A 72,089-nucleotide genomic window follows, 5' to 3' on the forward strand; every position below is an offset into this window, starting at 1 on the left:
AGAAGCAAACTACAACCCAATACAAAGAAGTAGAGAGAGGAGAGTGCTTATCCTTGAAGCGTGGCGTCCTTAGAGGCATTCCCTTGCTTCGGAGGTGGACGGATTGGTGAAGATGTGGTTTATAGGGTTCTCCCAAGAGGGAGAAGCCTTCTCTAAGGAATGGGGGTGAGCCCCAAGCCATGAGTGAAAAGGGGAGAAAATTCCTTTTATAGAGCAGGGCACGGGCACCACATGGTCGTGTGCCCTCCACACAACCTCACCCGACTTCCTCTCGAGTTGAGTCACACGGTCGTGTGGCTCACACGGGCGTGACCTTCTTCTTCTCTACCAAAGTCACACGGTTGGGTGGATTCACACGACCGTGGCCTTCTTCGCTTCTGGATTGTTGGCACGATCATGTGTTGCTTAGTCATGGAGATTAACACGGTCGTGTGGGTCACACGGCCGGAACAGGATTTACTTCAGGATGGTCACACGACCGTGTGGCCAACACGACCCAAGCTTGATTTCTTCCAAAGTTGCTCCCATGTGCATTTTTACTCTATTTTCACTCCAATATGCATCCTGTCAATCAAATATGCAAAGAGTAGATCTCCGAACAGAATATAATTGAAGTATGACATTATAATGAAATAGGGTGCAATAAACATAGATTATGTTAATGAAATATAAGTAGATGTGCGTTAAAGTATGCATAAAAGTATATATAATCTACGCACATCACACCCCAGACTTAAAGATTTACTTGTCCTCAAGCAAAAAAACTACATCTAAACTCATGTGGTTAAATAGTGCATCATAATCTCTAATAAGTCAATTTAATCCTATCAAATAATTACATTGGTGAGCAAGATACAAAAGTTGTTTGAGTACGGCCTAAGTAGTAGTTCTCTGTGCTCAGTTCAATAGTGGTCTAAATTTGTCAAGTATCAATCCCTAAGCCTAGTAAAGTCGTCATAAAACTGTGTTCTTTATTGTTGGTGCAACCTTAGGTCAAGGTTGACCTGGTTGACCCGACTCAAGGTGACGTGACTCGAGTTGTATTTTGATGTTTGACTTGGGAAGATTGTCGGTGCAACCTTAGGTCAAGGTTGACCTAGTTGAGTTGCATGTTGATGTTTGACACTCGTGAGAGAGTTCTATTCTTGATATGAGACAAGAATAGATGTTTGGGAGATTATTGGTGCAACCGTAGGTCAAGGTTGACCTGGTTGACCTGATTCGGGAAAAAGTCCAAGTATGGAGACTTGGCACGGAGAAGTCCAAGCAGGGATCTTGGCACGCGAAAAATCCAAGTGTGGAGACTTGGCACGGGAAAAGTCCAAGTATGGAGACTTGGCACTGGAAAAGTCCAAGTATGGAGACTTGGCACGGAGAAGTCCAAGCAGGGAGCTTGGCACGTGGGAAAGTCCTAACTGGGATGTTAGGCAGTTGGAAAGTCCTGGTGAGTGAAGTCAGGCAGTGAGAAAGTCCTAACTGGGATGTTAGGCAGTGTGGAAATCCTGGTGAGTGAAGCCAGGTAAAAGTCCGGGTGAGTGAAGCCAGGCAAGGGAAAATCCAGATGGATCAAGGATGATCGGACATCTGATGTTGGGAAGACCAAGTGGGTCAAAGGGATTGACCGGACACTTGGTAGGGAGTCTTAGCAGGTCAAGGGAGTGACCAGATGCTAAACATGAGATATCAATAGGTCAAGGTTGACCGGATATTGGTGTGGAAGGCGTGGGAATTGGTTTGGACAAAAACCAAGAGCTGGATCGATCAGTGGATCGATCCAGGTCATCTGATCGGTCTGGAGACCGATCAGAAAGCGATCAGTGTGCCTCTGTGAGCTTACTGATCGGTCTGGGGACCGATCAGCATGAATCCTGATCGGTCTCCACGACCGATCAGAGACGCAGCCACCTCTCTGTAAGAGAGGTGGGATCGGTCCGGGGACCGATCAGACTGGGGCCTGATCGGTCTCTCGGACCGATCAGGATAGCTCCAGACCGATCAGGGCGATGCCTGATCGGTCTGGTCCTAGCCGTTGAGAGACAACGGCTAGGCTATTTTTGGCTCCTGTGTTTCTGGCCTTTTGGCTTGCAGGTTCGCAGGTTATATAAGGGTTCGAGCGACTCTACAGACCATTTCCTCTCCGAACCCTCTTCTTCTTTCTGCTGCTGAGCTCTGCTGAGTTCTTGAAGCGTTGAAGCTTCGCGTGAGCTTCCCTTTGGCTGGGTCACCTGCTGTTGTAGGCGCTTGGAGCTGCTGCTTCTTCCAGTCGAAGAGAAGGCAAGCAAGAGTTTTCTTACTGTTGTATTTCTTGCTGTCTTTCCTTGTATTTATGTACTCTCCTTACTTGTTGTTTGCAAGAGTGTGTTGTGGCGAGGTTTCTCCACCCAGAAGGAGCTTGTATTAGCCGGTTCTCCGGGGACTCATCCACCGACGGATTGACTGGACTCGTCCACCTTACGGACACGCCGAGGAGTAGGAGCCCTAATCTCCGAACCTCGTTACATTCTTGTGTTAAGGTTTGGTTTTCTTCTCTTTCGTTTCTTTGTATTTTCCGCTGCGCTAACACGTTTTGTAGAAAGAAACGAGAATTTGGGGCGGCTATTCACACCCCCCCTCTCTAGCCGAGTACGAACGATCCTAACAAGTGGTATCAGAGCGAGGCCGCTCTTCGACGGATCAACACCCGGGGGAGCACAAGCTAGAGATGGATCAATTCGGAGAAGACATCACCATTCCACCCTTCTACAACGACAACTTCGCATATTGGAAGGTAAGGATGATGTATTTTCTTAGGACTAATATGTGGAACTGGTTTTGTGTACAAGAAGGGTTTACTCCTCCAATTGATAAAGAAGGAGAGCCTCTAGAGAAGAACAAGTGGACGAAGGAACAAGTCCACCAATCCACGATCAACAATGAGGTAACTAAAACAATTGAATTTTCATTACCTACTAATGTTTTGTGTAAGATAGGTAAATACAACAATGCCAAGGAGTTGTGGGATAACTTGGCCAAGTACCATGAGGAGAGCTCCACTTCAAGCCATGAAGAGGAGCCTAGTGAGCCAAGTAGCTCACATCATGGAGGAAGCGAATTGAGAGTTGAGGGCTACTCAACATCCAAGGAAGAAGAGGAGGAGAGCTCTTGTTCAAGATCGGAGCAAGAAGAGGCATCTACCTCAGGAAGGGATGAAGAAGAAAGCTCATCTACATCCACAACCCTAGGTAACTCAAACACTGTGATTTCAAGCAAATTACACATAATGTGTTTTGAGTGTAGGAAGTTTGGGCACTACAAGAGTAAGTGTCCAAAGAGGGTTAGAAAGACTCCACCGGCACCAAAGGTCAAGGAAGCCGGAGTCTCGACATGCAAGAGCAAGAAACACGTGGTGTGCTTCCAATGCAAGCAACGGGGACACTATAGGAGTCAATGTCTAAGGGGGAGGCAACCTCACAAGGACAAGAGGCCAAACACATGTAAAGGGGGAGCTAAGGCAAACCCTAAGGTAACATTTAAAGCTCATTCTTGCAATTCTAGTAGGATGCATGCTAGTAGTCTTATTGCCATTGTCAATAATGATAAGCATGTTAACACTAGAAATCGATACATGTGCTTAGGAGCCAAGCATGTTAGCCTAGATAAGAACAATTCTAGAAATGCTAACCCTAGAATTAACTCATCTAAGGCTAAGGAAAATCTAGATAGAAATCCCAAATCATCTAGACGCATGCTTAGGAATACCTCAAAGAAAAATGATAAATCAAAACTTGAGGTATTAGAGAAAGAAAATCAAGTCTTGAGGTCAAGACTTGACTCTCTAGAAAAGGCTCTTAAGGATTTGACTCTAGGGTCTAGGGGTCAAAAACCCAAGTCCAAGGACAAGAAAGGTTTGGGTCACAAACCTAAGTCCCAATTGGTCAAGCCCACTTATCATAATGTTTCATTCGATTATGGAACAAAACCTAGGGCTAGGAAGACCATTACCAAGGTCACAAGGGAAGTCACCCCTATAGTTGACCTTGATGAGACCCAAATGACCAAGGCTTTAAAGCCTAAGAGGGTCATTAGGAGGGTTGCTAGGGAAGTTATCCCTAGTGAATATTTAGTGAATCCAATGAGCTCTAATAGGTATTGGGTTCCTAGGAGCATCTTCTCTACCCCATAGATGGGTTAGAGAGTGTCAAGTCCGATTAGAAGGGTAGTTAACCCAACTTTGAGGAAATTGACACTCAAGGAGCATTTTCAAGGCTTTGAGAACTTTTGAAAATGAAATGGAATTATCATTTACTCCTTTGAAGAGTTAAATGTGCCTAAAGATTGGAAATTTTATTTTTAATCTCAATTGGCACAATTTGGGAAAATCTAGAGAACTCTCGAGGAAAAATGAAACATGCCAAGTTTTGAGGATAAATTTGATCTTTAAGTGGCATGAATTAATCTAGAGTTCAAGAAGTGTCAAAATTAGGATTTTGGCATTTTGGGGCAATCTAGGATTAAATTTGAAGTTAGCCAAGTGGTTAAGGATACTTAGATAGGTAATCTAGGTATATTTATGTATGCTAAATCTTGCCATGATTGTTTGCCCTCACATGTCATGACATCATGTTTAGTTTTATTATCATTTGAAATGTCATGATAATGCTTAGGCTAGTTTTTATGTCATGTTTATTTAAGTTTCAAACTTTATGTCATGACATCATGACATTGGCACATGTTTTCATTTATGATACCATTTTATGCCATGTCATCATCTCTTGCATTAATAATCAATTGAATTGATTTAAGGATGAAAAACACATTTTGATATTGAGATCAAATTTGTGTTTAGAAAATGCATGAGACCTTAGTCTAAGATACCTAAACACATATCTCACATCAAAATTGCCATGGATGTGTTTGATACACTTTAGATGTGTGTGAGATATTAGGATCATGAATTAAGATCAAGGTGCATAATTCTTGTACCTAGATGAGCCTAATTCAAGAAATGGAGGATCATAGGGAAAGCTTGTGTACAAGTCATGTACATTTAGCCCTAAGATTATGGTCCTAAATTAAAAGGTTTAAAATCATTTTGAAATTGATTTGGAAAACCTTGATGAAGCCATCTTAGTGATTGCATTCATCATTGAACATTGTGATACAAAGTTGAGTTAAACTTGAACTATTTCAAAGTTTTTGAACTTTGTATCAAGATTGAAAAATGGAAGTTATTTTCATAGAAAACTATTTTTCCATGATAGTATATGCTATGAGGAATGTATCCTCAAAATTTCACAATTTTTCGAATTTTCTGGAATTTGTTGTGAGTTTCTGAATTTCGGATCAGAACTCGAGTCTGTCCAAGGCTGGGTCGGTTACTGGACCGATCCAGGGAAGGCTGGATCGGTCTGGGGACCGATCCAGAGGGGTTCTGATCGGTCCGGTGACCGATCAGGCGTGCTGAATTTGCTGAATTTCGATTGTGGTCTGAAATTTCAGCTGTGGGAGTTGAGTTTCGGGTTTCTAAAGGTTTGAAACTCTCCAAGACATTGTTGGTGCAATGGTCAAGGGGGAGTTGACCTTTAGGGGGAGTTTTTAACTAATTGTCAAGGGGGAGTTGATTTTGAGAGGGAGTTTTTTACTCCTTAAAGACTTTTGAGGATTAGTGACATAGGATTGTCACTAAGTTGATTGTTGAGTTTAGTATCAAGGGGGAAATTAAGAGTTTCAATGAAAGGTATGGGACTTTCATTAGGAGGAAAATCTTGACCTTGATTCTCTCTTTTTGATGTGTGTCAAAAAGGGGAGAGTGTTCATTGGAGAATTATTGGAGAACCCAAGTTAGGTTATCGGGTTAACCTAAGCTAGGGGAAGAATGTCAAGGAATGTTCGAGGAAGAACATTGGAATTCTTTTTGATGTGTGTCAAAAAGGGGGAGAATTATTGGAGAACCCAAGTTAGGTTATCGGGTTAACCTAAGGGGAGAATGTCCAGAGAATGTTCAAGGAAAGAACATTGGACATTGGAAGATGCCTAACTTGATTATGGGTTTTGTCAAACATCAAAAAGGGGGAGATTGTTGGTACAACCTTAGGTCAAGGTTGACCTGGTTGACCCGACTCGAGGTGACGTGACTCGAATTGTATTTTGATGTTTGACTTGGGAAGATTGTCGGTGCAACCTTAGGTCAAGGTTGACCTAGTTGAGTTGCATGTTGATGTTTGACACTCGTGAGAGAGTTCTATTCTTGATATGAGACAAGAATAGATGTTTGGGAGATTATTGGTGCAACTGTAGGTCAAGGTTGACCTGATTCGGGAAAAAGTCCAAGTATAGAGACTTGGCACGGAGAAGTCCAAGCAGGGAGCTTGGCACGCGAAAAGTCCAAGTGTGGAGACTTGGCACGGGAAAAGTCCAAGTATGAAGACTTGGCACTGGAAAAGTCCAAGTATGGAGACTTGGCACGGAGAAGTCCAAGCAGGGAGCTTGGCACGTGGGAAAGTCCTAACTGGGATGTTAGGCAGTTGGAAAGTCCTGGTGAGTGAAGCCAGGCAGTGAGAAAGTCCTAACTGGGATGTTAGGCAGTGTGGAAATCCTGGTGAGTGAAGCCAGGTGAAAGTCCGGGTGAGTGAAGTCAGGCAAGGGAAAATCCAGATGGATCAAGGATGATCGGACATCTGATGTTGGGAAGACCAAGTGGGTCAAAGGGATTGACCGGACACTTGGTAGGGAGTCTTAGCAGGTCAAGGGAGTGACCAGATGCTAAGCATGAGATACCAATAGGTCAAGGTTGACCGGATATTGGTGTGGAAGGCGTGGGAATTGGTTTGGACAAAAACCAAGAGCTGGATCGATCGGTGGATCGATCCAGTCATCGATCGATCCGGAGACCGATCGAAAGCGATCGGTGTGTTGGTCGATCGGTCTGGGGACCGATCAATGAATCTGATCGGTCTCCACGACCGATCGAGACGCAGCCACCTCTCAGAAGAGGGGGATCGTCCGGACCGATCGAGGGCCTGATCGGTCTCTGACCGATCCGATAGCTCGATCAGGCGATGCTCGATCGGTCGGTCCCAGCTGAGAGACAACGGCTAGGCTATTTTTGGCTCCTGTGTTTCTGGCCTTTTGGCTTGCAGGTTCGCAGGTTATATAAGGGTTCGAGCGACTCTACAGACCATTTCCTCTCCGAACCCTCTTCTTCTTTCTGCTGCTGAGCTCTGCTGAGTTCTTGAAGCGTTGAAGCTTCGCGTGAGCTTCCCTTTGGCTGGGTCACCTGCTGTTGTAGGCGCTTGGAGCTGCTGCTTCTTCCAGTCGAAGAGAAGGCAAGCAAGAGTTTTCTTACTGTTGTATTTCTTGCTGTCTTTCCTTGTATTTATGTACTCTCCTTACTTGTTGTTTGCAAGAGTGTGTTGTGGCGAGGTTTCTCCACCCAGAAGGAGCTTGTATTAGCCGGTTCTCCGGGGACTCATCCACCGACGGATTGACTGGACTCGTCCACCTTACGGACACGCCGAGGAGTAGGAGCCCTAATCTCCGAACCTCGTTACATTCTTGTGTTAAGGTTTGGTTTTCTTCTCTTTCGTTTTTTTGTATTTTCCGCTGCGCTAACACGTTTTGTAGAAAGAAACGAGAATTTGTGGCGGCTATTCACACCCCCCCTCTCTAGCCGAGTACGAACGATCCTAACACTTATGTTGGGCCGCGTTGGGGGGGGTGGGGGGGGGTTGAATAGCCCTAAAAAAACATAAGCATAAACATAAAATACCCTTCTCGAACTTATAACTTAAACACTTGCATAAAATTGAAAGCACTAAACTAAAAGAAGATGCTCATTGACTTGACTTGGTTACAACCGGGGAGGTTATTAATTCAAAGAATGAATCACACACTAAAAAGATCTCCTTCAAGCGGAGAAGCCTCCTAAAGCAGTAAAAGCACAAAAAGAGAAGCTAAACTAGAAATGGAAGCTCACAAGTGTTGTATTGCTAATTCTTGTTCTGTTGAAAAGCTTTTGGACCAAGGCTGTATTTATAGCCTTGGTCGGGGCGCCTGTAGGGTTCCAGGCGCTTGGAAGGGGGATAAAATTTTATCCCCTTCGCAACGGATCGCGGTCAAACGTGATCCGGTCAAAATCAGGTTCCGGGCGCCCGGAATCGCTCCGGGCGCCCGGACCACTAAAGTCAACTTAGTTGACTTTTGGTACGGGCCCTCTGCTCCGATGCTACTCGCCTCTGACCGGGTCTTCCACTCCGACTCCGCTCACTTGGGTAATTTCGGCCAACCGAAATAAGGCTCACCCGAACCCAATTTCGACCTTCTCAAGCAACCTTCCGTTCCGGCTTTTCGTCCCTCGGAAACGCCGCGTGCTTTCTTCTCGTCCGCCCGCGTACTCTTCCGCAACACATCGTCCCTCGGACGCACCGAGCCCGTCGACTCTCTCCCGTACCGTCCTTCTCGCTAGCCGCGTTTTTTGCTCGACTCCCTGTCCTTCTAAGCTTCTGCACACTTAGACACAAGGTTAAAACACCACATGACCTAACTTAACTTTGTTGATCACATCAAAACAACCTTGGGGTTCCAACAATCTTCCCCTTTTTAATGTGAGCAACCTAAGTTAAGTTAGGGTAAATAGACATAAAAGTAAAATAAATAATATTGTAATAAAGTGCAAAACTAAAATAAAAAATTATAATCTACCTCCCCCTAGACTTAACATTTTCTTTCTCCCCCTTTGATCACATAAAAAATGGGGTACCAAGAGAAAATCTAAGGGTAATAATTTTGAAAACTTTAAAAATTTTGAAACTTATTTCAATACTTTTTAGATAAATTTTTTTTTCTAAGTACAAGAAAATTTCAAGCAGAGAAAATATTTTCTAAGTAAAAATTTTAAGCAAGAAAATTTTCTAAAAAAAATTCTACGGATAGAATATTTCTTTTAAATGTTTAAAAAACTTTTTAAAACATTATCTAATTCCAATTTTAATGTTTTATCAGTAAGTTAATTAAATATTTTATTTCAATATTTTGACTTCTAGGCCGTGGCGAGGCACTAGACCTTTTTGGTTATTGGAGCAACAACCACTGTTTAGACAAAGTCTCATAAAGAAATTAACCGTTTAATTTTCTTGCTGAAAGCGCTAAGTCTAATTAAAATTTAGTTTAAACAAGACTTTGGAACCCAATTAATTGTCACCTTACAAAAGGCCAAGCAGACCTTAGCCGTGTGGATGCCACACTGCCATGACACTGGTCGTGCCAGGCCTGTGCCAAGCTCTATTTAAGGAAGGGGGGTTTCCTCTTTTCACCATCTTTGGCTTGGGGCTCGCCCCCATTCCTTGGGGAAGGGTTCTCCTCCTTAGGGGAACCCGAGATCGTCCATCTTCATCGGTCTGTCCACCTTCGGAGTAAGGATTACAAGCAAGAAGATCGGTGACACATAGATAAGTATTCCTCTCTTCTCTATCTCTTGTTTTGGATTGTGGAATGCTTAATTTCTTATCTCTTATTTGTAAATCCTTTCCAATGTAGTAGATCTCCAAATCTAGGATATAAGAAATAGTTATGATGTGTTATGGATGTATGAACTATGTATTTGGATAGTTTCTTATTCAATGAAGTGTTGCGAAATAAAGAAGAAAACAAACACAATGCTAACAAATCTAAGATTTACTTGGTTCAGAGCCTGTGATGACTCCTACTCCAAAGTTCACACGTGAAAGTACTTTCAATGGACAATCACTAATCAATCGTAAAGAGTACAAGTACAGTTTTGAATGATTACAAGTAATTTGAACAATAAAAATACTAATGACTTTGGAGAATTTAAATCTTCAACGTAGTCGTCATCGGAGCAGCTTTTGGGTGTCATGGAAGCTTTTTCTGAGCAGTGCGCAAGAGAAGAACTTCTTTGGATTGATGTTATTTTTTATAGCCCATTCCGAGCGCTTGGAAGCCCTCCGGGCACCTGGATCATTGACGTGGGTTCCGCTAGTCATCGCGCTCCAACTCAGCTTCATGATAACTTTTCAAGTCTGGGCGCCCAAATCAGCTCCAGGCGCCCGAACCGCCTCGGTGCCTGTGCCACCCGCGCCGAGCGACACTGGTCCTGGCGCCCGGACCAGCTCCGAGCGCCCAGACTCCCCTTTTCACACTTCTCTTTCCTACAAAAATGAGTTAATTCAGGTAAATAATATGTAAAGAATGACAAGATTTGACAACGTTCGGGTTGTTCGGTCATGACTTTGAGTTTTCCTGAAACTCTAGGTCGAACTGATGCTTACTATTTCCTCTTCAGGAAATGCGTCCTCACCTCCTCTTCTCAGGAGAAATTACCTTTTGCCAGAATGGTCCTCCAAACCATATAGACTTGCTCAGTGTCCGAGACTTCAGGACTTCATGTTAGACGTCAGCTCTATGACCCATTCAGTCTTCCACTTATTGTCTATGATCCCTAGGATTTTCACCTAGAGTCCTCGACTCTAGGATTTCACCCAAAGTCCTCGACCCGCCAAGACTTCGCTCAGCCCCCCCGGACCAGGACTTCATTTCCTAACCACAACTAGGATTGTCCACCTACCTAACCGCAGCTAGGACTTTCCTTTACTTAAGATCACTTAGAACTTTCCTGCACGCTTAGTTCAACTTATTAGATCATAAGATAATTTAACTTTGAATCCTTTTGCAATTATCAAAACATAAGTTCGATCATCTGCTGCTTCTTGCACCAACACCTAGTGGCAAGAGTATCCAGTTTCTAGACATCTATGACATTTCCTTGAAAGAGAGGATAATTCTCCATAAGGAAGTAGGAAATTGGACATAATTATTATTTCTAGCTATCTCTATATTATTGAGTGTTAGTGTGTTCTTGTGATTTATGACCGATAGGCCCTAGTGACAGGGGTATCCCATTACCAGACTTCATAGGAATCATTTACATTTAGTAGCATAGGATATGGATCAAGATATCATTCTGGCTTGACCTCCGCGGGGAAGAGCAGGTAATGAATTTAACTTCCTACGTGTGCATAAGGATGGAGGCAAGGAGATAAATAATGCATAAGGACATTAACTAGCATCATAGTGAAACCGAAATCATAGAATTACCTCCCAAACCATTTCTCACATCCTCTTAAGCTCAACCCTCTCAAGATCAATTCTTCTCTCTCTTTCTCTCAACCTTCTCTCCCTCTCTTCAATCTCTCTTCTAGCGTTTGTGAACTACCTTTCGATTGTCTAAATAATTCGTTGTGTGAAGTTAATTAGTGCTTAATAATAATCCTTGTGAGATAAATATTTTATTACTTGAGAACACCTATATACTTACCGACTCACATCAATTAGGTTTAATTTTAGTTAAGTTTGATTAGGTTTAATTTTGGGTTAACTAATTTTTATTTTAAACTTAAATCCATCTCACCCTTTTCTAGATTATTAAGCAGAGAACCTTATAAGTTTTGTGAGATGGTTTAATTTTATCTTCAATTTAAATTAAAATGTAAGGATTAATTTACATTTAAGTTAGACTAAGGTTTAACAGTTAGTCAATTTAACATCCATTTTGATAATTGCCTTTTAGGTTATGGTGAGGCACTAGGTCTTCTTGGGTATTGGAGCAACAACCACTTCTAAACAAAGCCTTTTAAAGAAATTGAATATTTAATTTTCTTTCTGAAAATTCTTGGTCTAACTAATCAAGGGTCGATCAAGCCTAAATCCTTATCTATACATCATAGTCTAAGTATGAATAAATAAAGTAGTAAATCAAGCATCACATAATTTTATCTAATAAAAATGGTATTTCAATTAGCTCCCTTTGGATCATAGCCTCAATAAGGTCTATCAAGGTAGTGAATTTGATCCATAGAGATCCAATATTGATCAAGTCCAACTTGATTAATCAATTTAGACTTGGGGACTCATGCTTGGACTACTTTTCTATTGATTAAATTAACTAGAGACAAGTAAGATTTAAATTTTTGTTTAGCCTTATACCCGAGTCCGGATGGATTCTATACGATTCTTTGTTTTTCAAGAATCAGATCAAGGCTCTTGGAACCCAAGGTGAACTATTCAAATTTTTTCCTTTAGTTCCTTGACTTGACTTTTTAGGTTGGAATTTTCTTTCTCAAGTTGTTGGACTTGAGTTAAAGTTTCAACTTGAATAGGCTCAGTCAAGGGACTTAGGTTAGACACTTCCTTAAGGGTTGTTACCTCCTTTTTAAGTGACTTGACCGGGATGTTGGATTTGGCTAGTTTATACATAAGATAATTTATCATATTGTGTAACTTATCTACTTGAGGAGAACTTACAGTATTGTTTGGCCCTTTAAAAATGGATATGGATCAGTGGCTTCTCTCGGACTCGGCTTCTGATTCACTCTCGGTTTCAGACTCGACGACTTGTTCTCGGGCCGGAAGTGCGAGGAAGCTTGTTTGTTTGAGATCTTCGTCAAATTCTTTTGATAATGATTCATCCCACTTTGTTGTAGCACCTTCTTCTTTCGTTGCTTCTTAGTTTTCTTCTAGTTTGGACAATTCTTCTTGATATGTCCTTTCTTGTTGTAGGAATAATTGCTCGAAAGAAAAATGTCATGGTTAGACTCTCTAATAATAAATCATATATTTAAAGTTTGAAACTCAGTTACAATGTGTTATGAAGGATTTTCTCTCTAATGGATAGCAGACCCGAGAACTTTGGCATATTATAGAGGTTTTTCTCTCTAATAGAAAGCGGATCTGAGAACGCTGGTTGTCATAATTTGCCTCCATGTGCATTTTCCTAATTTACTCAGATGGTCAATAAAAAAACTTTCGTAAGGTCAGACCGATCATTGTAAATTCAATGTTACCTGATTTTTTTTACTAGGAATAATTATTCTATTCTTTCTCTATTTTATTCAATTTCCCATAGATAATTGGTTAGCGATCCACAATTATTATTTTTAATTTTATTTTATTAGTGAAATTGAATGACTCTATTTTCAGAAATAATAGGATTTAGGTAAATTATACCTTATTTTGGACTTTCTATACTAAAGAGTGAGAATAATTAGATAAATTAGAGTTACTATTAGAGAGTTGAAGTAAAAAAAAAATTATATACAGGGAGTGAGAATAATTTTTTTCTAACATAGGGATCAAGGAGGAAGTTGAGTTTAGTTAGGGTAATATAGGTAGAGACATTTTAGCATTATATGCTTACTTTTGATCGACTCCTTATCATATTCCTACAAGTAAACATTAGATAAGATATTTGATCCTGTCTGAAATCTTTGAAGATGAGCACTGGTTTTGATGAATGATGATGACCTCTGATGAAGACGAACTCCGAAGATCTTAAGAAACTCCTCAATGCTCCTGCCCACAGTGAGACGAGCCAACAAAGCGTTAGTGACCTAAGACTGAGGTGGGGACCCCTGGCTAGGCCCTCCGACGCTCAAGTCAGTTCCTCTCACAGATGGAAGAAGAAGAAGAAGAAGAAGAAGAAAAAGAACAGTAACTGAAGTGAAAATAGAATTTAGATGCTAGAACTTGCGTACCTTGCCAACGGAGAAGATCCTCTTTTTTATACCACCTCACGTGACCTCCGTAGTCATGAGGTGGTCCTCGATTTGTTAGAGGTTGTTAGGAGATGAAATCATCTCCTATACTTCGTGCAATAATCCTTTAAGGAATTTTTTATGTACCCCAGATGTACTCGTTTTGTCATTTATAACACGCCATCATAATTGAAGAAGCTTCTAGAAGATATTTCCTACCAAATATTATATTAAGCATGTTTCGACCGGTCATTCAAGCCAGCCACATATACTGTGGAGAATGCTTTATGTTAAATATGTCTCGGACGGTCATTCAAGTCGACCGTATATATTGTTCAAACCATCTCCTGTTGAATATGTTTCGACCGGTCGCTCAAGATGGTTATATATACTGTTAAGAATGTTTCCTGTTGAATATATCTCGGCCGATCGTTCAAGTCGGCCGTATATGCTGTTAAGAATACCTTCTGTTGAATATGTCTCGGGCGGGCTTTTCCCATATGAACATGTTAGGACCAAAAGTAGCTAGAGGGGGGGGTGAATAGCTCGTCGCGTGTCTGGTGTTCGGCGTTGCTTGTTTCTTCGAAGATGTGCAGCGGAAAATACAGAAACAAATCACACAACGCTAACACAGTTGGTTTACTTGGTATCCACCTCACAAGAGGTGACTAGTCCAAGGATCCACACCAACACACACACCCTCCACTAATGAAACTCTCCTTTATGGTAACTACCAAGGGCGGAGAAGCCCTACAAGACTCAATACAAGAAGAAGAAAGGGTAGTAAAGAATACAAGCTTACAAGCTTACAATGAGTGCACAAACCCTAACCCTAGTTTCTTCTTCTTGCTTTGATCCGCCTCTTGACTTGGAAGAGCCTCCAAGAACCTTCAAGAACTGGCGATCTCGAGCTTGAGAAGAGCTGTGGAGGAGCTGGTGAAGATCTGAAATGAATCGGTGAAGAAGTGCCGAAGACAACGCTCGCCTGCGGCTCAAATACGATGCAACGGTCGGATCCCAATCGATTCGATTATTCCCAATCGATCGGGGAGGCTTTGGATCGATCCACGGATCGATCCAGAGCGCCTCTGTGCTCTGGAAAAACGCCTGGATCGATCCACGGATCGATCCAGCGCTTATCGCGCGAAGCAGCAGCGTCCCAATCGATCCACTGATCGATTGAGACCTCTGGATCGATCCACTGATCGATCCAGAGGCTTTCTGTTCGCTGGGAAAGGTCTGGATCGATCCATTGATCGATCCAGAGCCTGGATCGATCCACTGATCGATCCAGTACTTGGTTTTTGCCCAAAACCAAGTCCCAAACCTCCCAAACCAACATCCGGTCAACCTTAACCTGTTGGTATGTCATGCCTAGCATCTAGTCACTCCCTTGACCTGCTAGGACTCCCTCACCAAGTGTCCGGTCAATCCCTTTGACCCACTTGGACTTTTCTTTCATGCCAAGTATCCGGTCACTCTCTTGACCTACTTGGACTTTTACCTAGCTTCACTCACTAGGTCTTTCACCTGGCTTCACTCACCAAGATTTTCCTTATGCCTGGCTTCACTCACCAGGACTTCCATACTGCCTAGCTTCACTCACTAGGACTTTCACCTGGCTTCACTCACCAGGACTTCCATACTGCCTAGCTTCACTCACTAGGACTTTCACCTGGCTTCACTCACCAGGATTTCCATCTGCCTAGCTTCACTCACTAGGACTTTCATCTGCCTAGCTTCACTCACTAGGACTTTCACCTGGCTTCACTCACCAGGGTTTCCTTCCAGTCAGGTATTCCTACTTGACTCTTCTTCATTCACACTGATCAGTCCCTGATCAGAATCTCCCCATATGAACAACTGCACCTGCATTGTCCATGTGTCTACATGTATTGTCAAACATCGAAACTATGATCAAGACTCAAGCTTGGTCAAACTACCCAGTCAACCTTGACCTAAGGGATATTGCACCAACAGAACATATATGAGCACGTAGGTGCTCGCTCGGACTGTGGTCAACCGGCAAGATGCTAAGAATATTGTATAGGGCTAAATACCTTTATCCTCGGGCGGGCTTTGTCCGACCGAGCATATATGAGCACGTGGGTGCCCACTCGGCCTGCGGTCGGCCGGTGATATGCTGAAAGTTATATATAAAGCTAGATGCCTTTATGCTCGGGCGGGCTTTACCCGGTTGAGCATATATGAGCGCGGAGGCACTCTCTCGGCCTACGATCGACCGGTTATATGCTGAGAATCTTATATAAGGCTAAATACCTTTATACTCAGACAGGCTTTGCCCGGTCGAGCATATATCAGCGTGGAGGCACTCTCTCGGCCTGCGATTGACTAGTTATATGCTGAGAATCTTATATAAGGCTAGATGCATTTATGCTCGGGCGGGCTTTGCCCGGCCGAGCATATCTGAGCGCAGAGGCACTCTCTCGGCCTGCGATCGGCCGGCTATATGCTGAGAATCTTATATAAGGCTAGATGCCTTTATGCTCGGGCGGGCTTTGCCCGGCCGAGCATATATGAGCACGGAGGCACTCTCTCAGCCTGTGATCGGCTGGTTATATGCTGAGAATCTTATATAAGGCTAGATGCATTTATGCTCGGGCGGCCTTTGCCCGGCCAAGCATATATGAGCACGGAGGCACTCTCTCAGCCTATGATCGGCCAGTTATATGCTGAGAATCTTATATAAGACTAAATACCTTTATTCTCGAGCGGGTTTTGCCCAGTCGAGCATATATGAGCATGGAGGCACTCTCTCAGCCTGCGGTCGGTCGGTATCATGCGGAGGCGATCGCTCGGCCTTTTATTCGACCGACGATATACCTTTTCTATCTTTTTGGACTTAAATCCTTCCTTTTCTTGCTCGACTCATCTAACATAACTCGTATCAATATTTAATTTAATTTAGTTCATTATTATTATTTATCCACTATCTTATCTTAAACCTGGGGTTATGGTATGATGGTAGGACATCTAGATTATCATATAGGCACCCATGGTTTGATCCTTAGTTATGACATATTTGCAGGAATTTTTTTCTCTAAATGGAGGGCTTCTCGCCGCGCACATTTCCCGATTTATCCTGATAACTGGTGGAAAAATTCTATGAGACAGGGTCGGTCACTCCATGCTAGTCAATGAAACTAACTAAATTTATCATGTTTTTACTAAGGATATATAATTGCCCCGGGAGGCAAAATATCATGGTTAACCCTCTAATATTATTATGGAGGATTTTCTCTCTAATGGATAGCGGACCCGAGAATACTGGTTGTCACGATGGGCCGGATCGATCGATCTAGGTTCGATGTTACTTGTTTTTTTAAAAAAAATTATGAATAATTATTCTATTCTTTCTCTATTTTATTCAATTTCCCATAGATAATTGGTTAGCCATCCACAATTCTTAGTTTTAATTTTATTTTATTAGTGAAATTGAATGACTCTCCATTTTCAGAAATAATGGGATTTAGAAGAACGATTGTAATCTTTATTGTTCAAATTTTATATTAATACTTCACTCTTATTTTTGTCGAGCAAGTGATGATGCGATAGCTGATAAGTTTGTGAGTCTAGAATGCGAATCAAAGACGAGATTTATTCCAAAGCGATGTTATTTAATAGACAAATGTAGTAGCTACGATAAGGGAACACTCCATGTTTCTATTTCTCTCAAGTGGGTACTGCAAAAGATTGATACACAATTAAATATTGATCAATGATTTAATAGCTTCAAGCGTATGGGCTATCTTACCCTTAGCTAAGTCCCTTCGGATGGATATAGTGACTAGCACATGAGGTATTGCCATAATAAAATTTAGGGTTTGAATCTCGGTAAAACTGAAATAAATATCTCTTTTATGTGCTAGTCACTATTCCAAAGATTAGTAGCCGTCCATAATTTACCTTCTTCGCGTTGACCCTGAGACGAATTAACGAAGATACTGATAACGAATGTATTCACCTTTTACTAGAATCTTACCCTTAGCCAACTCCATTTATTATGCATTAAGTTTTCATAAAGTCACTGTCTAGTGGCGGATTTGATTCCGCCAAATTGTAATTCTATATGTTCTTTATGAGGTCCCATCAAATAAATATTGTTAATCTTTGATTTAGAATACTAATTATGTGGAAGAATTATTACTTGTTTTTATATATAAATTGCTTATTTTAATTTTATATTATAAAAGATTTCTAAATGCCCCCTCAATAACATAAAAATATGTTTCATCTAAATAGATTTTCTAGATAATTATATAGGCAGAGAGTTGAATTGTGATTTCAGAATAACTTACTATTATTTGATTAAAAGAGATATTTTCTTATACTCTAACAATTGCTAATTATTCAATTTAAAAGAATTTTAATTTATTTTTATTCTATTCCATATTCTCCATGGATATTTATTAATTATCACTTTATTTTATTCTTTAAAAACTATATGATTTATCGAGAAAGATTGATCAAATTGAAGATAAGCCAACTAACTTGCTAATGTCTACCAAGTGGCTCAAATGAATTAAAAGGAATGAAACGGCCTTGTCATCCAAACTAGTAAGAAAGATCAATCAGGCCAAGAGGGCTGGATGATGCGCTAGTTGGATCTATGTTGATCCATAGATCAGGACAAGTGGGCTAAGCAACATAATGGATCGAGCAAGACAAGTAAATCAAACCAATTAATCATGTATTGTAGGCTTAGCATTTCTACAATAAATTTGGGACTTACTAATGCATTTCTCTTGGTTTGCCAACTCTCTTATGAGTCAACAATTAGAATTAGTGGCACTTTTATACGATAGCAAAAATATTATAGCAAGGTTATTCATTGTATTTAACTATAAGAACATTAGTTAAATAAAAACATCATTGTAGCAAAAAAAGATTATTATGTTCACATTAGGCGTCTCTCACAGTCCGTCCATAAGTTAAGTGAAAGAAGATAAATTATGGGATCAGCTTATAGCCGACTACCAAATAATCAAAGTGTGTGAGGAGTTTTTTTTCAAGGGCATACGTCCACCAAGAAGTTAAATAAAAGCATCAAAACATCCAAGAACAAGTTTATTAGATATTTTGATAACACTTTTGTATCATTATAATTTAGAACATCCAAGAACATGGTTATTCATCTTATTTAGCCATTAGAGCAAAATATTATAGGAAATGTTTGATATTGGAAATTGATGTTCATTCATTAGAAAAATTTGTATCAAAAAATACAACCAAAGTACAAAACAAAAATATAATGATCTAGAAGGTGCCTCTTCACACCTTTTGTTACAACTTTCTCTAAAATCAATTTAAACCTCATCAAGATTTCATGACTATCTCAAACCATCCTAACATCTAAATCTTCGAACCAAGTTAGGACAGATTCAAAATTGAATTTTGTCTATGTTTTAATATTTTAATATCAAGAAAATTTAAGGTTGAATTTTGGTAACCACATGTGGATTTTACCTTATCTAAGTGGTTTTATAGGTGCTCTTATAATTGGTATCCTAAGTATATTTATAAGTGGTACCCTACCTTGTCCATTTACATTAGGTATCAAGGAAATTCAAGTTTTGAATTTCGATATCTATATGATTTTTGCAAATGGTATTTGTCTTGTTTATTTTATAAGAAACTTTACAAGTTGTTTGTTGGTTCTTGATGCACGTTAAAGAGGGAGAAAATATAGTGTTTTAGTTAGAAAAGTTCATTTTACCCAAATTGACTTAGAAAATATATTTAAATCTCTCTAACTTAAACAAATTGTTAAATATTAAAAATGAAAAAATTATTGGTGCAATAACATCCCAAGTGGTTGAGTTCTACCAAATGATTGATATCTAGGAGATTAAGTTATTGAGGATATTATTGGTACAATCACATCCTTACCAAGTGGTTTTGAAAATCGGTCTAAGTATTAAAGTTAGATTAATGTGGTTTATCAAATAAATCAAAGGTTGATCAGATAGTTGGCAATGAGAGAAGTTCAAAAAACATTGAGAGAAGAAGTCAAGGTAAGTCAAGGTCGATTAAATGTTAATGGTTGAAAATTCAAGTAGGACAAGGTTGATTGAATGTTTGATAAATAAAAATCTAGGTAAGTCAAGATTGATCATATACATTACAGAGAAAGTACTAAAGGTGATGTCTCTTAGCAAATGGAAGTTCTTCTATGTCAAGGTTAACTAGATATTACACAATTAATAGACTTAGAGTTAAGGCCTCTTGACAAAGGAAGTCTAGGAAGCGAGATCTAATAATGAGATCAAGGAGTTCAAGAGGGTTGTTCTCTTGGTAAGATGAGAAAGTCATGGAGGTATGTGTTGGGACCGATTATGTAGCTAGAGGGGGGTGAATAGCTAGGCGCGCTCGTTATGCTTTTCGTTGCTTGTTTCTTCAAGATATGCAGCGGAAAATACAAAGAAACAAAATACACAACGCTAACAAGAAGATTTACTTGGTATCCACCTCACAAGAAGTAACTAATCCAAGGATCCACACACTCACGCACCCTCCACTATGAAAACACTCCTTTATGGTAACTACCAAAGACGGAGAAACCCTACAAGTTCACACTACAAGAAGAAAGGGAAAGGGAACAAAATACAAGCTAAAAGCTTACAAGTTAGCACAAGAAAACCCTAACCCTAGATTTCTTCTTCTTGCTGTAGATCCGCCTCTTGACTTGGAAGAACTTCAAGAACTGGCGGTGAGAACTCTGTGGAGAAGCTCTGTGAAGATCTGTGCTCGCTGGAGAAGAAGTCGTGGACATTTTGCCGAGAGAACAGCTCGCCAGCAGCTAAATACGACGCCAACGGTCAGAACCCAATCGATCGGATTGCTCCCAATCGATTAGGGAGGCTTTGGATCGATCGACTGATCGATCCAGAGCACCTCTGTGCTCCTGGAGTTGCCTGGATTGATCGACCAATCGATCCAGGTCCCATCGCACGAAATAACACCTCCCAATCAATCGCCCGATCAATTGGGGGCTCTGGATCGATCGGTCGATCAATCCAGAGCTCTTCTGTTCGCGCGACACTTCTCCCCAATCGATCCATTGATCGATTGGGAGAAAGCTTGTCGTGGGGACTAACCCAATCGATCGGCAGATCGATTGGGCATGTGCCAATCGATTGGCTAATCGATCCAGCTTCTTGTTTTTGCCCAAAAGCAAGTTCAAAGTCCCTTAACCAACATCTGGTCAACCATGACCTGTTGGTTCATCATGCCTAGCATCCGGTCACCCTTGACCTGCTAAGACTCGCTCACCAAGTGTCTGGTCAATCCCTTTGACCCACTTGGACTTTCCTCCTCGTGCCAAGTATCCGGTCAATCCCTTTGACCTACTTGGACTTTCCACCTCATGCCAAGTATCCGGTCAATCCCTTTGACCTACTTGGTCATTCCAACACCAGATGTCCGATCAGCCTTGATCCATCTGGATTTTCTCGTGCCTGGCTTCACTCACCATGACTTCCAACTGCCTAGCTTCACTCACTAAGTCTTTCACCTGGCTTCACTCACCAGGATTTTCAACTGCCTAGCTTCACTCACTATGTCTTTCACCCGGCTTCACTCACCAGGATTTTCCATCTGCCTGGCTTCACTCACCAGGACTTTCACCTAGCTTCACTCACTAGGATTTCCAGTCAAGTATCCAGTCAACCTTGACCTACTTGACTCTCCTTCACAATCTCACCACATGAACAATTGCACCTGCAATCTGTAGGACCGTTGGGCCGACTAGAAGGGTTGGTAAATAACTTGTCAATTAAAAACAAACAACCCTTCCTCGAACGATTAAGCTACACTTGTAAAATGAATTAAGCAGATAAATAAAAGCATAAAAGAAAAGATGAGGCGCCAGATGTTTACTTGGTTACAACCGATACGGTTGTTAATCCAAGGAAGATTAAGCTCAAAAACTCCTTCAGGCGGAGAAGCCTCTTACAGCGTTTAGGCACATAAAACAGAAGCTTAACTACAACTAAAGCATACAAGTGTTTGGAAATAGAATGATCGTGATTGTTGAGAAGCTTCTGGACCAAGGCTATATTTATAGCCTTGGCCGGGGCGCCTGGAAGGGTTCCGGGAGCCCTGGGGGGGATAAGATTTATCCCCCAACGGTTGGATCGAGTCAAAGCTCGATCCTGTGAAAAAGTCACTTCCGGGCGCCCGGAAGGGTTCCGGGCGCCCCGGACAGCTCCGGGCGCCCCGGAGCCAAAAGTCAACCCAATTGACTTTTGGTCCGTGCTCTCTTCTCCGGTTCAGCTCGCCTCTGGTCCGGTTCTTTCTGCTCCGGCTCCGCTTGCTTGGGTGATCTCTGACATCCGGAATAGGGCTCACCCGAACCCATCTTCCGGTCTTCTCGAGCGTGCTTCCCTTCGGCTTCTCGTCCCTCGGAATTGCCGCGTGTCCCTTCTCGTCCACCAGCATACTCATCCGCAAACTTCGTCCCTCGGTCGCACCCCGTGCCGACCTTCGCACTAGCTGCGTCTCTTGCTCCCCGAGCAATCTTCCGCGCGCACTTCTTTCTCGTCCGCCGGTGTACTCTTCCGCAGCACCTCGTCCCTCGGATGCACAGCGTGCCGTCCTTCTCGCTAGCTGCGTCTTCCGCTCGAGTACCTGTGTTCCTAAGCTCCTACACACTTAGACACAAGGTTAAATACACACAGGACCTAACTTAACTTGTTGATCACACCAAAACAACCTTGGGGTTCCAACAATCTCCCCCTTTTTGGTGTGATCAACCCAAGTTAAGCTAGGAAAAAAATAGACATAAAACATAAACTAACTTATATTGCAACTAAGTGCAATAAGATAGAAAAAAAAAATTAAATTCCAACAGAAAATTTTAATTTTCAATTTTCTCTACCTCCCCCTAGACTTATACTTCTTCTTCTCCCCCTTTGATCACAATAAAAATGGGGTTTAAAATTCTAAGTTTTTTAAAACATAGAAAATTTTGAAAAGTTATCTGTTAAAATATTTCTAAGTCAACAATAGCTTTTTGAAAAGTTTCTAAGTTAAAAAAAACTTTCTAAGCCCAAAAGACTTTTATGCAAGAAAATTTAAACATTTTTAAAAAAAAATTCTATGCATTTATTTATTTATTTAGTTCTTAATTCTATTTATCAGAAAGTTTTAAATATCCATTTTAGCTTATCATAATTTCTTAAATCAATCTTTTTTAGATTTAATGACACAAAGATTATACATGCAGAAATTTGTATAATGTTAATTTCTATTTGAATTTCAATTTCACAGAAATATTCAGATGACATAGATTTTAACTTGATAGAATTTTTCGACAATATAAACAATTCTTTCGGCAATGTGCAAAATTCGTTTGAAGGAATATTTTGTAATTTGCAAGAATTTTTTAACAATAAGAGTTTGCAGGAATCTATTAATAATAGATTTCTTAATCCGAAACACCTTTTCGGTGACTCAATTTCTAACTCGCAAAATTCTTTCGAGAGAGTGATTTGTAATTCGAAAAATTCTTCTAATTTGCATAATTCTTTTGTCAAAATATTTTTAAATTTGCAAATTTCTTTTGACAATATTTCTAATTTGCAAGACAAATTTGACAATTGATTTTCTAATTCAAAAAACTTTTTCGGTAATTCAATTTTTAAATCGCAAAAATCTTCAGGCAATTTTTCTATTGAATTAACCGGTTGTTCAGAAGGTAGAGACCATACCTTACTTACCTTGTTGGTCGTTGGTTCTCCCCCTGTTGAATTAATTTCTACCGAAGATTCTCCCCCTTCATTGATCTCGGGATGTACTTCGGCTGTTGGGGCTGTCTTGGTAATTTCTTCCATCTCGGATTCTTCTGATGACGGCTCGATGTCTATTGAGGAGACGACTTTAACCGGTTCTTCGTAGAGCATTAAGAACTTTTCCCAAAGTTCTTTCGCGCTTTTGTACTCTCCGACTCTGTCGAAATCTTTAGTTGGTATTGCGCTTAGAATGTGAAACTCTGCCCGAGCATTCGCCATGGACTCTTCACGTTGCTTCTCATTCCAGAGGCGTATGCCGATTTTCTCTCCGTTCGTGTCTTTCGGTGCTTCATAACCTGTTTTCATTATTAGAGAAATACCAATATCAGAGTTAAGAAATACCTTCATTTGTTGCTTCCATGAAGAAAGTGTTGGAACCCCAAGGTTGTTTTGGTGTGATCAACAAGTTAAGGTAGGTCCTGTTTGTTTTAACCTTGTGTCTAAGTGTGCAGGAGCTTAGGAACACAGGAAATCGAGCGGAAGACGCAGCTAGCGAGAAGGACGGCAGTCCGAGGGACGAGGTGCTGTAGAAGAGTACACCGGCGGACGAGAAGGAAGCGTGCGGTGGTTCCGAGGGACGAAAGCTGGAGCGGAAGATTGCTCGGGGGGAGCAAGAGACGCAGCTAGCGAGAAGGACGGCACGCGGTGCGTCCGAGGGACGAAGACTGCGGATGAGTACGCCGGCGGACGAGAAGGAAACACGCAGCGATTCCGAGGGACGAGAAGCCGGAGGGAAGCTCGCTCGAGAAGACCGGAAGTTGGGTTCGGGTGAGCCCTTTTCCGGATGGCAGAGATCACCCAAGCGAGCGGATCCGGAGGAGAAGAACCGGACCGAGGAGGGACTGAACCAGAGAAGAGGTCCCGGACAAAAAAAGTCAACGCTGTTGACTTTGGGCTCCGGGGCGCCCGGAACAGTCCGGGGCGCCCGGAGCCATCCGGGGCGCCTGGAACAGTCCGGGGCGCCCGGACCCTGATTTTGACCAGGATTACGATTTACGCGATCTGAACGTTGGGGGATAAAGTTTTATCCCCCCAGGGCGCCCGGAACCCTTCCAGGCGCCCCGACCAAGGCTATAAATATAGCCTTGGTCCAGAAGCTTTTCATCAACTTAGAAATTTACATTCCAAACACTTGTGCGCTTCTGTTCTAGTTTAACTTCTGTCTTTTGTGCTTTCACTGCTGTAAGAGGCTTCTCCGCCTGAAGGAGATATTTTAGTGCACGTTCATTCCTTGGATTAACAACCTCCTTGGTTGTAACCAAGTCAAATTGTGAGCCTTTTCTTTCTTCTTTTTATTTACTGCTAATTTACTTTATGCAAGTGTTCTGTTGAAAGTTCGAGAAAGGGTCTTTTCTATTTATTTTTTTAGGCTATTCAGCCCCCCTTCTAGCCGGCCCAACGGTCCTACAAGTGGTATCAGAGCGAGACGCTTCAGGAGGACTAACCGCCGAACGAAGCAACGAGATGGCCGGATCTAACATCCACCCACCAAAATTCGAGGGGGACTTTGCAAGCTAGAAGAAGCACATGGAGGTATTTTTCAGTACCGATTTTGATTTATTACTAACAATGGAACATGGTTTTGAAGCTCCCGAGGGCAAAGCGAAAAATCAATGGATAAAGAAAGAGCAGGCCGAGTACGTGGCAAACAAGAAAGCAGAATTCCATCTGCTAACCGTACTTCCGCCACAAGAAGTCAACTGTGTCGGTACCTACAACTCGGCAAAGGAGTTTTGGGTGAAGTTCCTTGAATTACACGAAGGAACATCCGAAGCCAAGCTTGCGAGACGAGACTTACTTCCCAACCAGCTCACCAACCTTCGTCTTGAAGAAGGTGAAACAATTGCACATCTACACTCGAGGATACAGGAGTTCATCACCGGACTTTCGAATCTCAGAGAAGAGGTAAGTAACTGAGATTCGCTCAGGTATGCTTTAAATTCCTTCCCTAGAAATTCAAAATGGACATCACTAGTAGATGCTTTTTACATTTCGAAGGACTTAGAAAAAATTTCATTAGAAGAATTTTTTTCAACATTTGAAGTGCATGAGTCAAGATGTGCAGGAATGAGGGAGCCAAAGAACAACGTCCCCCTCAAAGCTTCGAGAGATGAACCTGAATCGGAATCTTCTCTCGACGACGAGGAAATGGTAATGATGGTAAGACGATTTAAGAAGTTATACAATTCTAGAAAAACTAACCATCCACAGGGTAGAAAGAAAAGAACTATCCGCTGCTACCATTGCGACAAAGAAGGGCATGTCAAGGACAACTGCCCCAAGCTGAAGAACAGAGACAAGGAAAAGGGTAAGAAGCCTATTCAAAAACGAAAGGCCCTGAAGGCGACGTGGGACGATACCTCGTCCGAATCGGAAGTCGAAGCATTTTCCGGACTCGCACTGATGGCGAGTCATCATGATGACGACTGTGATTCAAGCTCTTCCGAAATGAGCATCGAGAGCATCGATGAAGGGGGATACACGTCGGAAGAAAGCAGCAGCTCAGGGGGAGAAACGGATAACGAGATCGACAAGGTAAGTCAGGTACGATCTCTTCCTCCCGATAAAATGTTCAAGTTCGTTAAACTTTTAACAAAAGAGTGCTGCAAATTAGAAAGTGAAAATAAAAATTTAAAAGTAATTCTAGCTAAATCTTGTCCCTTAGAAGAATTGGATAAATTAAAAATAGCAAATGAAAAATTGAAATTTGAAAATGATGATTTGAAAATTCAAATAGATAACTTAAATAATTATGCATGTTCATCTAAAACCAATGTTAGAAGATTTAATAATTTAAATTGGTACTTTAAATATCACCCGGGACAAATTAGGAATATTTCAAGAAAATATGTCCCTAAAAACTTTTTAGTTAATCCAGTAGGGTGGAACCTATATTGGGTTCCTAAATCATGCTTAAATTAATTTTAAAAGTAAAATTTGCGTTTTAAGTGAGAAAATTAAACAAAAAATTTCTTTATGAGGCTTTGTCTAAGGAAGTGGTTGTTGCTCCAATAACCAAGAAGGCCTAGTGCCTCGCCACGACCTGGAAACCAAAATATTGAAATAAATGTTTAATTAACTTACTAATGAAGCATTAAGACAAGAATTAATTAGTGCTTGAAAAAGGTTATTCAAAACATTTTATTTCAAATTAGAAATTTACCTACTTAGAATTTTTTTTTCCTAAGTCATTTAAAAAAAAAAATACTTAAAAATGTAAGTTAGGATTTTTTTTTGGATTTTATTTATATACTTAGAAATATTCTCAAAAATTATTTTTTTTCCTAAGTTAAGAATTTTTTTCTTGAAACTAGAAATCTCAGCTTTAATTACTTAGAAAAATTTTCTAAATTTTTTTTTTAAAAAAAAACTTAGATTTTTTTTAGAAATACTTTTTCTAAGTCTTTAACCCTTAGATTATTTTTCTTGGAACCCCATTTTTTGTGATCAAAGGGGGAGAAGGGAAAGTATAAGTCTAGGGGGAGGTAGATAGATTTAATTTTTTCTATCTTTTTGCACTTAAATTACAATTTAAGTTAATTTACTTAATTCAATTTTATGTCTATTTTAACCCTAGCTTAACTTGGGTTGATCACACCAAAAAGGGGGAGATTGTTGGAACCCCAAGGTTGTTTTGGTGTGATCAACAAGTTAAGGTAGGTCCTGTTTATTTTAACCTTGTGTCTAAGTGTGCAGGAGCTTAGGAACACAGGTAGTCGAGCAGAAGACGCAGCTAGCGAGAAGGACGGCAGTTCGAGGGACGAGGTGCTGCGGAAAAGTACACCGGCGGACGAGAAGGAAGCGTGCGGTGGTTTCGAGGGACGAAATCTGGAGTGGAAGATTGCTCGGGGAGCAAGAGACGCAGCTAGCAAGAAGGACGGCACGCGGTGCGTCCGAGGGACGAAGACTGCAGATGAGTACGCCGGCGGACGAGAAGGAAACACGCAGCGATTCCGAGGGACGAGAAGCCGGAGGGAAGCTCGCTCGAAAAGACTGGAAGTTGGGTTCGGGTGAGCCCTTTTCCGGATGGCAGAGATCACCCAAGCGAGCGGATCCGGAGGAGAAGAACCGGACCGAGGAGGGAGTGAACCAGAGAAGAGGTCCCGGACAAAAAAGTCAAAGTTGTTGACTTTGGGCTCCGGGGCGCCCGGAACAGTCCGGGGCGCCCGGAGCAGTCCGGGGCGCCCGGAGCCATCCGGGGCGCCCGGACCCTGATTTTGACCAGGATCGCGATTTACGCGATCTGAACGTTGGGGGATAAAGTTTTATCCCCCCAGGGTGCCCGGAACCCTTCCAGGCGCCCTGACCAAGGCTATAAATATAGCCTTGGTCCAGAAGCTTTTCATCAACTTAGAAATTTACATTCCAAACACTTGTGCGCTTCTGTTCTAGTTTAGCTTCTGTCTTTTGTGCTTTCACTGTTGTAAGAGGCTTCTCCGCCTGAAGGAGATATTTTAGTGCACGTTCATTCCTTGGATTAACAACCTCCTTGGTTGTAACCAAGTCAAATTGTGAGCCTTTTCTTTCTGCTTTTTATTTACTACTAATTTACTTTATGCAAGTGTTCTGTTGAAAGTTCGAGAAAGGGTCTTTTCTGTTTATTTTTTTTAGGCTATTCAGCCCCCCTTCTAGTCGGCCCAACGGTCCTACAGAAAGCTCCCCCTCGAATGCTGGTGGGTAGTCGCTAGCTCTGGCCATTATTGCTTCAGACGGCGGTTAGTCCTTCTGAGGCGTCTCAGCTCTGATACCACTTGTAGGACCGTTGGGCCGGCTAGAAGGGTTGGTAAATAACCTGTCAATTAAAAACAAACAACCCTTCCTCGAACGATTAAGCTAACACTTGTAAAATGAATTAAGCAAATAAATAAAAGCATAAAAGAAAAGACGAGGCGCCAGATGTTTACTTGGTTACAACCGATGTGGTTGTTAATCCAAGGAAGATTAAGCTCAAAAACCCCTTCAGGCGGAGAAGCATCTTACAACGTTTAGGCACAGAAAACAGAAGCTTAACTACAACTAAAGCATACAAGTGTTTGGAAATAGAATGATCGTGATTGTTGAGAATCTTCTGGACCAAGTCTATATTTATAGCCTTGGTCGGGGCGCCTGGAAGGGTTCCGGGCGCCCTGGGGGGATAAGATTTATCCCCCAACGGTTGTATCGAGTCAAAGCTCGATCCTGTGAAAAAGTCACTCCCGGACAGCTCCGAGCGCCCCGGAGCCAAAAGTCAACCCAATTGACTTTTGGTCCGTGCTCTCTTCTCCGGTTCAGCTTGCCTCTGGTCCGGGTCTTTCTGCTCCGGCTTCGCTTGCTTGGGTGATCTCTGACATCCGGAATAAGGCTCACCCGAACCCATCTTCTGGTCTTCTCGAGCGTGCTTCCCTCCGGCTTCTCGTCCCTCGGAATTGTCGCGTGTCCCTTCTCGTCCACCAGCGTACTCATCCGCAGACTTCGTCCCTCGGTCGCACCCCGTGTCGACCTTCGCGCTAGCTGCGTCTCTTGCTCCCCGAGCAATCTTCCGCTCCGGCTTTCGTACCTCGGAACCACCGCGCGCACTTCCTTCTAGTCCGCCGGTGTACTCTTCCGCAGCACCTCGTCCCTCGGACGCACAGCGTGTCGTCCTTCTCGCTAGTTGCGTCTTCCGCTCGAGTACCTGTGTTCCTAAGCTCCTGCACACTTAGACACAAGGTTAAATACACACAGGACCTAACTTAACTTGTTGATCACACCAAAACAACCTTGGGGTTCCAACACAATCTTCATGTGTTGTCTACATGTATTGTCAAACATCGAAAGCCAAACATCAAGACTCGAGCTTGACTCAATTCAAGCTCTGCCAACCAGGTCAACCTTGACCTAGGGATATTACACCAACAATCTCCCCCTTTTGATGTTTGTCAATACCACTGACAATACCAATTTTGAGTTAGGCTAATCTCATAACCTCAACTTCTTTCATGCCAATATATGAATGAGGATTCCCTTCATCCTTCCCTTTTTGCCATAGGGTGATGCACATTCTCCCCCTATTTAGGGAATGAAGGCCTAACTTAAACCATACATTCTCCCCCTATTGGCACACATAAAAAAGAAACTCTCCCCCTGAAGAGTTACTCACCGTTGTTCACAACTTCATTCGTTGTTCACAACATAATAATGAAGGTCTCATACCCTTCATTATTCTTAACGCCCATTCTTGAGCATATACCACTTGGTATATTCACTTGTTGTATACAACTTCACTCGTTGTCTTCACACACGATTCAAATGAAGATCACATACCCTTCATTATCATCAAATGCTCATTCATGAGCATGCACCACTTGGAACAATGAAGATATCCACTCTCCATTGTAGTCAAATACCCAACCTTGAGCATTTTCACGAAAGAAGGTTAACCACCTTCTAAGGTGTATGAAAATTAAATTTTCATGTCCTTAAAGAGTAACTCCCCCTAAAGACATGGTCGTGACTTCTGTCATTGCACCAACAATGACTTGGAATCCCTAAAATTTTAGGAAACCCAAATTTATAAGTTTTGAGGTTCAAAAATTCAATATTGAAACCAAACCTCAACCTAAACCTCTACTTAGTCTTCCTTAACCAAGTCATCCTTGTTTTCATCATGAAAACTCCACCTAAATATGTACATATGTGTTTTGAGGGGTTAGGAGTTGGTTACATAGACTAATAATGGTTTAGAATGCTGAAAATAAGTTTTTCCAGCCAAAATCAGCATCCCCAATCGATTGGAGTTGGGTCCCAATCGATTGAACTCTGCTGAATCGATCCACTAATCGATTCAGACTGCTTGGATCGATCGGCTGATCGATCCAGCAAGCTTCTGCTCGTGAGAACTTCCTTCTCAATCGATCGCCCGATCGATTGAGGCACTCCAATCGATCGGGTGATCGATTGAAGCTTTGAAATTGCTGAAATTTCATTTTAGTCAATTTCAAAAATCCCTAGAAAATTCTACAAAATCCCAAAAATCGTGAAAATTATTGTAGACATTATTTAGGGCATATATTATCATGGAAAAATAGTTTTCTAAGAAAATATATCATATTTTCAAATATAGACACAAACTTGAAAACTTGTAAAAACTTTAGTGTTTTCTTCAAGTTTGTGCCTAACTCTTCAATGATGATCACTATCAAAAGATAGTCTTCATCAAGGTTTTCCAAAAGTATTTTAAAATGATTTTCAAAACCAATATCCAACCATGTTCCTTGGGCTCAATGCACATGACTTGTACATTAACTTTCCCAATGATTGGAAAACACATAACTATGTGTTTTGATGAACCTAAAACTCAAAAGAATGCACTAAATCACATCTTGAGTTTTGTTCATCATCCTAACATCTCACTTGCATCTAATGTGTACACAAACACATACAAACCACCTTATAGTTTTTTGTGAGATGTAAGTCTTAGTTTTGCCCTAATCTAGGGATCATGCATATCTACCTAGACATTTTGAGGTTATGAACATCCACCAAGGATGTTACTTGTTAATAAATGTCATTAGTTCTTAATTGCAAGGAATAAACTAATGCATGATAATGTTATGGCATACATTAAAGAAAAATAATTTTAAAAAGAAAATTTTCTATGACTAGTAACCCATCTATGACTGTATGACATACTGTATACAAAAATACCAAGTCAATTTGACAACTAGAGGGGGGGTGAATAGCTCGGTGCGCTCGTCGTGCTCTTCGTTGCTTGTTTCTTCAAGATATGCAGCGGAAAATACAAAGAAACAAAATACACAACGCTAACAAGAGGATTTACTTGGTATCCACCGCACAAGAGGTGACTAATCCAAGGATCCACACACTCACGCACCCTCCACTATGAAAACGCTCCTTTATGGTAACTACCAAAGGCGGAGAAGCCCTACAAGTTCACACTACAAGAAGAAAGGGAAAGGGAACAAAATACAAGCTAAAAGCTTACAAGTTAGCATAAGAAAACCTTAACCCTAGATTTCTTCTTCTTGCTGTAGATCCGCCTCTTGATTTGGAAGAACCTCCAAGAACTTCAAGAACTGGCGGTGAGAACTCTGTGGAGAAGCTCTGTGAAGATCTGTGCTCGCTGGAGAAGAAACCATGGACGTTCTGCCGAGAGAACAGCTCGCCAGTAGCTAAATATGATGCCAACGGTCGGATCCCAATCGATCGGATTGCTCCCAATCGATTAGGGAGGCTTTGGATCGATTGGCTGATCGATCCAGAGCGCCTCTGTGCTCTTGGAGTTTCCTGGATCGATCGACCAATCGATCCAGGTCCCATCGCGCGAAATCGCGCCTCCCAATCGATCGCCCGATCGATTGGGGGCTCTGGATCGATCGACCGATCGATCCAGAGCTCTTCTGTTCGCGCGACACTTCTCCCCAATCGATCCACTGATCGATTGGGAGAAAGCTTGTCTTGGGGACTCACCCAATCGATCGGCCGATCGATTGGGAATGTGCCAATCGATCGGCTAATCGATCCAGCTTCTTGTTTTTGCCCAAAAGCAAGTTCAAAGTCCCTTAACCAACATCTGGTCAACCATGACCTGTTGGTTCATCATGCCTAGCTTCCGATCACCCTTGACCTGCTAGGACTCGCTCACCAAGTGTCCGGTCAATCCCTTTGACCCACTTGGACTTTCCTCCTCGTGTCAAGTATTCGGTCAATCCCTTTGCCCTACTTGGACTTTCCACCTCATGCCAAGTATCTGGTCAATCCTTTTGACCTACTTAGCCTTTCCAACACCAGATGTCCGATCAGCCTTGATCCATCTGAATTTTCTCGTGCCTGGCTTCACTCACCAGGACTTCCAACTGCCTAGCTTCACTCACTAGGTCTTTTACCTGCTTCACTCATCAGGATTTTCAACTGCCTAGCTTCACTCACTAGGTCTTTCACCTGGCTTCACTCACCAGGATTTTCCTTCTGCCTGACTTCACTCACCAGGACTTCCCATTGCCTAACTTCCCAGTTAGGACTTTCCATCTGCCTGGCTTCACTCACCAGGACTTTCACCTAGCTTCACTCACTAGGATTTCCAGTCAAGTATCCAGTCAACCTTGACCTACTTGACTCTCCTTCACAATCTCACCACATGAACAATTGCACCTGCAATCTTCATGTGTTGTCTACATGTATTGTCAAACATCGAAAACCAAACATCAAGACTCGAGCTTGACTCAATTTAAGCTCAGTCAACCAGGTCAACCTTGACCTAAGGATATTGCACCAACAGTATGGCCTCTCGTTAAGACGAGAAAGTCTTGGAGAAGGATAGTCTAAGTGAGATGAGAGTCTATGCCTAAACTATATTTAGGGTTTTTGGTAACTTTGAGTTTTAAGTAACTTTGACTTAGGTGATGACTCAACCTTAGATTGGTAATAGTCAATGATTCATTTGACTAAATTTTGGATTCAATCTACTAGTGTGTGAGTGAACTAGATAGTCAACTTAGGATATTTTCTAGTGAATAGAATATTTTTATTCGAGATTTAGTCAACAAGTCAACTTAGGATATTTTCTAGTGAATAGAATATTTTTATTCGAGATTTAGTCAACAAGGAAATAGACTGAGGCAACATTCTAATAAAAAGCTAGAAGAAAATTATTGATCTAATAGAGGAAGGTGTTGGACCCCGTGGGCGTTTTGATGTGATCAACCAAGTTAGGTTAAGTCCTGCTAGTTATCTCTGTTGGAATGTATACTAAAAGTCTAGCTTTTGTATAAACATTTACTTAGAAATAAGAATCATATTGGTCAAATATCTACATTTATAAGTTAAGTGTAGTTGTTCGATTAATTTATATTGTAGATAACATGGTGTGTGGTGTCACACACAGAAGATCATGTTATCAATTCCTTATAAATTATAAACAATAGCTAACGACTGAGATGGAAAGGAATAAACACCATTGAAATAGTCGTAGTGTAATTAGGTATTAGTTTATCTTGACTGATAAATTACACTAATACACTCTGAGTGTATTGAGCAGGACCATTTAAGGTAAGTTCTTTTTATACTGACTTAATAAAAGAACAAGACCTTAGTTATTATGGAAGTGTGTGCTCTTAATCCTAATATAATAACAAGCACATATATTTAGTATTTATTTCTTTGACTTATCAAAGGGTGAGATTTAGCTCGATAAATCAATAGGCCCGATAAGTTGGGAAATGATATTACTTATAGTGTGTGTTGTTGAGTATAGAAGAAAACTGTGTCCTGGTAATCTAGGTTGATAATGTCCCCAAGAGGAGCTCATAAGGATTGTCATGTTAAACCCTGCAGGTGGACTTAGTGCAACATGACAATAAGCTTGAGTGGTACTACTCTTGGACTAAGATATTAATTAAAGAGAGTTGTCAGTAACTCATTTAATTAGTGAACATTCGACATCTTAAACACAGGGAGACTAACACACACATAATAAGAAAGAGCCCAAAATGTAATTTGGGATTGGTGTGGTAGTTCAATAATAATTCTTTAGTGGTATAAATTATTATTGATGAAATTAAGTTGGGTATTCGGGGCGAACACGGGAAGCTTAATTTCATCGGGAGACCAAAATCAATTCCTCCTCTCGGTCCCTATCGTAGCTTCTTGTTTATAAAATATTATACCCACCTATACCCACCTTTATACCCATTCTAAGGTGGTCGGCCATGCAAGCTTGGAACCCAAGCTTGGGTCGGCCAAGCAAATAGGATGAGCCAAGTTGTGTGGTCGGCCCTAGCTTGAATCCAAGCTTGGTGTGGCCGACCACATTAAATTAAAAAGGATTTTATTTTTTAAATCTTTCTTATGTGGATACCATGGTTTTAAAAGACAGTTTAAAATTTAAATCTTTCCTTTTATAGCTTTCTACAAAAGATTAAGTGAAAAGTTTGATATCTTTCCTTATTTGTAGTTAAAAAGGAAGATTTTAATTTTTGATCAAACTTTCTTTTTATCAAATCATCCTCATGATTTTAAAAGAGAGTTTAAAGTTTAAATTTTTCCTTTTATAGCAAAAGATTAAGTGAAAGATTTGATATCTTTCCTTGTTTGTAGTTAAAAGGAAGATTTTAATTTTTGATAAAACTTTCCTTTTATGAAACATTTTAAAAGAGAGTTTTAAAATTAAAATTTTCCTTTTATAGTTTCTACAAAAAGATTAAGAAAAGATTTAATATCTTTCCTTGTTTGTAGATTGAAAGGAGATTTTAATTTTAGAGAAAACTTTCCTTTTTGTAAATCATCCACATGTTTTAATAAAGAGATTTTAATTTATAAAAGTTTCCTTTTATAACCAACCATGAAGGAAATTTTAATAGAAAAATTTTTATTAAAATTTCCGGAAGCAAATTAAGAAGTTTTAATTCTTGTGTTATTAAAACTTTCCTTGCTTGGAGCTATGAGGTGGCCAACCACTTTAATTTAAGAAAAATAAATTATTTTTAATCAATTAAATTTTCCTTTCCATGGCAAAGAAAATAAGGAAGTTTTTATTAAAACTTTCCTTATTTGCCAAGACCAAGGATTATAAAAGAGAGGGAGAGGGTGCCTTCATGAGAGACAACTCTCTTCTATTTTTCCTCTCTCTTTTCCTCCTTGGTGGTGGCCGGCCCTAGCATCTTCTCCTTCTTTTCTTCCTCCTTTGTGGCCGAACCTCATCAATCTCCAGGAGTTTGTTTTGGTGGTCGGATCTAGCTTGGAGAAGAAGAAGAGAAAGGAGGATTTTGTTTCCTAGTTTTCCTTGGAGCTTGGTTGGTGGCTGAGACTTGTTTTTCTTGGAGAAAGTTGCTTGGCCGAAACTTGGAAGAAGGAAGAAGAAGGGCTTGGGTGGTTCTCGTCACGGTAGATCATTGCCCACACAACGTCCGAGATAAGAAGAGGAATACGATAAAAGATCAAGAGGTTGTTTCTTACAAAGAAACGTATAACTAGTAATTCTTTTCCGCATCATACTAGTTTTTCTTTGTATGGATTTTGAAATTCCAAACACAAGAGACTAGAGATTCTAGATTTTCGGATTTGTAATTCAAAGTGGTGTTTCTTTTGTTTTATTTGTCGATCTTGTGATTCGATTGTTCTTTTTGGTTAAATCTAAAGTTATATAAGGAAATTAAATATTGAATTTCGTTAAGAGGCTTTGTCGAGGCAGTGGTGAATGTTCCCATACCCAAGAAGGCCAAGTGTCTCACCATGTTTAACCTGGGAGCCGATTTTCGAAATTAATATTTAATTAAATTTGTAACCTAGGTGGATTTGGATCTATAATGTTAAGTATCGTTTGCGATCCAAGTCTAAACCACTAAGAACAAATAAGTTAAATTTGGAATCAATAATGTTAAGTTCCGTTTGCGATTCCGAATTTAATTTCTAAAGAACACAATAGGTTGTTAGAAAAGGTTTGACATTTGTACAAAATTTTGTATAGTGGAACCGGTACGATCTTCCTAGGACCAACCAACAATCTCATCCTTGTGTCTAAGTGTGCAGGAACTTAGGAGCGTAGGAAGTCAAGCAGAAGACGCAGCTAGCGAGAAGGACGGCACGGGAAGGGAGCCGACGGGTTCGGTGCGTCCGAAGGACGAGAGAGCTGCGGAAGAGTACTCCGGTGGACGAGAAGAACGTGCGCGGCGTTCGAGGGATGAGAAGCCGGGACAGAAGCCTGCTCGAGGAAAAGATCGGGAATTGGGTTCGGGTGAGTCCTATTCCGATTGGTCACAATCACCCAAGCTATTGGAGCATCGGAAGCTAAAATGAAGTCAAAAGGAGCTGGAAAGTTAGCTGGAGGCGCCTTCAACGAAGCGTTGAAGGCGCCTCCGCTGCCTGCACTGTCTGAGGCGCCTCCATAACCTTGAAGGCGCCTCAAACCCAGTCCGAGGCGCCTTTAAGGGTAATGGAGGCGCCTCAGACCCAGAAAAATTGAATGTTTGCAATCGAATAAAGTTTTATCCGATCAAACTCCTTGGAGGCGCCTTCAACCCTCTTGGAGGCGCCTTCAACACTCAAGATAGAGTTTCCAAGAGCTATATAAAGGCCTCTGGAGTTAGGAAATATTCATTCAACTCTGTATTAAGTTCCTAGCAACCTCTGAGCATTCTAAGTGTGTAAAAAAAACTTCTCCCCCTACAGTGAAGGAGATATTCTAGTAGAGCTGTTCGACCGCCTTGGATTAACAACCCTCTGGATTGTAACCAAGTTAATTATGTCTCCTCTTTATTTCTATTCTTTCATTTTTATTAGTGTTGTATTTTTGAGTTGAAAGTCTTAAGAAGGGTATACTTCCATTTACAGACAATTCACCTTTCTCTTATAGGTCCCACAGCACCAACATAAGGTAGGAGCCATCAGATGGATTAAGTGACGAAGCAGGATGGATTAAGTGACGAAGCAGGTTGGTTAATTGTGAATATAAGCAGTTGACTTAAGTATCTGTTGTCAAGCATTGCCAAGAAGTAAATAAAGTGTCAAGCTGAAGTTTATGATTATAAAAATAGTTGACTAAATAATGTAGCAAATGACTGTGTTGAAGCATAACAATTGATTGCTAGCCGAACTTGAAGGCTATAAATAAAGGGGCAAAAGAAAGGCTTAAGAGAAAGTTGAGAAGTGCTCTACATTCTTGCTCTCTCTTTATTTTGTATTATTCTTATTTTTTATTATTTTACTTACAAGTTGACAGTCTTCTTGTTATTACTTTAATCAAAGAATTGGAAGAGGTTTTTTTTTTTTTTTTTTGCCTTCGTAAGGATCTGAAGAGGCGAAAGAGGAATTTGAGTAAACTCTCCGACGAGTCATAGATTATAAAGTAGAAATTGAGTATTCTAAACCACTTAAAATAGAAGTATTAGTCGTGTTTATTGTTCTTGTTATTTTTTATGTATCTGTTGTGCAACTAACCAAGAGAAAACTTCAGTTGAGAGATTGCTATTTTAAGTCATGGTACCATGCATTGGCTTACAATTTCAAGTCCCTGACTTTGTTAACTTGAGTTTCTTCCTTTATGGTGAAGTGTCTTCATCATTTTTGTCATTGGAATCTACAAATTATTGCTTTCCCTAGGACTTTAGTTCTTTAGTTTGCTTTATTTGCCATCTATCTCAATATGATCCTCGAAAAAAGAAAATAGAAATATGCTAGTTAAAAATGTAATATGACTTTGTCCTCAAATGGGAACGAGGGTCAAAGAAACTGAAGTCAGGAGACATTCAAATGGTCGAATTTTCTTCAATTGGATTCAGTTTGGCCAAGTTGCTGGAAGCTAGTTGATGCGGAGTTCCACTTACCGAGTTGCTATGAGTTCAAATGAGTCTGCATAGTTTGGTGTTTCATAGTGGCTGGTTTTCGGAGAAGGTGGCTGGGCGGGTAGTTGCGCATTGAATTGGAGAAAAGGCTTGGGATGTGGATGAAATGAGGTCGGAGAATCTTTGAGACGGGGACAACTGTGTGTCTTTCAAAGTTTCCCCAAACCACTTCCAAATGATTATTAAATCTTCTTCCCTTTTATATGACTTTCAAAGATTACCCAACCATTAAAGGATCTACTTGTTCTCTATTGCATAGCTCCTTACCTCCAAATCGGTTCAATTTTGTTTCTCTAAATCATTTCTCTCTATTTATAGAAATAATATCTTTGTTTGTACACGTGCCACTCATCTAATGATTACAAAATTAGTAAATTTTTAAATCCACATCAAGTCCAATCACTAGATTTTTTTTTTTTTTTACTAGGTGTGACTTGTTAAGGAATCACAATGGTAACTTGGGATTGGGAATCCCACTTACCGACATCCTAAATTATTTGGCCTACAAAAGAAGAACCCATCTTTTCATATATGGTACTATATCATTGATGTAATTTGTTTTATATATGTATACATATATAATTTAGATATTTAATTTTTTTATCATCCGATTAATTTTGAAGATGATTGATATAATCATATAAAAATTTTTCATCAACTATCGAATTAAATTGAGAAGCACAGATAAATCCTCAAGAATGATCCAACATTATAAATTTTTTAAACTCTTCAAATATATTGTGCCCGATATAAAATTTAAACTCTTATCGTTCATCTCATCTTTTACCATCCAATCATAGTCTAGGGGAATAGTTTTTGTGTGATTTTTTTTTTTTTTTGGCTTTTGCTACATATAAATTTCTATAAGGAGCAACAACTATAATAAAACGATATGACAAGCATAAATATTTGTATTAAAATGATATCAAAATTCTAGCAAAAGCCTCTTGTAATTCCAAAAGAACTATATTCGAACGAAAATGATTAAAAAGGATGTTTGGGTAGTTTTGTCCAATGCTAGCCCTAACACTCTTTCCCCCAACCTAAAAACTATATATGAACATGTCTTTCCTAATCAAAGATCTAAACTATAAAGCATGAATCCAATTCCAAAAATAATTAGAAACATTCAACAACAAGAAGAAAACTATTAACCCATCATCATTAATTTTGATCATAGTTCTGCCTTATTCATTTTTCCACTGAAATTTCAACACAATGGAGCATGGCTGCTACACAAAAGAAAAACACAGAAAGATCAAGACTCCAATGGTCAAATACCAAGCTAGAGACAGATCGCAGATCTGAAGTTGCAAACGAAGAATAAACGACAACGGAAACACCAAGAAACCGAGGAGAGACAGTAGTGATACCCACAAAAGCCAAGTATTAGACTTGCCTATACATGCCCTTGAGATCTCTAACTTTTCTTCCTCAGCTTCCACCTCCCTTCATGATGCTGTTTCTTGTGTCTGATCCTGTCATGATCCCTCCTCCTCCATAACTTAATCTGAATCTTAATTTTCCGATCCGAAACATGTCCTGCCATTGGCCTTTATGCTTCGACCAAAGGATGAATGGGAAAAGACACAAGAGTATTCAAAGGATTGGTAGATATTGGAAATATCCAGTTTAAGGCTATAGAAGGGAGTGATGATGAAGAGGAGGATTTTGTTTGTCATCCCTCCATCATTGCCTTATGAGAAAGTCTCATGATTGAGGCTTACACCTCTTTAGGTCCTTAGATTACTGTCGACTAGGCCCACAAGAGTACGTTCATTATGGCCGAGAAACAAATTATCCATGAATTAGGTCACTTTCCTAACCACCTATTTATATGTTTTTTTTAATATGTTTTGTACCATAATTTTGTAATCCTTGCACGACAATGCATCAAGAAGAAAAGAGTAACTTTAGACTATAAATATTACTATGGTATTGATAAATTTCATTTTCTTTTCCAAAAAATATAGCATCGTCATATTAGCACGCCCCTCACAATTGCCCAATGCTATTAAGAAGGAGTTCAATAAAAATTTAAATTGATAAGTGTATGGGCGAGAGTCCACAGAGGTGATGAAATCCTCTGTCGAATTTCAACCCTAGATCATTACAATCATTATTCTATATATTTATCAACTGAGTCAACCCGGGTAGAGGAAAGGGATGGAATTGTTGAATGATTTCCTTGCATTATTTGCCTTTTGGATATGGATTCCAGAGTTGGAAAGTCATTCTTTGCACAATCTAGTCTAGGGGTTTTCTTCACATCCACTGAATGATGTTTTCCTCAGAAACTTTAGCGACAGTTCATCTTAAATAGGAAATATAATGTATATATACTCACCTGCTCAGTATTTCTTTAATTATAGTTGAATAGTAATGACTAAGCTAGGAATAAGTCATATAAAGTCCGTGGTTATCCCATGTACCCTTTTCAGCCTTAAAAGTTTCACTTCATATTTAACCAATGAATGAATCTAGCATAACAGTTTGAGATTTTAATGATTGCAACATCAATTTTTAATTCAAAAATTCTAGCACTAATTTTATGAAAAATCTTGCTAGAAAAATTTGAAAAACAATTTTCTATAAGTCTTTTAAATATTTATTTATTTGTATATCACTTTGACAATGTTAAAATTGCAAAGAACTACATGAGGGAATGTTGGCCGAGGAGGAGACTTGGAAATTGCTAAGGATACGGTGGACTGCTAGATCTTGGGCTTGTGCTTGCTTGATTTATAGGGTTCTGCAGAGTTACAATCAGTAAGATAAGTTCAGAAAGTTGGAGGTTGCTGAGAACTGGGTGGATTGCAAGAGGTGAGAATGGTAACCACCAGCAACCCGGAAGCGTTGCCTTCATCTTCATCTGGTACTTGCCCACTTCATCTTTAAGATAAGTTCAGAAATTCCTTCGACAAATAGGTAATACCATTTTATTTATTTATTATTATTATTTTTGAAAAAAGTTTAGTTATTTGATTTGAAAATTAAATTAATTAATATTTTATTAGTTTCTTTTTAAAAAATAATTTATACAATTTCAATTTATTTAGCTGGGTCATTTTGATTTTCAACTGAATACTCACCCAAGTCTTATCCACCGCCTCACCCACTGATAGCCTCGTCAAAGGCGTAGCTACCTCATATTTGGATGACTTTGTCGCTGCTTGCAGGCTATTACCCTTGGTGCAACTGCCAGCATTGCTCCTAATTTTATTGGTGACTCCACTTCTCCATGAGAACCACCACCTCTAACTGAAAATGTTCGCCCGATAAGGATTCGAAAGGGGATAGGATTGAATTGATTCAAAGGAAAGAAAGGGTGTACCGTAACCTATGTCCTTCAGCAGTAGGAGTGCTCTCCACAGGGCTGTGTGTTCAAATAATGTGTCGAGAGTGAGGGCCCCCAACCAAAGCTAACGAGCCTTTCCCAGTGTGGCCATGATACTACCGAATTGCTCTCAAAGCTACTGGCTACTGGCCACTGCTAAGTGTCTGCCCCTAGTGGCCATTTACACCGAAGACAAATAAGAGGAGCGGGAATGAGACATACATAAGTCATCGAAAACAAGGGGAGGATGGGCGCATGACGTGGAATGAGAAGAAGAGGTGGACTTTATGTAGACCTCTCTATCATTCACTCCCCCAACTGGCGCATCTTTTTGAGACCCCGCGGGTTGGATCAACCGATTAAAATGTGACATCCTTACACAATGAATTATAGGGTCGAAGGTTTACGGACACACATTGGATGAATAATCTGGACCGGCTGTGTTAAATTTCAGAGACATCACACTTTATCCGGACCAACATTTATCGTTGATTTACCTCCTCCTAAAATTTTTGTGGGGCCAAGCCTAAGGGGCCGCTGGGCGGCGGAACCCGCTTTTTGCACAATTTTTGGGACCACTACAACTCGAGATTACACAGCATGCAACCTCCTCGAGCCTCATTAGGCATTATGAGCATTGGGATAGAGCAATCTACGGACAATATTCAATCCAGATCCAAGGATAGAGATAACCCTGAGAATCTGACACTGCATCTAACAGTACGGCAAAACCTTGGAAAGAGTGACCGATGCAACTACTACAGACAGTAGGTTGACCGTCACACTGCTTTTAATGCACCAGATGTCAGAAGATCACATCAACGAAAATTGGATAAGTTGCCATAACTGCAACGCCACACAAGCGACTCCGCTCCTCACCCGACTTAAAAATTGATAAATTCAATTTTTTTTGGAAGATCAATTTAATATTATAAAAAGTTTTATCCTTTTAAAATGGGCTAACAATAAACGATTAAAAAGTTTAGTATGTTTTGATTATATATTTTATTAAAAAAAATTCTTACAAATTTAATATAATTAGAGATCATAATATAAATATTTAAATGATAATTTAAATATTTTATCATTATAGTATAGTCTCAAGACTCCTCATTCGATGAGTATCTATATCAACTTCTCTATTATTATATCTAAAATTTAGGGTAATGATTCATTTTATTAAATTTAGACAATCACTTTTTATTACACACTATATCAACTATCCTAAAATTTTCATCATCCTTAATTTTTTATTATGTTTTTATTTTTCTTCTATATTTATTATTATATTTATGGAAGGAGTAGAAGGAGAGATATTGAAAAGATTTAGTGGAAGGAGAGATTAAAAAATAATATTATTTTATTTTTAGAGTAGAGATTTCATTCTTTAAATTTAAAGAACCACTATTTATCAAATCTAAATTTAGATAATGGATCGTCATGCGCCTATGGCATGTGTACCTGTATGAACCTCCCTCCATATCCGTGGGACCGGCACTAGGGGGGCCGCTAAGGTAGCGGATCTACCTTAAATTTAAAGAATAGATAGAGTACTGATGTAAAAATTTATTAGTTATCTTATCTAAAATTTAAGATAAAATTTTTGGATATGATAATTGATATAGATTCTCTAAAAATTAAACTTGTGATAAATAATGATATCCTTAGCTCATTAAGCCCAGTCCACATAGGAGACTAGTCAGATTAAGTCCAATGCACCTTCGAACAACGTCGATTTTAATCCACCATTGCACGATAAGTCAAGTTCGCCTAAAGAACTGTGGACCCAATCCACAATAAAATATGACCCGCTAAACCATACCAATTGGCATGACAAGATATGGTTCCAGCCTTTACTAAGCATAAAGGGCACCAGGAGATGTCATGGTTCTAGCCTTACAAGAGAATCATTTTCTGTAGTTGATTTAATGGAGTAAAAAGGTGATTAATTTATCTAGTGTCTTATCAATTTGTCCTTTAAATTAATACTGAGAAAAGAAATCATAAATAAATATTAGTTATTAATACAATGATTAAGATAGGAGAGAAAATATACTTAAATACGTTGAGTTTCGACCACATAACCTAATGTAATAATATTCGATGCTTTAATCATTATATTGTCACGAGAGAAAAATTTCCTATAATCGATCTAGATTTTACACTTAGTTGTTGGATCCGTCAATCATTAAACATCCCACACGTACCCATCTGCTAATAAATACAGTCCAATTAGTGTTTGGACAACAAAATTATGCAATGGCATTTTGTAGGCTCACGGATATAATATGTTCTACGTATAATAATGTGTTGAACTATAGTAATATCTACAACTTTTTTGCAAACTTCATAGCAGAAAATTATATATTCTATCAAATAAAATCTTACTTAAATTATTTAAATGGGTAAATCAATCATTATTATCCATAGAGATCTAACATTAATTCTTTCATACTCACTAATTGATATACCTGAGATGCATTTCTTCTAGCTCCCGAAAAATGCATTGGATGCACTCAATTAGAAGGATCAGTCACACAAAAATTAAGATTCATTTTTATGTCAAATATTTACTTGTAACATATCATATCTCAATCGATTGACTATTTTTTCTATGGCATGTGTACATTCTCATACTAATGGTGTTTCTCTAAAATAAAACCTTATTGTTCAGTGTCTTGAACTAACCATCTCTTCAAAGGGATTGTTAAAATATCATCAATTTTTAATGAATATATGTAGCAGTGGTTTGCTGGAAACCTAAAGTTTTTTTTATCCAAGAATGATCGAGAAACCTGCTAATAAATCATTTTATAGCAATTTTATTTATCACTTTATTGTGAAAGACTAGATCAATCTGTTATGCTATAAATGTCTCATCTCTTATATTTCTCCTATTAAGTAGGATTCAAAATGGACCCAAGTCAATGATTTGAAAATTTAGGGTGTGTTTGGTTTACGTATTTTTCATTTTCATTTTTTAAAAAATATGTGTTTTCTAAAAAAAATATAAAATGACTTTTAAACATTCTCTATTTTTCCAAAAAATACTATTTATTTTTTTAAAAAAAAACAGATGTGGAAAATGTAAACCAAATATCATTTTTTATAAAACAAGCGATTTTTAGAAAATGAAAATGAAAACGTGTAAAAAAACGCACAATTAGAATACCGGTGAAATTTAGGAGACCTAAATTACCCTAGGCACTAGGCACAAACATCACCTAATCTAAGAAATTAAATTAGAAAGCATATGAGTAGACTTGACAAAAATATGGTATGACTTCTTCTAATTCTCTATATAAAAGAAATATGATCGAGAGTAATTCGAATGTATATATAATGGATTTCTTTTGTTATACTTCCTACTATTAGATAGTGCTCATAAATCTCATGATAAGTACCTAAAGATTCATATTGAACTTTGATGGCAACTTCTCTTGAACCAATGACACATTAATCTGTGCTCTAATAAGTCTTAAGGTCAATTCCAAGCGGCAAAATATCATCCCATAATTTATCTGTCTGTATCTTATAGTCTGACCGGTGATACTAGACCGCTTAGGGTGAGTATATCACCTTTTGCTCCAATGCCACATTGATCTTGTCTCCATCAGAGCCACAAAAGGACTATCTAAATTGTTTCTTCTCTGTCAATAAGCTCCAAGTATATCATAGAAATTAAAAAAATGGGGTAATTTTTTGTAGGGGATCGGTGGTCGGCTTGAAGGGGGGTTGGATAGACTGCACCCCCAAATGATCGCTTCTTCCTACACTTGTTAGCTTGCGCAGCGGAATACAAACAAAACAAACAAGCTAAACACTAAAGGAAATACAAAGACTAAGAAAGAATAAGCAAACCACTAACACGTCGATGTAACGTGGTTCGGAGATAGCTTGCTCCTACTCTACGGCTGTCAATAAGGTGGACGATCCCTCAATCCGTCGGTGGATTAGTCCCCGGCAAACTCCGGCTAGCTCAAACCTCCTTGTGGGTGGAGAAACCTCACCACAAACTCACCAAAACCTTTTGGACACAAGGGAAACTCTTGAGCACTTGTAGACTACTAATTAGACTTTAATCAAGTCTAATTTCGTCAAGGATAACCAAGCTTCCAAGCCTTGGTTATATATGCCGCAGGTTGAAAACCCCGCCTACCAGTCGACTATCCTCTGTGGAAATTCGACCGTTACATCCCAACGGCTCGATACTAGTCGACTGCTAAAACTAGCAGTCGACTGCTCCACACTGACCGAGCGAACAGAAACATCCTGTTAGCTGCTAGTCAACTGAACCAGTCGACTGCACCAGTCGATTGGTGAAACCAGTAGTCGACTGGTACCTGAGTACATTCTCTCAGCACTCAGAACCTCACCCTTACGACTCACTTGACGCTTCTTTGCAGCCTTGACCTCTTGCCTTCAAGCCTACTTCCTTTGACTCTCGTCCCTCGGATGCATACAAGCTCGCGGCTAGTCTCCAATGTCATCCTTCGCGTATGCCTCGAAGTCGCTTCCCTCGGCCCTTGTCCTCGTTGCCTTGTGCACAGTCCCTCGGATGCATACAAGCCCGCGACTCGTCCCCAATGTCATCCTTCACCGGACCCGAAGCCATCAACCTGAGTCACATGTGTATCCTACATACCTGCACACTCACATACACATATCAAATAACAAGGGTGAACCTAACTTAAACTCTTTGCCCAAACACCAAAACACATAGTCCTACGGACCATTGGGATTGCTCCAACAATCTCCCTCTTTTTTATGTTTGACAATATGTTTAAGTTAGGGAAAACATAATAGCAAATAAACGTGCTAAAACAAATGGACTTACGTTGCCAAGGCAACACACTTGGACTTACACCGCCGAATGGATGCACGATGCATTGGAACATATCCCAAGGCTCCCTCTATACCTATGCTCCCCATTGAGCTAGGATTTTCCCACAGGGCTTTTTAAGAACCTATCACAAGGCTCCCCCTACACCTATGCTCCCCATTGAGCTAGGATTTTCCAACAGGGCTTTTTAAGAACTTATCCCAAGGCTCCCCCTACGCAAAGGCATTTTAAGGTTTTCCCAACTAAACATTACTTCTCCCCCTTTGCCTAACATCCAAAAAGCTTTCCAACAATATCCCAATTGTTGAAAACTTATCATCCAACTGACCCTAAACTCATGTATTCATCCTCCATGGATCTCATACACCTCAACGAGTTGACCCGGTCACAAACCAATGCTGAAAACAAAATCAGACTGGTATCAATCGACTGCCCCAGTCGACTGCCTTATCGAAACAACATACAGAACCATTCTGTGCTCGATTTTCACTGTTACCAGTCGACTGGTAACTGTACCAATCGACTGGTACGTTGTTTCAGCCCTTTTTAGCATTCTGAACCCAATTCCAGAAATGTGCCAATAATTCCACAGACATCCAAAAATCCCTAAATTTTGTGGAGAGGTCTGTTTTACCCATGTCTACTTGGGAAAAATACATTCAAAAATGTATCTATCACCAATCTCAAGATTGACACAAAACCTAAAACTAGCTAAATGGTTCAATTGAACATTGACCTAAAGTCCTAGTTTTGACTTCCTCTTGATGTATTTGCCCATACTAACCCACAATGCATCTCTAGCATTGGTTTATATGGCATCTATACATCAAAAACCAATTATCATGCTATATGACTCTAATGTCATATTTCTAAGCATGAAACATAAACCAATTGTGTCAAATCCCTAGGTTTGAGACTCAAGTCCGTCTCCAAACCACTTGGCATATTCGATGGCTTGTCTAGACTCTCAAGTAAAATCCACCTGAGATCCATTGGTCATGGGTCCCAATTTGACTCTTAGAGCTCCCCCTAGAGCTCTTAACCTTAGTCACCTCCCTAGGTGACTCATCCATGATAGTTAGGCCACATCGATGTGTTGGCGCAGCTGGGGCCAGCAAGAGGAGGGGTGAATTGCCTACCAAAATAAAAGTACACCCTTCTCGATTCTTTCAACTCCAAAATATGCAATAGTAATAAAAGTAAACTAACATAAAGAAAAAGAAAGACTCAGCTATTTACTTGGTTACAACCAAGAAGGTTGTTAATCCAAGGCAGTAGAAAAAAATCTGAAGAATCTCCTTCTTTGAAGGCGGAGAAGCCTTTTACACACTAGAAGCTTGAAACTATTGCAAGAAAGGAATACAGAGTTGTTTTCTTAATTGAATGATTAGATCTAGACCAAGGCTATATTTATAGCCTTGGTCGGGGCGCCCTGAAGGATTCCAGGCGCCCTGGGGGGATAAAATTTTATCCCCTAATGAATAGATTGTGGTTTGACCGCAATCAAGATAAGAAGGCATCCCGAGCGCCCGGAGGTCCGAGCGCTCGGAATGGATCCGGGCGCCCGAACAGTGAAGTCAACCAGGTTGACTTTTCGTCCGGGCCTTCTGCTCCATTTCAGCTCGGCTTGGTCCGGTCTCTTCTGCTCCGGCTCCGTTCGAGCAGCCTTCCTTCCCGGTTTCTAGTCTCTCGAACTCCTCGTACGTTCTTCTCGTCCACCGGTGTACTCTTCCGCGGTCACCTCGTCCCTCGGACGCACCAAGCTCGTCAGCTCTCTCTCCGTGTCGTTCTTCTCGCTAGTCGCGTCTTCCGCTCGACTTCCTGCTCTCCTAAGCTCCTACACACTTAGACACAGGGATCAAATAACAAGCAGGACCTAACCTAACTTGGTTGATCACGTCAAAACAACCACGGAGTCCAACAATCTCTCCCTTTTTGATGTGCATCAACCCAAGTTCATGTTAGGGTATAAAAACAAATAGTAAAAATTACTAACTGACAAATAGTAATTTTAAAGAAATTATTCACTAACAGTTTAAGCATAAAAGATTGCAATAATGAGTTGCAATACCAAAAAAAACTTTAAAATCTAACTCCCCCTTAACTTTAACTCCCCCTTAACTTTAACTCCCCCTTAACTTGTACCTCTCTCCCCCTTTGATCACAGCAAAAATAATGGGGTTTAAGAAATTTCGAAGTTAAACATTAAAATATCAAATTTAAGAGGTGATTTTGAAAGAATTAAAAAAAAATCTAACCTTAAAAAAATTTTAAAAGAATTTTTGCAAGAGAATTTCTCAAAAAAAAAAAAATTTAACTTAAACAAAAATATCTTCTGAAAATTTTTCTAAGTGAAAATTTTATGCTAGAAATATTTTTCTAAGCCAAAAAAAAATTGAAGAAAGTTTAATTAAACATTTCATTTCTATATTTGGCTTCCAGGCAGTGGCGAGACACTAGACCTTCTTGATTATTGGAGCAACAACCACTTTCTAGTCAAAGCCTTATAAGGAAATTTACTATTTAATTTTCTTCTCTGAAAGCCTTTAACTTTTAAATTTAATCTAGCAATGATTTTGGAATCCAGTAAAGATTCCTTCCTACTTGATTAATCAGAAACTTAGGGGGTATATAGTTTCTAGGAACTTTCCTAAGTTATCCCTGATGTTTTCTAATGTACCAATTTAATTTTCCATAAATCTTTAGTTTTGATTTTGGAAATTTATTTAAACATGCATGATTATCTTTTAAATTCTCAATTCTAATTTTTAATTTTTCATTTTCTAATTTTAAATTATCATACATTTCTAGTGGGCATGCTTTTGCTAAGTTCAATTTCAATTCAGTATTTTCTTTTTCTAAGATTGCTAGATCCTTCGTAAGCATTTTGATAAAATTAAAGGATTGAGTAGGGGTACGATCACATACCTTACTTACCTTACTTGGTGACGCTCCCCCTTTGTTGCAGCTTTCTTCTTCTTCTGAGGATCCTCCCCCTTCATCTATGCTCATCTCTGAGTCCGAGTTATCTTCAAAGAGATGGTTGGCCATCAGTGCTAATCCTAAGAAGGCTTCGACTTCTGACTCGGAGGATGAAGAGTCGCCCCATGTAGCCTTCAAATTCTTGCGTGTAGAGGACGTCGGTCTCTGAGGCTTCTCCTTGTGTCTTTTCTTCAACTTGGGGCAATCATCCTTGATGTGCCCTTCCTCATTGCAGTTGTAGCATCGGACCGTCCTTCTGTTGCGTTGATGCTTCCTTGACTGCGATTTAAATTTATTAGTATTAATAAATTTATTTAACTTTCTTACTAGTAGCACCGCTTCGGTTTCGTCGATCGATGCTTCAGAATCGAGATCGTCCTTTTCGGCTTGTAGGGCAATATTAAGGTTCGTCTTCTCTATGTGCTTAGGCTCTGTGATTCGAGACTCGCGAAGTTCAAATGTAGAGAATAAGTTTTCTAAAATACTTACCTCAAGGTCCTTAGAGATGTAGTACGCATCTACTAAGGAGGGTCATTCCGGAGTTCTGGGGAAGGCGTTAAGTGCATACCGAATGGAATCTCGGTTTGTTACCATTTCACCGAGATTCATCAGTTGCGTTATCAGCTCCTTGATCCTTGCATGGAGTTGCGCAACCTTCTCGCCGTTGTTCATCCGAAGATTTGTTAGTTGTGTCCGGAGGACATCGCACCTTGCTAGCTTCATTTTTGAGGTCTTTGGCGGAGTCGTAGCTTCCGATCCGACTTACCTCCTGAGGCGGCAACACACTGAGCAGGTGAAATTCGGCCTTTCCGTTGGCCACGCAATCGACCTGCTCCTTCTTCGTCCAGTTGCACTCTTCTTTATCTTTTGGCGCTGCATATCCATATTTCATTATTAAAAGAATATCAAATTCAGTTTTAAAAAATACCTCCATTTTTCGCTTCCAAATAGCGAAGTCTCCGTCGAACTTCGGGGGATGAATGTTCGCGCCGGCCATCATCCTGATCTTTGTGCTTCAATCGACGGTTAGTCCTTCTAAGGTTGTCGGACACTGATACCAATCGTTGGCGCAGCTGGGGCGGGCAAAAGGGGGTGAATTGCCTACCAAATTAAAAGTACACCCTCCTTGATTCTTTCAACTCCAAAATATGCAATAGTAATAAAAGTAAACTAACATAAAGAAAAATAAAGACTCAGCTATTTACTTGGTTACAACCAAAAAGGTTGTTAATCCAAGGGAGTAGAAAAAGCTCTAAAGAATCTCCTTCTCTGAAGGCGGAGAAGCCTTTTACACACTAGAAGCTCGAAACTATTGCAAGAAAGGAATACAGAGTTGTTTTCTTAATTGAATGATTAGATCTGGACCAAGGCTATATTTATAGCCTTGGTCGGGGTGCCCTGAAAGATTTCAGGTGCCCTGGGGGGATAAAATTTTATCCACCAACGAATAGATCACGGTTTGACAGCGATCAAGATAAGAAGGCATCCCGGGCGCCCGGAATGGATCCGGGCGGCCGGACTGTGAAGTCAACCAGGTTGACTTTTCGTCCAGGCCTTCTGCTCCATTTCAGCTCGGCTTGGTCCGGGTCTCTTCTGCTCCGGCTCCGTTTGCTTGGGTGTGTTGGTTAATCCTAGGAAAATGTACCGGTTCCACTGTACAAAAATTTTTGTACAAGTGTCGAACCTTTCCTTAAATAACCTATTGTGTTCTTTAGAAGTTAAATTAGGAATCGCAGACGAAACTTAACATCATTGATTCCAAATTTAACTTATCTGTTCATAATGATTTAGATTTGAATCGCAAGCGGAACTTAACACTATTGATTCAAATCCACCTATGTTATTAATTCCATTAAATATTAATTTCCAAAATTGGCTTTCAGGACTGCATGGCGAGGCACATGGCCTTCTTGGATATGGGAGCAACCACCACCGCCTAGTCAAAGCCTTTTAAGAAAAGCTAATATTTAATTACCTTAAATAACTCTAGTTTAACCAAAAAGAACAATCGAATCACAAATTCGAAAAAAAAATACAAACTCGAAAAACTAATTTGAAAAACTAGATCTAATTGCCTCTTGTATTTAGAATCCATACAAAGAAAATAACTAGTATGATGCGGAAGAAAATTACTAGTTATACCTTCTCTTTGTAAGCTAATGACCTCAAGATCTTCTGCCGTATTCCTCGTCTCGCCTTGGACGTCGTGTGGGCGACGATCCTCCAAGATGAACACCACCCAAAAGCTTCCTCATCTTCTTCTAAAATACGGCCACCACCACCACCACCACCAAGGAGAAGAGAGCAAAAGGGAAAAGAGAAGGGAGAGAGGGGCCGACCACTTGAGATCCTCCAAGCAAAAAAATAAGAGTTGTGTCTCATGAAGCCCCCTCACCCCTTCTTTTATATTACTTGCCCAAGGCAAATAAGGAAAATTTTTTTACAAAAAATAAAATCATCCAAGAGTTTTTCCTTTTCCTTTTTTATTTTTCCTTTTCTTTACTCTTGATTGAATCAATCACCAATTTTGATTTTGTGATGATTTTATTTATTTATTATGGTCGGCCGCTTGCTTGGGCACCAAGCAAGGTGCCTAGCCACCTCATCAAGAGGAATAAGGAAGTATTTTTTTTAAAAAAATTACAGGAAGAAATCTTCTTATAAAATTTACAAGCTCTCTTTCCTAAAGTAGGAGTTAAAAAAGGAAAGTTCTAAAAATTAAAACTATGTTTTAAAATTTAAAACTTCTCTTATAAAATTTCCTTTTTAACATGATGATAGAAAATTTTAATTTTAAAACTTATCTTCCTTTTTTTTTCTTAAACCATGAGGATGGTTAAAAAAGGAAAGTTTTAAAACTTTTAAAACTCTCTATTAAAACATGTGGCCAAATTCAAATAAGGAAAGTTTTTTAAAATTAAAATATCTCTTTTAAAACTTATAGTTTTCTACAAAGAAAGATTTTAAAAATTCAAAAACAACCCTCCTTGTTTGAATATTGTGACCGACCTCTTCATGCTTGGTCACCAAGCAAAGGGCCGACCTCTATAAAGAGGATGTGGCCGGCCCCTTGCTTGGTCACCAAGCATTGGACCGACCCACTTCTTGGACACCAAGAAGAGCCTTACATTTGGATGGACTTGAGGCTATAATGAGGCTACTACAGGGACCTAGAGGAGAAATTGGTTTTGACCTTCCGATGAGCTTGAGTATCCCGTGCTCGCCCCAAACACACAACTCAAGTTCATCGATAATAACTCATTCCACTAGAGAGTTATTATCGCACTACCGCACCAATCCCAAATTACATTATGTGCTCCTTCTTATTATGAGTGTGTTAGTCTCCCTGTGTTTAAGATAACAAATATCCACTAATTAAGTAAGTTACTGACAACTCACTTAATTAATATCTAGCTCCAAGAGTAGTACCACTCAACTTCATTGTCATGTCGGACTAAGTCCACCTGCAGGGTTTAACATGACAATCCTTATGAGCTCCTCTTGGGGGCATTCTCAACCTAGATAACTAGGACACAGATACCTTCTATAATCAACAATACACAGTATAAGTAATATCATTTCCCAACTTATCGGGCATATTGATTTATCGAGATAAACCTCACCCTTTGATAAGTTAAAGAAATAAACATTAAATATATGTGCTTGTTATTATATTAGGATTAAGAGCACACACTTCCATAATAACTAAGGTCTAGTTCTTTTACTAAGTCAATACAAAAGAACTTACCTAAATGGTGCTACTCAATACACTTAAAGTGTATCAGTGTAATTTATTAGTCAAGATAAAGTAATACTTAATTACACTACGACTATTCTAATGATTTGTTCCTTTCCATCTTAGTCGTGAGCAACTGTTTATAATTTATAGAGAACCGACAACATGATCTTCTGAGTGTGACACCACACTCCATGTTATCTACTATATAAATTAATTGAATAATTACATTTAACAAATAAATACACATAATTGACCAATGTGATTCTTTTATTTCAAAAATAAATGTTTACAAAAGCTAGGCTTTTAGTATACACTCCAACAATCTCCCACTTATACTAAAAGACTAAGCTGCCATATCTGTTTTCATACATCTGATTCTCATCCCCTCCACATGACGATCAAAAGCTTTCGTCGGAAGGACCTTAGTGAAAGGATCTGCCAGGTTATCTGCTGATGCAATCTTGGTGACGACAACTTCTCCTCGCTTGACGATGTCTTGTATTAGGTGGTACTTGCGCTCTATATGTTTACTTGCCTTATGGGCTCATGGTTCCTTCGAGTTTGCAACTGCACCGCTATTATCACAATAAATTGTGATGATCTTGGGCAAACCAGGAATCACATCTAAGTCCATTAGAAAGTTCCTAAGCCACACAGCTTCTTTGGCTGCCTCAGAAGCTGCCACATACTCAGCTTCCATGGTTGAGTCCGAGACGCATTTCTGCTTAACACTCCTCCATGCAATGGCTCCACCTCCTAGAGTAAACACATAGCCTGATGCAGACTTACTGTTGTCCCTATCTGATTGGAAGTCTGAATCCGTGTAACCCACAGGGAGCAAATCATCTGCCTGGTAAACTAGCATATAGTCTCTAGTCCTTCTCAGGTACTTTAATATATGCTTTACCGCAGTCCAATGTCCTTGTCCAGGGTTACTCTGATATCTGCTAACCATGCCCACGACAAAACAGATATCAGGTCTCGTACACAACATTGCATACATAAGGCTTCCTACAGCCGAGGCATAAGGAACTGCCTTCATATCCTTTATCTCCTTTGATGTCTTCGGAGACATCTCTTTAGATAAAGCTACTCCATGCCTAAAAGGTAAGAAACCATTCTTGGAGTTTTGCATGCTAAAATGAGCAAGGATTATATCTATATATAAAGTTTGGGATAGACACAACATTCTTTTCTTGTGATCCCTTATAACTTTGATCCCAATAATGTGTGTACATTCTCCTAAGTCCTTCATATCAAATTATTTGGACAACCATACCCTTACGTCCGATAATACCTTGACATTGTTGCCAATTAATAAAATATCATCTACGTATAGTACAAGAAATACCACCACGTTTCCGTTACACTTCTTGTATACACAAGACTCATCCGGAAACTGAATAAATTCATATGACTGGATTACTTCATTAAACCTAATGTTCCAAGATCTTGAAGCTTGCTTCAGTCCATAAATGGACCGATTGAGCTTACACACTAGATGCTCTTTGCCCTTTTCAATGAACCCTTCTGGTTGCTTCATATGGATGTTTTCTTCAAGACTTCCATTAAGGAAAGTTGTCTTGACATTCATTTGCCAAATCTCATAATCCATATGAGCGGCAATGGATAAGAGTATCCGGATAGACTTAAGCATAGCTACCGGTGAAAATGTCTCCTCATAATCGATTCTCTCTTTCTGAGTGTACCATTTCACAACAAGCCTTGCTTTGAAGGTTTCTACCTTCCCATCTGTCCCTCTTTTCCTTTTGTAGATCAACTTGCATCCAATGGCTTTTACACCATCAGGTGGTTCTACAAGCTCCCAGACCTTATTAGAATACATAGATTCTATTTCGGAATTCATTGCCTTTTGCCAAGATACTGCATCTATATCTTGGAGTACTTCATCATATGTCCGGGGATTAGGTTCATGTTTACCCGGGATCAAGTCCGAAGACTCTCCTAAAAACATAAATCTTTCAGGCTACCTTACAACCCTCCCACTATGATGAGGCACCGTCTGTGGTTGTGTATCATGTGTGACACGTGTTGCAGTCTCTTGTGGTACTTCATCTTGTACTGTTGGTACTGAAGTAGACGTGTCCTCTCTAAGTTCTTCTAGAACAATTTTGCTACTAGGCTTGTGATCTATTATATAATCTTCTTCTAAAAACTAGGCATTGGTGCTAACAATTACCTTCTGGTCTTTATGACTATAAAATAAACCACCTTTCGTTCCTCTAGGATAACCCACAAATACACGAACTTCTATACGAGATTCTAACTTATCAGCATCTAGTTTCAGCACATGTGCTGGACTACCCCAAATTCGAATATGTCTTAGACTGGGCTTCCACTCATTCCACAATTCTATGGGAGTAGAAGATACTGATTTAGAAGGTACTAAGTTCAGAATGTGCGCTGCTGTTTCCAAAGCGTATCCCTAAAACGAATTTGGTAATTCTGAATAACTCATCATCGATCTAACCATCTCCATAAGAGTCCTATTCCTTCGTTCTACCACACCATTCTGTTGGGGTGTTCCAGGTGCGAATAATTAGGATTGAAGCCCAGCCTCTGATAAGTAATTCCTAAACTCTCCTAAGAGGTATTTGCCACCATGATCAGACCATAGTGTCTTGATACTTTTACCTAGACGTTTCTCCACATCAGCCTTGTACTCTTTGAACTTATCAAAGCACTTAGACTTGCGGCGCATTAGGTAAATGTATCTATATCTTGAATAATCGTCTATAAAAGAGATAAAATATTCAAAACCACCTCTAACCTGGATAGACATAGGACCACACAAATTAGAATGAACCAGTTCTAACGCTTCTTTGGCTCTATACCCCTTGGCCTTAAAAGGTCTCATGGTCATTTTACCTTCTAAGCAGGATTCACATGTTGAAAAGTTTTCCAACTCTAATAGACCCAAGAGTCCATCGGCTACAAGCCTTTGAATCCTACTTAAGTTAATATGACCAAGCCTTAGATGCCAAAGATGCGTTTGGTTCATTTCCGAAGGTTCTTTTCTCCTATTAGAGTTAGAAGATGTGTTATTAATTTCCATATTTTACTTTGTGGGAGAAATTGGATTTAAAGTATATAAATTGTCAACCAATGCACCAGAACAGATAATCACTTTATTTTTCTTTATAACCACATTGTTACTAAAGGAAACTAAATATCCATCCAAATACAGTTTAGAAACTGAAATTAAATTCTTTCTAAAATTGGGTACATAAAGATAATTTCTTAAAACCAATTTCCTATTCCTATCAAATGATAAGTAGACGTCTCCCACTGCAACAGCCGCCACCTTAGTAGCATTGCCCATGTAGACAGTTATCTCTCCATCAAATAGTCGCCGGGTTTCCTGGAACCCCTGCAAAGAACTACAGACATGATCAGTGGCTCCCGTATCTACACACCAGGTGCTGGTAGATAACACCGCTAAACATATTTCAACTACTAGAGTATGAGATATACCTTTATTATTCTAGTTCTTACGAGGACAGTCCGCTTTCCAATGTCCAGACTGCTTACAGATGAAGCACTTGCCCTTTGGCTTCTTCATTCCAGCTTTCTGTCCTGTACCTTGAGGTTTATTCACCTTCTTCGTTGAAAAGATCTGTTTCTTCTTCTGCTTGCCTTTCGACTTAGAAGTAGAACCATTTTCAGCATAGTGAATCTGAGAACTATAACGAAATATTCCTTCTACTGCCTGTAGTTCTGTCAGAAGTTCCGCCAACGTATACTCTCTTTTGTTCATGTTATAGTTCAGGCGGAACCGCTCAAAACTTTTGGATAGCGTTTGGAGAATTATATCGACCTGGGTTTTCCCATCGATTTCTCCTCCAAGGACTTGTATTTCATTCAGATAAACCATCATTTTGAGGATATGATCCCTTACGTGTGTCCCCTCAGACATGGTGGCTGTCATTACTTTTCTCATTCCCTCTTGCCTAGCAGTCCGACTCTGGTGCCCAAAGAGTTCTTTGAGATTGTTCATTATATCATAAGCTGTTGGTAAATCTTGATGTTGATGTTGCAATACATTTGACATTGATGCCAAAATGTAACACCACACCATCTCATCAGATTTTACCCATTTCTTATGATACTCAATCTCCTCTGGGGTAGAGTCACCGTCAGGTGTATCAGGGCAAGCCTCAGTCAGTACAAACTTATAGCTTTCAGCAGTAAGGACAATGTCCAGGTTTCTTTTCCAATCTATGTAGTTGGGTCCAGTAAGTTTGTTCTCTTTCAATATAATGGTCAGTGGGTTGAAAGTCATCCTAAGAATCACAAAAATAACTTTGGTCAGGACTCTAAATTTAGAATAATATTGATTCCTCAAACAATACTATTTTAAATTAACCAACACCTCAAAACACCGTGAATTTTGTATGCCACGATAGTGTGGACGTATACAAATTCAACATTTGTAAAATGAGGGTGTAACCCATTAATTTTATTATCTTGTCAACCTAACTTTTTGACAAATAAAATTAATAGTTGGTTTCCTTCGGTCACACAAATAATAACAGTCACTTCGATGGGGAGGATACTATTAGACGTGCCTAAGTGTATACCATTACTTGACACTAAGTCCATTAATAAGATTGTGTCTCTTCCGATGGGGAAGATCACACGCTCTAAATTAATTTCCTATAGTCATCCAAAATGGAAGTTTGATCTAGTGATCCGCAAACAAACTCATCTGATATGGAGGAAGGCACTCAGAGTCAACGCGCAAGTATGTTTGCATCACTTACAAACCAGTAATGGAGACCGTGGAATTTATTAAAATAAATCTCTCTCCCACTTAGTTATTTAAAGTGAGGAATTTTAAACTATCCTAGCATACATCACATGCATACACACACATCACAGTAAATAAAAGCAATAAATATGGAAATTATTTTCCAACTATTATGGTATTTTCCTGTTACTGTCTTCCATGTGCTCCAACTCTAGCTGTTGCTATCTTTAGCCACCGCCATCGGGTCGAGTCGTCGCATCCATCTTGCTTCTTATTCCGCTGCGCCTCTGGTGCTCCAAAAGTACCATGCCTTGCAAGAATCCGATCCGCGACAAAAATAAAATTTTACATATATCGATCTTATATTCCACAAGGGAATGTACATGTAATCTAGATCGAAAATAAAATTCTAAAATCCTAGGGCTAATATAGCTCCTGCTGTATTAGTTACATAGAATCATGCACGCACAAAATATTGCCCTTGACATGTCCAAGGGTCCAATCACACACAACATTAATAAGCCATAATATAGTTGGAGCCTGCAACCAAAGAGTTAGCACATCCTACTATTATCCTGCCTAAATTATGTATGACATGTGCATAACCTATTTGAATTCTAAACACACAGAGGCAAACCCTAGATCTGATACCAATTGTTGGTTAATCCTAGGAAAATGTACCGGTTCCACTGTACAAAATTTTTTGTACAAGTGTCGAATCTTTCCTTAAATAACTTATTGTGTTCTTTAGAAGTTAAATTAGGAATCGCAGACGGAACTTAACATCATTGATTCCAAATTTAACTTATCTATTCTTAATGATTTAGATTTAAATCGCAAGTGGAACTTAACACTATTAATTCAAATCCACCTATGTTATTAATTCCATTAAATATTAATTTCCAAAATTAGCTTCCAGGACTACATGGTGAGGCACATGACCTTCTTGGATATGGGAGCAACCACCACCGTCTAGTCAAAGCCTTTTAAGGAAAGCTAATATTTAATTTCCTTAAATAACTCTAGGTTAACCAAAAAGAACAATCGAATCACAAATTCGAAAAAAAAAACACAAACTCGAAAAACTAATTCCAAAAACTAGATCTAATTGCCTCTTGTATTTAGAATCCATACAAAGAAAATAACTAGTATGATGAGGAAGAAAATTACTAGTTATACCTTCTCTTTGTAAGCTAATGACCTCAAGATCTTCTGTCATATTCCTCGCCTCGCCTTGGACGTCGTGTGGGCGACGATCCTCCAAGATAAACACCACCCAAAAGCTTCCTCCTCTTCTTCTAAAATTTGGCCACCACCACCACCAAGGGGAAGAGAGCAAAAGGGAAAAGAGAAGGGAGAGAGGGGCCGACCACTTGAGATCCTCCAAGCAAAAGAATAAGAGTTGTGTCTCATGAAGCCCCCTCACCCCTTCTTTTATATTACTTGCCCAAGGCAAATAAGGGAAAACTTTTTACAAAAAATAAAATCATCCAAGAGTTTTTCCTTTTCCCTTTTTATTTTTCCTTTTCTTTCCTCTTGATTGAATCAATCATCAATTTTGATTTTGTGATGATTTTATTTATTTATTATGGCCGACCACTTGCTTGGGCACCAAGCAAGGTGGCCGGCCACCTCATCAAGAGGAATAAGGAAATATTTTTTTAAAAAAAAATTACAAGAAGAAATCTTCTTATAAAATTTACAAGCTCTCTTTCCTAAAGTAGAAGTTAAAAAAGGAAAGTTCTAAAAATTAAAACTATGTTTTAAAATTTAAAACTTCTCTTATTAAATTTTCTTTTTTAACATGATAATAGAAAATTTTAATTTTAAAACTTATCTTCCTTTTTTTTTTCTTAAACCATGAGGATGGTTAAAAAAGGAAAGTTTTAAAACTTTTAAAACTCTCTATTAAAACATGTGGCCAAATTCAAATAAGGAAAGTTTTTTAAAATTAAAATCTCTCTTTTAAAACTTATAGTTTTCTACAAAGAGAAGATTTTAAAAATTTAAAAACAACCCTCCTTGTTTGAATATTGTGGTCGGCCCCTTCATGCTTGGTCACCAAGCAAAGGGCCGACCCCTATAAAGAAGATGTGGTCGGCCCCTTGCTTGGTCACCAAGCTTTGGACCGGCCCACTTCTTGGACACCAAGAAGAGTCTTACATTTGGATGGACTTGAGGCTATAATGAGGCTACGACAGGGACCTAGAGGAGAAATTGGTTTTGGCCTTCCGATGAGCTTGAGTATCCCGTGCTCGCCCCAAACACACAACTCAAGTTCATCGATAATAACTCATTCCACTAGAGAGTTATTACCGCACTACCGCACCAATCCCAAATTATATTATGGGCTCCTTATTATGAGTGTGTTAGTCTCCCTGTGTTTAAGATAACAAATGTCCACTAATTAACTAAGTTACTGACAACTCACTTAATTAATATCTAGCTCCAAGAGTAGTACTACTCAACTTCATTGTCATGTCGGACTAAGTCCACCTGCAGAGTTTAACATGGCAATGCTTATGAGCTCCTCTTGGGAACATTCTCAACCTAGATAACTAGGACACAAATTCCTTTTATAATCAACAATACACACTATAAGTAATATCATTTTCCAACTTATCGGGCATATTGATTTATCGAGCTAAACCTCACCCTTTGATAAGTTAAAGAAATAAACATTATATGTGCTTGTTATTATATTAGGAGTAAGAGCACACACTTCCATAATAACTAAGGTCTAGTTCTTTTACTAAGTCAGTACAAAAAGAACTTACCTAAATGGTCCTACTCAATACACTTAAAGTTTATCAGTGTAATTTTTTAGTCAAGATAAACTAATACTTAATTACTCTACGACTATTCTGATGGTTTGTTCCTTTCCATCTTAGTCGCGAGCAACTGTTTATAATTTATAGAGAACCGACAACATGATCTTCTGAGTGTGACACCACACTCCATATTATCTACTATATAAATTAATTGAACAATTATATTTAACAAATAAATGCACATATTGACCAATGTGATTCTTTTATTTCATAAATAAATGTTTAAAAAAGCTAGGCTTTTAGTATACACTCCAACAGGGTGATCTCCGCTATCCGGAATAGGGCTCACCCGAACCCAACTTCCGGTCTTCTCCTCGAGCAGCCTTCCTTCCCAGTTTCTCGTCCCTTGAACGTCGCGTACGTTCTTCTCGTCCACCGGTGTACTCTTCCTCGGTCACCTCGTCCCTCGGACGCACCGAGCTCGTCAGCTCTCTCTCTGTGTCGTCCTTCTCGCTAGCCACGTCTTCCGCTCGACTTCCTGCACACTTAGACATAGGGATCAAATAACAAGCAAGACCTAACCTAACTTGGTTGATCACATCAAAACAACCACGGGGTCCAACAATCTCCCCCTTTTTAATGTGCATCAACCCAAGTTCAAGTTAGGGTATAAAAACAAATAGTAAAAATTACTAACTGACAAATAGTAATTTTAAAGAAATTACTCACTAACAGTTTAAGTATAAAAGATTGCAATAATGAGTTGCAATATCAAAAAAAACTTTAAAATCTAACTCCCCCTTAACTTTAACTCCCCCTTAACTTGTACCTCTAGTGACACTTGGCCTACAAGCCTAACCTTCTTAACCTTAGACTCCTTGTCCTTTGTTAACTTAACCTTACCTTTAAATGGCTTTCTCTTGCCATTTATTGGCTTCTCCTTGCTATAGTCATATGCAACCCTAGCATAAGACTTTTCCTTAGCCTTGGAGACACTAAATCGGTATCCTAGACCCGATCTATCATTGTTGGGTCTTTGACTTCCCAACACCATACCTAAACCCTTAGATCCAACATTGAATCTTTCTAGGGTTTTCTCCAACTTATCAAGTTTTGCCTTCAAATCTTGATTTTCCCTTTCTAGGTTCCTAAACCTAGAATCAACATGTCCACCATGGGCATTCCTAGACCTACCCTTTCTAGGCATGTGTCTCCCCTTCTTGAGATTAATGCCTTGGGTATCCTTAGGTCTATCATTTCTAAATTTATCATGCATAGATTTCCTAGGGTTATGATCCACATTTACCCTACTCCTATCATGATATTTAAAATCAAAATTTTTCATTGCTACATAATGATAATCATTATTTTTCCTAGCATGCATGGAGACATTTAAATTTGACTTTAAATTTAAACTAGGGTTTACCTTACCATTTACCTTTGATGTTAGGTAAGGAAGTTCTGGTCAGAGAGACTAGGGAAGGAAGTCTGGGTTGGTGAGACTATACAGGAAGTCTTGGCGGATCGAGGACATCAGGTGAGAAGTTCTGAGGGTCGTGGACACCAGGTAAAAAGTCTAGATGGATTGAGAGTTGAATGTCTAGTGGAAAATATCGAGGTCAAGATCAACTGAGCAAAAGTCCAAACAGGTCGGGTGGACTAAGGTTTGACACCAGATAAAAGATAAACTCCCCCAAGTAGAGTGGTGAGGACACGCTCTTGGAAAGAGAGCAGTAGGCGTCGGTCCAACCTAGGTTTCATAGGAAAGGAAATTGAGACCGGACAACTCGGAGAGCTATCAATCATACTCATTACTATATACCTATGCTAAAATTGTGATACATAAGCTAAGTATGGTAGCTGGCTGAAAAAGAGACTCTAGGAGCTCTAAGTGGTTCCAGGTGCCCGGAGGTCTAGGTGCTTCTAATGTTTCCAAGCACCCTAATTGCCCAAAGTTTAGTTCCGCATCTAGATGAGGTGGCGCGTCCTAGTTGGTCGGCATATGTCAGCTTCCAAGTGTCATGAAGGATTCAGACACCTAGGAAGGGATAAACTCGTTGTCGTAAAAGTTGAATAGAACTTCAACCATAGTTTATTTACCACATCAACTATCAAAAGCTTGGAAGGAATTTAGGTGCCTTGAGTAGTGGAATCAGCAGATCAGATAGAGTTCGCTGGAGGCACCCTACACCGATTTAGGCCCCATGATCACTATATAAAAGAGCATTTGAACAAAATCTTCAAAACAACACTATTACATCTTCAAGTGCTCTGTTACACCACCGAAACTGCGAAACTCTGCTATGCTCAAGCCTTAGTGATGCAACAACAAGACGACACCACTATGAGCTCAAACAAGCCTAGCCTTGGGTAATGTTTAAGTTGTTGTTTACTTTACTACAGTTGCTTTCTTTTGTGCTAAATACTTTAAGGGTCGGTAGGTTTGTTATGTACCCCTTATTTTTTAAAAGTAATAAATTGATAATGATTGCTCAACGAAAGTAGTCAAACTAATTATGGGCCTTGGAGTAGTAGTTATTGGGTTGTGAATCAAGGAAAAAACTACAATGTTTTCTCATTACTCTTTTTTTATATTCTGCTACATAACTTTGGTTTTTCAAATGATTTCTGAACACGTATGAAGTGTGCTTTCTTGATTCAATGTGCAAAATATAAATCCTAGAGTTTTATATTTCCAAATCAAGGTAATTCATCATCCCATCATGTTCTTAAAATTTTCGACATTAGACATTTACCTGTTATACACGAGGTTCATCCTCCTAACCTGGATACAAAGTTTCAAAGGAGCACTCAGTAATGAGAGAAATTGATGGGTATTTTCCTAGTAACCTAACTCAATCTCAAAGGAGAACCTCATCATTTCCATCTACGATAAGTATTTTTTTATCTCATGCTTATTTTTATTGCAAGATGCTTGCCAAAGTGCAGTACTTGAATTTTTTTACAGAGATTTTGATTTTTTTTTTTAAATGGGCTAGCACATATCGAGTGACATCTAGTAACTAAGATGTCAAGATGGGGTTATGTTACGCAACCGCAAGTGTACGGTTTCGTCGTCAGTAATAAAAATATCGAATCCATAGGTGTTGGTGCGGTTAGCACTAACGATTTAACCCAGGTTTTGATGAATGACAAATAGGTTAAGTTAGTTTTGTTGTTGTCTGACACTTTGATCGAGTGTGCAGGAGAAGTCCAGACAGGTCGACGGGCTGACCGGATGTCTGGCACGAAGTCCAGCTAGGTCGACGGGCTGACCGGATAGCTGGCGAGAAGTCCAAGCGGGTCGGCGGGCTGACCGGACGCTTGGCAAGAAGTCCAGCTAGGTCGACGGGCTGACCGGATAGCTGGCGAGAAGTCCAAGCGGGTCGACGGGCTGACCGGACGCTTGGCGAGAAGTCCAGCTAGGTCGACGGGCTGACCGGATAGCTGGCGAGAAGTCCAGACGGGTCGAAGGGCTGACCGGACGTCTGGCAGGTAAGTAAGGTAAGTCACTGGAGGGGAGTGACTGCGAGGACGCGTTCCCGGGAAGGGAATATTAGGCGTCGATCCGGCTTAGATCCATTTCGGATATCTAAATCGAGATCGTGCCTAGATTCCGGTCTCGAAAAGACGGAATCTAAGTCATACTAACTTGTGCTAATTCATACTATTATAAAATGTGCTAACAATCTATGTTGCAGGTTATATATTGCCTCGGACTAACTTTGTTTTGCAGGAAAAGCGAGTTTTCTGGAACAAGGTGGTCCGGGCGCCCGGAGGTCCAGGCGCCCGGAAGGGATCCGGGCGCCCGGAAGGCAAATTATATCCAGCCGAGTCGTCGCCACGTGGAGCATCACGGTTTGAGCAACTACGTCACATTCCAGGTGCCCGGAAGGAATCCAGGCGCCCGGAGCAACATATAAAAGAAGCCCCAGGCAGGAGCTTCAGAATCAATCATCAATCTGAGAACTCTTCTACTGCTGGTCCTGCTGCTCTATGTTCCTGCGACGCCGAAAAAGCTCCGACAAAGTGCTCCTTCGGTTTTTGGTTTATATCTTTGTCGGTATTACTTTGTTTCATTAGCATTCCCTGTATTCATCTTGTAACTATATTCGAATTGCTAGTGATTGCCCAACGAAAGTGGTCAAGGACCATGGGCCTTCGAGTAGGAGTCGTCACAGGCTCCGAACGAAGTAAAAAAATAACTGTGTTCATTTACTTTTCCGCTGCGCTTATACTCGGTGTTTTTTCGAATCGATATTCACCCCCCTCTATCGAATCTAACGGTCCTACAAGTGGTATCAGAGCAGGTACCGCTCTGATTTGGTGCAACCACCAATCAGGCAAAGGGGGGACTTCTTTAAAGAAAAATTAGATATCGTTTGTCTTTTAAATAAAACCTTACGCCTTTCGTTTTTTCCCTCCAAAACGGTTTTTGAAAAATACATCGCCATCTTTTCACCATTGTTTAGTATTTAAAAAATATTACATTTTCAAAATTTTGAAATAATTTTTTTTTTCAAATATTTTATTAATATTTTATTATTTTTTCCGAAAATAGTGAAATATTATTTTTTCCAGCACTGCTAATCCAAGACCAAGTCTTGGGATTTTTTTTCTGTTTCTCTGTGTGCAAGAATAATGACTCTTCAAGAAGGACGGAACCCCCACGAACCACCACCATATGATCAAGATTTCAACTATTGGAAGCGATTAATGGAATGCTTCTTAGGAAGCGTAAACTTTGATTATTGGCTGATATTGAGAAAATCTTCTCAGAACTCAGAACTAAACACAAATATAAGTAAAATCATTTGTAATATTTTACCTAACAATGTTTTATGCAGACTAGAAAAGTACAAAGATGCACATTAGCTTTGGACCCAATTGATCAAACTTCACGAGGAGCCGATGGAGCTCGAGGATCAAGTAAAAATTGAATCCGAACTCGGGTTAGATCCAATCGAAAAGCCTACTGAATTAGGGGTTACGCTCAAGGTTAGTGATATTTATCAAAATACCCCTGCTAATAGTAGTTTAAAAAAATATGAGCATTGATCTGGTTATTTCTGAAAATATATGTGAAAATAATGTAGTTGACAATAATTACAAAAATACCCCTAGGATATTATCTGATAAAACAAATTCAATTAATTTAAAAAATTCAAACTTAAACCTAAACAAATCTGAAAACTCAAATGATAGAGATGACAATGTCAATATTGATCTAGATAAAATTAATAAATTATCTAATAATCTAGACAATATTAATCTAGAAAATCCTATCCAAACCCAAGATAATTTAATTAATAAAAAATTAAATTTTAACGATAAGAATAATCTAATAAATTCCACTAATTATATCAACTTAAAAAATAAAGAAAATATAAGAATAAAATCAAACACTTTGATAAAATCAAAACTAAATTTAACAAAATTAAAATTAAATGTTAAAAATAACATATTAAATAAAGATAATCCAAAAAATTCAAAATTAACAATTAATAAAAGGTTAAAAGATAAACCTTTAAGGAAACATAATTCAAACAATTTAATTAATTCAAAGTTAAAAATGAATAAAAATTTAAACTTTAAAAATAAGCTATTAAAGAAAGATAATTCAATTAACCTAATAAAAGTGAAATTGAAAGAAAATTTAAATATTAAATACATTCTCTTAAAGAAAGATAATTTGACTAATTTAATTAATTCAAAATTAAAAACTTGAATCTAAATTACAAATTAAACATTAGATTTTAACCAAAACTTAACTATAATAAACCCAGAACTAAAAACTAAATTAATGGCCAATAATTTAGGAGGAGGTTCCAGAATAGCTGGCACCTCCAAAACTAACCTACCCGACAGGGTAACCCTAACCAACCTACCCGAAAAGGGTAACCCCAACCAACCTACCCGACAGGGTAATTAGGACTAGTTAAAGAGAGTTCAAGTTTAACTTGAATCATGGTACTGGTGAAGTTTTTTGATGATAGTACGTTGGGGAAGCTTGGGCATCGCATGTCTAGAAGGATATGACTTCAATCTGGTGCATTTGGCCAAGTGTAACCGACCGAAGCTACCTTTAAATGGATCCTAACTAGTTAGACCAAGGTTTAGTACTAAGCTCCGTGGATAGAACTATTCGGAAAATCTCGAAAGGTTGGTTACTTCTAATGACGTCCATGTGACTCACCAAGCTTAGAAGTTTATCCGAAGAATGCCTATTTGTTGAGACCAAAGCTAAACCTGAATCTAACACAAATTAAACCAAACTCTGTAATTAAATCTAATTCATCTCACAAAATTATAGGATTCCCAGATTGATAATCTAGATCGGGTGAGATGAATAAGGATCAAATTAATTTTCAAATTAAATTAAAATGAATTAAAATTAAATTTCGAATTTTAAATTGAATTTCATTTCGAATTTCAAATTGAATTTCAAATTAAAATTAAATTTCAAATTTCAAATTAAATTAAAATTAATTCAATTAAAATTTGAATTTTAAATTAAAATTAAATTTTGAATTAATTAAAAATTAAATTTCGATTTAAAACTAAATTAATTTTTAAAAAAAATTAATATTAAATTAACTTTAAAAATTATTTTAAAAATTAAATTAACCTTAAAAAATTATTTTAAAACAAAAATTAACTTTAAAAAATATTTTTAAAATTAACTTTAAAAATTTTATATTTAACTTAAAAATTTTATTCTAAACTTAAAAATTATTTTAAAATTATTTTCAAATTTTTTAAAAATTGTTTTAAAAACTCTTTTAAAAATCATTTTAAAAACTTTAAAAAATTCTTTTAAAAATTATTTTAAAAAATTTTAAAAACTATTTTAAAAAACATTTTAAAAACTTTAAAAAATTTATTTTAAAAATTATTTTAAAATTCTTTTAAAAATTATTTTAAAACATTTTAAAAATTATTTTAAAAACTTTTTTAAAAATCATTTTAAAAAACTTTACAAAATTCTTTTAAAAATTATTTTAAAACATTTTAAAAATTATTTTAAAAACTATTTTTAAAATCATTTCAAAAACTTTTAAAAATTCTTTTAAAACATTTTAAAAACTCTTTTAAAAATCATTTTAAAAACTTTAAAAAAGTTCTTTTAAAAATTATTTTAAAAACTATTTTAAAATTTTAAAAAATTCTTTTAAAAATTATTTTAAAAACTCTTTTAAAAATCATTTTAAAAAACTTTAAAAAATTCTTTTAAAAATTATTTTAAAACATTTTAAAAATATTTTAAAAACTCTTTTAAAAATAATTTTAAAAAAACTTTCAAAAATTCTTTCAAAAATTATTTTAAAACATTTTTAAAATTATTTTAAAAACTCTTTTTAAAATCATTTTAAAAAACTTTAAAAATTTCTTTTAAAAATTATTTTAAAACATTTTAAAAATTATTTTAAAAACTATTTTAAAAATCATTTTAAAAACTTTAAAAAATTATTTTAAAACATTTAAAAAAATTATTTTAAAAAGTCTTTAAAAATCATTTTAAAAACTTTAAAAATTTCTTTTAAAAATTATTTTAAAAACTCTTTTAAAAATCATTTTAAAAACTCTTTTAAAAATCATTTTAAAAACTTTAAAAAATTCTTTTAAAAATTATTTTAAAAACTCTTTTAAAAATCATTTTAACAACTTTAAAAATTCTTTTAAAACCTTTTAAAAATTATTGTTATTTTAAAAATTATTTTTAATATAAAAATTATATTTTTAAAATTATTTTAACTTAAAAATTATTTCAAAAATTATTTTAAAAACTTTTAAAAATCTTTTAAAAACTATTTAAAACGTCTTTTAAAAACCATTTTAAATTAAAAAAAAAACTATTCTTAAACTTTAAAAAGTATTTTAATTTTTTTTCCTTAAACATTATTTTTCTTAAAATTAATTTTCAGCTTAATTTAACCTAACTGAATATTAAAACTTAAATTAAAACTTAATATTGAAATTACAATTAAAATTTAAAAATTTAAGTTAAACTTAAAACTTAAACCTAAATTAATCACTAATATTAATTTAAATTCAAAATCAAAACTGAATTGAACGTATGTTAATTGCCATTAAATAATTATAGAAATCATTTTAAAATCCTTTTAAACACTAATTTATAAATCCTGTTAGAAATTCCTTAATAATAATAATAATAATAATTCTTTTAAATCCATTTAAAACTTAGACACCTAACTTAAAAACTTAAATTCCGTTAACTTTAAACTTAATTATGTAATTAATAAGTAGAACTTAACTGTTTAAGTTTAACTTCATTTGAGAACTAAAATTGACTTGAATTAAACCTTACTTAACTGTGTCTAATAATTTTAACTTCATGCTAACTTCAAATCCCACTTAAAAGGAAGTAAAAAAAATATATAATTATAACTAACACTTTCATTGACAACTCAATCAATTAATATGAAATTTAAATTATTTTATTAAGCATTAACTTATTAAATCAAGTAAAAATTAATCAATAAATTATTGATAATGGTTAACTGTTATTGAATTAATAAAATCTTATCTTATTAAACCTTAAACTAAAGTTAAGCGCCTGAATCTAAAATTAATTAATAATTGATTAATCAAATTCAAATAAACAGTTATACCAAGGATACAGATATAAGTGTTAGTAAATTAAACAAATGTGTTAGGGCTTTGAAATTTAACACAACCAAACCTTAGTATTAACTTAAGGGGGAGATTCAATTTTTTCTTTCTATATCCCCTAGAAAAATTAATAAATTAAAGGAGAGTAATAAATTAAAGGAGTATCAAATTCAGGGGGAGGTTTTTTTATCTCCTCAAGTGTTATTTTTTTTCTTCTCTTTAAAATCTCTCTAGAAAATTCTACCTCAATTTTTTTTTTAAAAAAAAAATTCTACTTTGAGTATTTTTAGCAAATATTTTCAAAATTTAATGTCAGGTTCAGGGGGAGAAATAAAACTAATTCAGTTTTTCAAATTGAATTTTAAACTTAATTTTGAAAATCAAAGTTTAAAAATCAATCGTCAAAATCAACTTGTTTAAAATTGTGAAATTTTTTAAAAATCAACTCAAAATTTTCTGTTTTAAAATCACAAACATTTTATCCTTTTTACTTAGTCTGTGAAAACTAACTCTTATAAAACTAAGTTGTTTTTAAGAATTGAGTTTTACTTTTTATTGAAAATTGAATCTTTTACAAACTTAGTGTTGAAAAATAAATTTCAATCAGTTTTGAAAAATAGATTTTTCAAACTTAATTTTGGAATTTTGATTTTGAAAACTTATGTTTGAAAAGCGTTTCAAAGTTGAAACCTGTTTTGAAAATTTAAAACTTGATCTTGAAATTTAGAACTTATACACTTATGCTTGAAAATTTGACTATTTTTTTAACTTGCTGTTAAAAATTATACTTTTATCAGTATCTTTGAATTTTTGAACTAAACTTGTTATTACTCTACACTATGCTTGTTTACCCCTGCTTATTTTTTGATGAATGCCAAAGGGGGAGGGTTAGGTGGTTAAGTTAGCTAAACCAATTTGAAAATACAAACTAACTTTAAAACCACATAAATGCATGTTGTTTCTTGCATATGTTTTCACTAACTTAACCAGGTTGTCATTCCATCAAAAAGGGGGAGATTGTTGGTGCGGTTAGCACTAACGATTTAACCCAGGTTTTGATGAATGACAAATAGGTTAAGTTAGTTTTGTTGTTGTCTAACACTTTGATCGAGTGTGCAGGAGAAGTCCAGACAGGTCGACGGGCTGACCGGATGTCTGGCACGAAGTCCAGCTAGGTCGACGGGCTGACCGGATAGCTGGCGAGAAGTCCAAGCGGGTCGACGGGCTGACCGGACGCTTGGCGAGAAGTCCAGCTAGGTCGACGGGCTGACCGGATAGCTGGCGAGAAGTCCAGACGGGTCGAAGGGCTGACCGGACGTCTGGCAGGTAAGTAAGGTAAGTCACTGGAGGGGAGTGACTGCGAGGACGCGTTCCCGGGAAGGGAACATTAGGCGTCGATCCGGCTTAGATCCATTTCGGATATCTAAGTCGAGATCGTGACTAGATTCCGGTCTCGGAAAGACGGAATCTAAGTCATACTAACTTGTGCTAATTCATACTATTATAAAATGTGCTAACAATCTATGTTGCAGGTTATATATTGCCTCGGACTAAGTTTGTTTTGCAGGAAAAGGGAGTTTTCTGGAACAAGGTGGTCCGGGCGCCCGGAGGGGATCCGGGCGCCCGGAAGGCAAATTATATCCAGCTGAGTCGTCGTCACGTGAAGCATCACGGTTTGAGCAGCTACGTCACATTCCAGGCGCCCGGAAGGAATCCAAGCGCCCGGAGCAACATATAAAAGAAGCCCCAGGCAGGAGCTTCAGAATCAATCATCAATCTGAGAACTCTTCTACTGTTGGTCCTGCTGCTCTACGTTCCTGCGACGCCGACAAAGCTCCGACAAAGTGCTCCTTCGGTTTTTGGTTTATATCTTTGTCGGTATTACTTTGTTTCATTAGCATTTCCTGTATTCATCTTGTAACTATATTCGAATTGCTAGTGATTGCCCAACGAAAGTGGTCAAGGACCACGGGCCTTCGAGTAGGAGTCGTCACAGGCTCCGAACGAAGTAAAAAAACAACTGTGTTCATTTACTTTTCCGCTGCGCTTATACTCGATGTTTTTTCGAATCGATATTCACCCCCCCTCTATCGAATCTAACGGTCCTACAATAGGGACTGTTGATTAAGCACTAGAGATGTCGCAAGGTAAGTTATCTAGAAGGTCGAAAGCTGGCTTTGGCGTTTGCAAACTAATGAGGGCGATTGAAAAGGGAAAGAGAAGGATGAGAGAAAAAGACAGAACTGATCTTGGATGGAATGCGCTTCAGGAGATGGATTCTAGGATTTCTGTTTCATTGTGATACTAGGAGATACTACATAGATTGCTTAGTTTCTACCCTCTATGTCCATGTTCTTGTGATTGTTCAATATCCCTAAGTATCGAATAGAGACGATCCCTGTGAAATCCTATAACGGTTAACCCCTATCACGAGGGCGCCTCGGTAGATCACTGGGATACACATCTAGTAAATAACAATAAGGATAAGGGTTACCTACCTCCTTATGGAGGAATTGCCTCTCCCTTAAAGAGAATGTCCTAGACGTCCGTGAACGGGTTACCCTTGTCACTAGGGCCCCTCGGGTATACGATCTAGAGCACTCTCTTTACAAGAACAGCAGTTCCTAAGGGTTTGTTTCTCCTTTTAAGGGAACGTCTTAGACGTCCGGAAAGGGTTACCCCTGTCACTAGTGTACCTTGGTCAATACGCTCTAAGGTATCCCCTTTACGGGATCAACAATCCTCCACATCAAGCAATTAAAGCATAGAAACGTAAACATGGCACACACACAACTCATCAAGTACGAACAAGGCATCAATAGGTCATTGAATAGAAACAAGGCGAATCTACATAGTTTTACATCTCTATCATATTAAAAATACTTCCTAATCCTAGAAGAGGATGTCTACTCCATTGTGGGGGAAGAACAACCCCAGAACATAAAGAAAATCATACTTACAACCCTAGAAGAAAAGGAAGAAGAGATGCTTGATGATTCCGATGTCTTGGTGATGCTTCCTTTCTTCAGAGATGGACGGATCGTCAAGGGACGGTGGTGGATGAAGCTCTAGGGTTTCCCCCGAAGGAGAAAACTCTTTCCCAAGGAGAGGGACGAAGTCCCCGAACCAAAGATATTCCCCAAAAATAGGTTTCTTGACCCTTTTATAAGCTAGGGTTTGGGCGTCGCACGGCCCGTGGCACGGCCATGCAAGGTTGGCACGGCCACGCCCATCCTCTCTTCTGGCGAAGTTACACGGCCGTGTGGCTTCGCACCGCCGTGTCTTCCTTTACACTGGTCAAGTGGCACGATCGTGTGATTCTACACGGCCATGCTCTTCCGCTGCACTGGTCAAGTGGC

The sequence above is a fragment of the Zingiber officinale genome, chromosome 6B, assembly GCF_018446385.1.
Source record: "Zingiber officinale cultivar Zhangliang chromosome 6B, Zo_v1.1, whole genome shotgun sequence".
Classification (NCBI taxonomy): domain Eukaryota; kingdom Viridiplantae; phylum Streptophyta; class Magnoliopsida; order Zingiberales; family Zingiberaceae; genus Zingiber; species Zingiber officinale.